The sequence below is a fragment of the Macaca mulatta genome, chromosome 7, assembly GCF_049350105.2.
Source record: "Macaca mulatta isolate MMU2019108-1 chromosome 7, T2T-MMU8v2.0, whole genome shotgun sequence".
Taxonomy (NCBI): Eukaryota; Metazoa; Chordata; class Mammalia; order Primates; family Cercopithecidae; genus Macaca; species Macaca mulatta.
Window position 1 is genome coordinate 92627234 of NC_133412.1, and position 72089 is coordinate 92699322.

Here is a 72089-nt window from a genome sequence, read left to right on the forward strand (position 1 = left end):
TAAAAAAGAAAAAAAAGGCAATCTTCTCTGTTACCTGATAAGTTGGTTGGAGGAGAATTCCCAAGGCTATGTTTTGTAGTAATCAGACAACTGGATGCCTAAAAATGTTATTAATGTGGCAGGTACCTGAATATCTTCCCTGGTATGCAGGTGTCTTATCAGGAAACACTAGTGACTAGTAATCAGTAGTAACATCCAGTTACTACTCCCCAGGTACCATTCATAAGTCATCAATACAGTAGAGAAGTTTGGTGTTTGGCGAGATGTCCAGATAGTCAAAATCTCTTCAGACAATATTATGACAGGAGAAATAACATTCTACTGGAATAAGATCATGCATGCATAGTGCCGTCATTTCAAAGTGAGTTCAAATTACAAACGACTGTTTTCCCTGTTAAGAATTGAGAACACGTTTGTCAGATTGATGGCTACATAATTACTAGAACCTGTATCAGTGAATTCTAGTAAATACACTATATTCAGCACAATCGTTGCATTTGGACCTACCAATTGGTTATATTTACCTCACTCCATTGTATTTTGTCATAATTTTTTAAATTTTTCCTTTCTTTCCTTCCTTCATTCCCCCCTTTCTCTCACCTCTATTTTTTCTTCTTTCTTGTTTGGTTGCTTGCTTTCCTTTTTGCGATATCAGACTGGTAAACTAAAGCTTTCTAAAATGACAACAATCTGCCTTTCTATCTGGGATGTCACGTTGCTTCTAGTTAGCCATATTGTTGTCGGTGTTGCAGTTTCAGGGACTTCCGCTTGGTGTTTTCTATTTCAATACTCATATTCTATGTGCCAAGGAACCAATCTGAAAATTCTGTCGGCCACTTAGTATATTCATTCTAATTATGCATCAGGAGCCAGGAAAATGACACAAATAGACCCACTGGAAAGGATTTACTCTAACAGGAACCATAATGGGATTTTTGTTTCCCAGATATGAGTACTGTCTCAGACTCTAGACCTCAAATATCTGAATATTTCCCTTTATTCACTGTTCGGTTACTCTAGTAAATGGGCATAATTAATTCTGGGAAATGATTGGGGGAGTTGTTTTTGTATATACTTACTGTAGTGCGGAGCTCTTCTTCAAATGGACCTGGCCTCTTGAATTGATGGGTGCTAGATCTCATGACTCACTCATTTTTAGAAACTGGGTAATAGATTGTTTTTATTCCATTATGGTGGCTTTACCAACATTTTGCTTACCACTTCTTGATTTCCTTTTTCCTCCTTGGAATATGTAAGTCAAGCAATACTTCTGTTGGCTGCCTATAGCTCTTGCTCCATCTAGTTATCATAACAGACACCTGCAGGTCAAGATCTAAGCTTTTTGTTACAGACTCATTGCACACTGTCAAAATTATTATAGTTGCCTCTGATGGCTAATGACTGCTACCCATCCTCTTATAGTCCAGGTTCCTATTGTTGTGACTGACAATAAGGAGTCCATTCTTTAAGCTTTAGTGAAAGACCCTCTAGACCTTCGCTTGTAACCTTGTCAATTGGTCGGTGCACTAGTATTATAAGCTAAATCCATTTGATTTTTCCAAGCTTACTTAGACTTTTGAGCCTTTCGTTTAAGATATGCCAAGGCAGTTCCAGCATTTCTACCTTGGACAGAATGGATCATCCCACACTCTGCCCCCACGCATTGTTCCAGCCTCCAACATTCATTCATTTTCCAGTGCGTATTAACCAGTTCACGAAGTTCTGTTGGTTATTTCTCTTTTATTTGAGAGTAGGGTTAGTATTTCCCCAGTCTCATATTATGTACCTATACTCTAGTTATTTACCTAGAAGCAGTGAGGATAGATGGGACTGATCTTAAGATGAATGTGTATTATTTTGCAATGCATATATCTTAGTTAGAGCCTTCAGCTTTTTTTCCAGGGAAAGTGAAAGTGCTACTTTCCAGTAAGAAGGAGGAAGCCACTTCTGCTGGCCCGACATGTTCAAAGGAGGATATTCTTATATCAGATATTAGATTCTAATATTTCTCTTATTAGACCTTAGCATAAAAGAGTTTCCAGATTTGTGAATTCAGCTTTCTCTGTAACTTCACTATTCTCACAATTAGTATCTGTCCTGATTTATAGCACTGGCTGTCCCTAGACTCTAGACAACAGAGATTGCTTTGTATACTGTCATGGGGTCTTCTATTTTTTATACTGTGGCCTGAGTTGATAGTTGACTGACTTGAGCCTGTTATTTTCTTCTGCAAGCACTTCGATGCCAACTAGAAATAACCAGCCAATTCCTTATTTTTATAAAGTAGCATTGTCCTGCTCTCAAATTCTAGGTCTCTAACCCAACTTAAATCATCGCAAGTGAGAGTCTGGTAGTTGTGATATACAGTGTGCCAGAGATTCTCGTGATCTTACTTACCGTCAACAATGAGGGACTGTTGCATTGGGCTTGTGAGCAATTTAATTTCAAAATCTCATTCTGAGAATCTGTTCTGTAGAAGCAGGTCTAGTATTAACTGTCCTACCTTGTACTCATCCAGAAGTCTCTGAGATCAAGATTGGAGTACAAATACTTTTACTGGCCAAAAGTGATCCTAAGAAAATCTGGTAGTTTTCTGGTAAAGTGAGGAAATGGGAGAAGGGAGAAGAGAACCAATAAACAGCACATTACCAAACTATTTGCCACTGTAGGCAATTGAAGCAATCCTTCTTCTGGCATTCTCAATATTCCTTACTCTGCTTAATTTTTTCCTTAGTGCTTATCACAGATGACTCATTTATTTTTATTTATGTGTTTGTGTTTTCTGCTAGATTGTAAGCGTCAAGAGGAAAGTAATTCTTACCTGTTTTATTCATTGATGCAACCTAAGGATTTATACTGTATATATAGTTAGCCGTCTTCTTTTTTTGGCCTTAACAAAACACCATGAATCCTTCTTCATATATTAAAATGTTTGTTGAAAACATATTTTTTCATGTGTTGTTCTCTTCTATCACATACATATACTTTAATTGATTTTAATTATTCTGGCAAATTTAAATTGCTTAATAATTATTGATCTATAAATTAGTAAATTGCTTAATAATTCTTGGTCTATAAATCAGTAATTTGCTTAATAATTCTTGATCTATTAATCAGTAATGATATTATGGACATATTTTAACATAGAAATGACTAGGTCAAGATCTACTAGCATTTTTTAGTGGGTCTGTTCTATGTTTCCAAAGTGTCTATCAAAAAGTTGTCCCAAATCTACAGTGTGGGCCTGCCGGCTAGAGACCCAGGAGACCTGATGACACAGATGAAGGTCTGAGGCAGTCTGATGGTCTGATGGGGAATTCTCCCTTCCCTTGAAAGTCTGGTCCTTTTGTTCTATGCAGGCCTTCAACTTACTGGATGAGCTCCACCCGCATTATGGAGAGCAGTCCACTCTACTCAAGTCTCACCATTTTAAATGTTAATGTTACCCAAAAATGCCCTCTATGTTGAATCATAAATAAATCCACCACATTCAGTAAATCTTTCCTTATCTCCAAATCCAGTATTCACTTAATCTGTTTGTCAAAAACTTCTCTATAATTCTTTATTTTACACAATATATCTGTACCACCTAATGACTGCATTTCAGAAACAAATCACACTGAAACTGATAGATTGCTTCTGCAGACTTCCTTTAGTAATCATTATCTGTGTGTTTAAAAGAAACAGAACTTAGATTTTGCAACTCATTTTAAGTGAAACACAATTATCTAATGCCAATGTGCCACTTGAGACATTTTACTCTACTCAGATGCTGTCTTGGTAGTCAAATGTCTTATACATTTAGTAGAACCTACATACCTAATATGGAAGTAAATGTCATGTGAATAGTTGTAAATGTCATGTGAATAGTTGTAAATGTGATGATCATTTATCAGAATGTTTTGAAATATTTATCTTCAGCATGGACCCATTAGTAGAAGAATCCTGCATTAACCTTGAATGATTTGGGGAAGTAAGTAGGCTATCAATAATAAATGATGAACAAAGTAACCCACACACCTGGAGATTTCATCATGCCTGACCATACAAATCTAGAGAAGGCAAATATTTTGGCACATATAAATCTGATTCTCCTTGTATGAGTAAATCTTTTTCAAAGTGTAATGCTTGATCAAAGTTATATAATGTGCAGAGTTGGCAAATTTTCAGCATATTTTTAGAGTGTAACTTGTTAATTTGATTACTTAAAGATAAATTTGTCATTTTATACTTGATTAACTGGATAATGGTATATATAATTCTGCTTGAATTACTAAAATAAATGCAGCTATATATACTAATATAAATCCAGCTTATATAATCTGGCAGATCTGTAATTATTTTCCTTTTGTCACCTGGAGAAATGAACATGATTCATTACTGCAAATTTCCATCCTCAGATGATTTATTCCCCAGCCTTTGTTATGGTCATTGGTCACAAATGGCCCGTAGTTAAAGCATTCTTAATTGGTGGGAGACAGGGTATATTTATATCTTAACTCCAAGGAAGACTCAAATCTGAAGTTCTCTAACTTTAAGATAATGCTTTTCCCGAATTATTTTTAAGGGGAAGAAGAAAGATGATTAAATCATCTCTGGGATAAAATATGTGTATTTTCAATAGCTCCATTTAAGTATAGTAGATGTAAAATATAAATTGGGTGAGCTACAGTGTCAGCACTGAGCATCTTAACTCCAGGTTAGTAAAGAACTTTTGTAATAAATATGAACATGCATGAGATATAAGTTGAATAGAGACTATTATATTATCTTATATATTAAATCATTGGATTACATCATAATAACTTTCAAGTTAAAATTAATGTTTTTCATTATCAGTTGAATTTATATTTTAATTTAAAAATACAATTGGTTTGTATACAAAATCAATGTCATTTTCTGATTACAAACTTAATGTTTATTTGCTTTTAGATGATTTACACATCATAAAGAGTTCTCAGAAATTAGAACTATAATTGAGACTTTTATTACATTTCTTTTAATATCCATTTTAAAAGCCTTATGGAGGTATAATTTATATATCATAAAGTTCACTTATTTTTACATGTACAATTCAGTGATTTTTCGTGTATTTACAGAGTTGTACAACCATCACCAGTATCTAACTGTAGAACATCTTTGATTCAGTAGCAAATTGAGTTCCTTTATGTTTGTTTCCCGAGTTTTCCATTTGATTATTTCAACATTCTGTTCACTTAATCTTCATAAAACAGTATATTAAATACAATTATATTTTAGATTTACAAGTGAAATTTTTCAGGGGCATAAAAAGGAAAAAGTGTAGCTCTATGACCCGTGATGTGTGTGCTAGAATGGGTATCAGAAGAATCTAAGTAAAATTCCTAAGAATGCTTGCTTTGTGATTATGTCCCTTGTGCCCACTGGGGATTTTGGCTTCAGATTTAAAATTTCAGACTAAAGATGGGTAGCATCTAATTGTCAAAAAAAAGTGTTACAATTAAATGATTTAACGTAATGCTTTTATAAAAATTCAGGGAGAACCAAAGGAATTTTGAATTTTCGTTATCTTGACAACAGTCTGGGTGAGATGGGTGCTATTTGAGTGGACTAAAGAAGATATGATAATCATTAATCCCTTTAGATTCTAAAAATCTATTACTGTATCAAATTCTCACTGTTACGCTATTTCACAACTAGAATAAGTTACCTTATTTCCCTGTAGAAGCCTTACAAGACTTTTCTTTTATGGTATATTCTTCAGTTTTATAAAGGAACAACATTAAAAAGCTCATATGAAGGAGAGTCCTGCATCTTTTTTGTAATTTATCATGAAGGATTCTATGTGATACCCCTTATAAAAAGGTTTATACAGTATTTTCTTCTCAGTGAGAAGAGTGAGACTCCAGTTTATTGCTCATAAAAAATAACTAATAATGGAACCTGTGAATTCTGTTCCATTTCATCTGCAAACTCAGAGCTACATTTTAAAATAACATGATGAACTTATTAGTCAATCATGTGTAATAGTGAAACCCCCCCCAAAAAAATTATTTCATTGGTTTTATGCTCTGATCCTTGTTGAGAGGTCTTGGAAATATCTTTTTCATTGAAAGTCATCCTAACTACATTTTTATACGCATTAATCATCCTCCCTTTATCCTCCAACCCTCCCCACTACCCTTCCCATTGTCTAGTAACCATTTTTATACTCTCTATATCCATCAGTTTATTTTGTTTAGCTTCCACATAATAATTTAAAGTATTTTTTAAAAGACAGTCATTCTAAATCATTTCAGAGAAAGTTTATAAATAATAAATCTATCTATAAATCAATTAAATCAATGGTTTTTTATCCCAAATGCAATTAATTTAAAAATGATAAGAGCAAAAATAAAAATCTGTGGGGTGAAGAAACTAAATAAAACCTAGGTTAAGTGATTTATTTCTTCTTGTATTGATTGGTTTTTATGCCAAATAAAGTGAGATGAAAACAACGTGTTAGTGTCTTATAGATACAGTCTGAATGAATGAGTGTGTAAGTGAGTAAATGAATAAGGAAGTAGATAGCTTGACTACTGCCAGGAGAGGTCCTGGAAGGGACTGAGATTTTCAGAATTCCAAAGGAAATATTACGGAGATAACCAAGTTTGTAAAATAATTTAAAAATAATTGAGCAAACATTTCGAATAGGTGATTTTATAGTGGTCGGAAAAAAAAAGAAATATTCCAAGCAGATTTAATATGGGAGAAATCTCAACATTATGGCTCTATAGGAAGCCATTTCTTGAGCTGAAATTTAACTGGAGAATAAGATATGAATGCCCTGAACCAGATCTGGATCCTTTTTCACTCACTTAATTAAAAGCACTACAACACATTTTACCATAAATATTTTTATTCATTTTTGAGAAAAAAATTATAACACATTAAAAGCATGATTATAAAGAAATGTGTTAATAATATAATACTGTATGTCTCTGTTAGACTGATAATTATCAGTCTACACTCTTCTCTCTTCCTCCTTTCACCTTTTATCTCTTGTTTGCTGGTTACAGCCCATATTTCCAGAATATTGAAATATTCTATAAGTCTGTAAGTAAATCATTTCAGATTTGTGCTATCTGCAAACTTGCAAATTATGTCATATCCAGGTTGTTGATGAAGGGCAAGGAAGAGGAAAGAGTCCTGTGGCCTGCAATTATAGGCTGTCCTCCCTGATAGCAATGATTAACACTTTAGATTAAAACTTTATGAAACTGAGCTATTATTTAGATCAAATTTTCCTCAAAGATGTCATGTGAGAATATAAGAAGAGCCATTCTACAACTCACATATAACACAATAAATGAGGCTTTTATAGCATTACTAAGCAACATACATAACTTGGGTACACGATTTGGGAGCTCGTCTGTATTTATACATCATCCCCCGCCCATAGTTGTTATATCCAAAACATGCGTTTTAGCTTAAAGTAATTTTTCTCCTTTAAATTTTGTCATTGAGAAACAAAATTTGCTTCTCTTGGATTCAGGAGAAAGACATGTTAATCATATTTAGATACGTAGATACATCTACCTATCAACATGCCTTTGCTAGGTTTTGTTTTATGTTTGTGTGTGTAAATGAGAGAGAGGAAGAGGAAGAGACAATAATGTACATTCAGTTGTCCATGTTTTACGTGTTGACGTTATTTTTAAGTGAAGCTTTAACTTCAATATTTAGTGCTTAAGAATAATTAATTACCCACTGGGCAGTGATATCGACACAGATAGTGAGAAGATAGTACCCCTGAAAAAATCTTCACCTTCTCAGTCCTCTTAAGGAATTTTGGTTCACCTACTGCACTTGATTGATCCATGTTTTTATATGGACAAAGGCCACGGAAAGAAGGGGAAAAAAAAAGTTCCTACAACTCTCACCTATGCAGAAGTCTTCCAGAATGTCTAATTGCCCCTCAGGAATCACTGAAGTGTGAAAAAGGCAAATATACATGCTTGGTAGTATATGACATTCTATATTTTACAGTATCTCTTGCAAGTTAAAAATTATACAGAGATAGCACTCAGTTGATCACTTTCATGTGCCAAGCAATTGACAGGCACTTTTGCTTACTTCTTTTCTTCCTTCCTCTCCCTCTCTCTTTCTTTCTAATTGACAAATAAAAACTATATACCTTTATAATGTACAACATGATGTTTTCATATATGTAAACATTATGGAATGGCTAAATCACATACTTATTTTCTGTGATGAGAATACAAAATCTATTCTCTCAGTGATTTTCAAGTGTATAATATATTGCTATTATCTATAATCACAATGATGAGATCACTTGAATTTTTCCTTCTGTCTAATTGAAACTTTGTTCTTTGACAAACTTATCCCTCATCCTCCTCCTTCCCAGTCTCTGGTAACCACCATTTTACTTTCTATTTATGTAAATTTGACTTTTTTATATTCCACATATTAAGTGACATCATTTGATATTTGTCTTTCTGTGCCTGGCTTACTTCACTTAACACAATGTCCTTGAGGTGTTGTTGCAAATGACAGGATTTTTTCTTTATTTAGATTACAAACAAAGTCTGAAACTCGAGGCAATGCACATGCAGAACTATTCCTTGGTGTCAGAATTTGCGTTGCATGGACTCTGCACTTCACGACATCTTCAAAATTTGTTCTTTATATTTTTCTTCGGGATCTATGTGGCCATTATGCTGGGTAACCTTCTCATTTTGGTCACTGTAATTTCTGATCCCCGCCTGCATTCCTCCCCTATGTACTTCCTGCTGGGGAACCTATCTTTCCTGGACATGTGGTTGGCTTCATTTGCCACTCCCAAGATGATCAGGGATTTCCTTAGTGATCGAAAACTCATCTCCTTTGGAGGATGTATGGCTCAAATCTTCTTCTTGCACTTTACTGGTGGGGCTGAGATGGTGCTCCTGGTTTCCATGGCCTATGACAGATATGTAGCCATATGCAAACCCTTGCATTACATGACTTTGATGAGTTGGCAGACTTGCATCAAGCTGGTGCTGGCTTCATGGGTCATTGGATTTGTGCACTCCATCAGTCAAGTGGCTTTCACTGCAAATTTACCTTACTGTGGCCCCAGTGAGGTAGACAGCTTCTTCTGTGACCTCCCTCTGGTGATCAAACTTGCCTGCATGGACACCTATGTCTTGGGTATAATTATGATCTCAGACAGTGGGTTGCTTTCCTTGAGCTGTTTTCTGCTCCTCCTGATCTCCTACGCTGTGATCCTCCTCACTGTCAGACAGCGTGCTGCCGGTAGCACATCCAAAGCACTCTCCACTTGCTCTGCACATATCATGGTAGTGACGCTGTTCTTTGGCCCTTGCATTTTTATTTATGTGTGGCCTTTCAGTAGGTTTTCTGTTGACAAGCTGCTGTCTGTGTTTTATACCATTTTTACTCCACTCCTGAACCCCATTATCTACACACTGAGAAATGAGGAGATGAAAGCAGCTATGAAGAAACTGCAAAACCGACTCATGACTTTTCAATGAATTCCAGCCTTCCATAGTGTGACATGTTTCTACTCATACAGGGGATATAATTTCTTTAATATAACTCTGCTCAAAGATTTCATTCTGACACTACATTGATATAATTTGTAATGTGTTATATTACAGGGAAAGAGTTGATTTCAACAAAAAAAATCATTTTATTTTATATTACAAATTTGTAAATATAATGTATTACATATATACATAATGTATGTATTTATATAACAAATATATACACGTATTTATATATTTTTTGTATATATATACAAAGCTTAAAATATATATACATACATACATGTATATATGTAATATAAAATATGTCATTTATTCAGAGAAGCTATATATATTACTATATATTCAGAGAAATGATATATACATCATTTATTCAGAGAAACAGTTGATTTCAACAAAAATATATCATTTTATTTTATATTACAAATATATACTTACATGTATGTATGCATATGTGTATTTTACATACACAGAAATATACATATACATGCATGCATGTATATGTATATATGTAATGTATCTATGTATGTGTATATATTAGTAAAATAAGATAAAATGATATATATATCTGTGAAAATATATCTGTGTGTGTATATACACACACACATAACACATATGTATATATATCTTCAACTCCACACATATATTTTGGAATGAACTCTGCATTTTCTAAAACCAGATTTATCTTACTAGTTTATTCTGCCCCAAAAGTTAATATGAAAAGACATTTTTATTTCCTAATCATAGCTCAGTACTGCAAAGTGCATTATTCAAAACACGAGACATTAGGCACAGGGAGGCATGCCTGGGATTAAGTAATGCCCAGCAAATATTTGTCCTAATTTTGGAAGCTTGAAAGGAGAGAAAAGACAGCACCATTTCAAGATCTTATTGATTTTAAAAATATACTTTTCCTAGTAGATGTGTGTTATACTGAACACTTTTATTTAAAAAATGAATACATTCCAGTGATTTTCATTACAGAAATCCATTTTAACATTGAAAAATCCATATTTTACAGCTAAATATTTTATAATGTAAACATAAATGATAGTGTTACATTTAATACATATTCAATTATTAAATTAACACATTTTCACCCAAAGTAGATTTTCAATAAACACTGCATCTCTTTCTGATTTGATTCTGTCTCCTGGGGAGTCATTTATCAGGAAGCGTATGTTTGAATGCCACAGATGCAGATGTGCTGAATTTTTACATGTCCATGGATCTTAAGAAGACAATTATAAACAAGAGTTAAATTTCATTTTTACTAAATTAACGTGCAGGGAACTCAAGCAATTTTCTCCTGGGTTGACTGTGAGATATTAAACCAAAGGAGAAAACTGAGTAATGATTGAGTTACTTAAGCAATTGAATGGAACAACCAATGACTTTGGATATTGTATTCAATCCAGGAAGGCATGCTTCTGGGTACTTACAACTTGCCCTATAATTGCAATCCAAACATATGCATAAATATAAAAGAACACAGAAGGAAAACAATTTCTGCCTTAAGATAAAGTCCCCTTGCCTATTATAATACTCTTTTTTTTATTTTATAGACTTTGAACATAGTCAAGTTTTACAATCAATTACACCTATATATGTGAACATTAACAAAAACTTAAAGAGAAATCAAGATCTGCCTTAAAAGTAATTTTCTTTGTTGTTATTGATGTAATACTGATCACTGACTTGCTGCAGACTTTGGACATAATTTTTTAATCAAAATATAATAAATACTATATATATTTATTTATTCAATTATTATATGCTTTTCAAGTACCTACAACATTTCAGATTCCAGGCAATGATCTAGGAGTGAAGATAGAGTATTTAAGAACATACATTACCAGACACTTGGATCTTTTCAATTAGTGAAATAAAGACAAGTATACAGACAATCACAAAATATGAGGCAAAATGAAAACTATGATAGAAATAAACAGGATATCCTCTGAAGGCCCATCAAAGAGAAACCTAATCCAATGCTGATTTTTAGGAAGACTTTATTCCTTCAACTTTTCTCTGATTTTCTAGGATTCTTTCTTATTAAATTTTATATATATAATTATATATTTAAAATATATTTATATATAATATATAGTGTGTATATGCTTTATGCACTATAAATACATATGATATATTGTATGTATATATAATGTGTGTATGTGTATATAAATATATATATATAGTTGGTGTGTGTGTGTATTTAGCATAGGAATAGTCATGTAGTAAATGCCCAAATATATACGAGATCCCATGAGGTGTTTCTGAGTTCTCAGAACTATCCAATGGCTCATGCTCCATTCCTAATCTCTGCTCAACTCTCCACATTGCTTTGTCCAGATCCATAAAGATAAATGTGGATCATTGCACTCTCTAGGCACAGACATTCCTGGGGTTTATCTAGTAGTTTGGACTGAGTAAACCTGACTATTGATAGGTTAGTGAAACTTGAGAGAAATCACCAGTTTTTGTTTTTCACAAACAATGTGCATTTGCAGAGAACTTGTCACCGTCAGTTCATAAGAAGCCACAGATTTCAAATTAGAGGAAGCTTCCTGAATTGTGAGGAAGCATTTACAAAGCTCATTTTCTGATTTTGAAATGAGGTAAGTTAAATACATATTACAGTGAATGTTTCAAAGTGCAAATAATATGGTTCCATAATTGGCCAGCTGAATTTGAACGTTAGGAACCAATGCCAGAAATCTGCTTTTTACTATAAATTGCCTCAGGTGATTCTCATTCACTGTTATGACTGAGAACCACTGAATAATTGCTGATGTTATCTGCAGGAGTAAATGCTATTAAGGAATGGTTGGAAGGGTTTTCTTAACGTATAAGTCTCTATTAATGGACCAGGATGCATTTTCATAATTAAATATCCTAGAAATCCATCATTAGGATATACTAATTTTTTAAAAACACAACCTCCTAAGATACATTATTGATGGTTATAAGACCAGGTCAATGATAAGTTTCTGTGAAATTGAAGGAATCTTAAATATCCCTCCATGTCTCTAACTGCAATCATTAAGATATCTGCTGCTTCCTCTCCTAATTCTCTTTGATATATTCATGCTTTTCTTCAACATGAATATTAAAACAATGTTAAAATCAAATTATTTTGTCTGAAGACTTTTATTAATGTAAGTCATTTTAAATGCTAAATTTTCATAAGAGAGTTTCAAATTTAAGGGTTTTCTTTTTTTTTCTTTTTTCTTTTTTTTTTTTTTTTTGAGGCAGAGTCTTGCTCTGTCACCCAGGTTGGAGTGTAGTGGCATGATCTTGGATCCCTGCAAGCTCTACCTCCCAGGTTCATGCCATTCTCCTGCCTCAGCCTCCCAAGTAGCTGGGACTACAGGCGCCCACCACCACGCCTGGCTAATATTTTGTATTTTTAGTAGAGGGGGGTTTCACCGTGTTAGCCAGGATGGTCTCGATCTCATGACCTCATGATCCGCCCTCCTCGGTCTCCCCAGGTACTGGGATTACAGGTGTGAGCCACCACGCCCGGCCTAAGGGTTTTCGTATGAAGTAAAATGTCTTTCCTATAAATGCGCAAACTATTTTTTTCACTTAATTTCTTCCTATTTGAACTCAGAAGCAGTTTGAAGAGGATGAGGTCAGAAAGACTTTTAAGAAAATGTATCCCCAAACATTGGCTTTTGTGGCTCCCTCCATCATGAGTGACCTGTGGATCATGCACAGGGTAGTGACTAACTTCTGCAACTCTAAGATTTCATTTAAGCAACCTTTTCTCCCCAGTATCCAATATCTAGAATCTGATGTTCTATCTAGGAATGGTATGCTTGCATTATATTTTGCAACATTTGGTGGCTCTGTGTTTAAAATAAAAAGCTTTTAAAAGTCAATTGTATTTCTATATACTGGAAATGCAAAAATGAAATGTAACCAAAAGAAGAGCACTAAAACAATGATACATGGAACAATATCAAAAAAGATTAATAATATCAGCACTTAGTGGTATACATTTTCGTCTCAGTATTCCTTTTGTTTTGTCCTCTGAATTTTGGTATATTATATTTTCATTTTAATTCAGTTTAATGTATTTTTTATTTCATTTCAATTTTGTTTCTATGACCATGTCTTATTTATAAATGATTTGGCTTGTTTCCAAGTGTTTGGAGATTGTCTCATCTTTCTATTCTTACTTTATAGTCTGAATGAATCACAGCTAGAGAGCATCTTCCATATGATTTCAATTATTTTACATTTTTTTAGTTTGTTTTCAAAGCTGTATACTTTTATTTTGATGGCTTCTGGCAAATGTCATGCAATTTTAATATTGTTTTTTACTTTTATTTTAAGTTCAGGGGTCCATGTGCAGGTTTGTTACACAAGTAAACTCGTGTCAAGGGGGTTTGTTGTATAGATTATTTCATCACATAGGTATTAATCCTAGTACCCATTAGTTATTTTTCCTGATCCCCTCACTCTTCCTACCCTTCATCCTCCAATAAGCCCCAATGTCTGTTCCTCTCTATGTGTCCACTTGTTCTCATCATTTAGCTTCCACTTATAAGTGAGAATATGTGGTATTTGGTTTTCTGTAACTGTGTTTGCCAAGGATAATCGCCTCCAGCTCCATCCATGTCTCTGCAAAGGACATGATCTCGTTCTTTTTATGGCTACATAGTATTCCATGGTGTATATGTACCACGTTTCTTTATCCAGTCTATCATTGATGGACATTTAGGTTGTTGTGTTACGTTTCAGGATATAACCTATCTTGGTAAATGTTCTGTGGGTGTTTGAAAAGGATGTGCATTCTGATGTCATTGATGGAGTGTCCTAAAAATGTCAATTAGGTCATGTTGGTTGTTAGTGTTGTTGAATTCTTCTATATACTTAATGAACTATCTCTATTAATTGTGTAAAGAGGCATGTTGAAGTATCTAATTATAATTGTAGATTTGTCTATTTGTTCTTTCAGTCTTATCAGTTTTTGTTTAACATAATTTGTCGCTAACTTGTTTGGTACATACATATTTAGAATTGCTATGGCTTGTCCCTTTTATCATTGTGTTATATCTTACTCTGTCCCTGGTAATTTTCTTTGCTCTGAAGAAAGCTGATACTAGCACAGTTACTCTAGCGTCTTTTTTTGCATGGTGCATCTTATTTCATCTTTTTATTTTTCACACACCTGTGTCATTATATTTGAATTGAGTTTCTTCTAGATGGCATGTAAAAGGTCATTTTTTTCTACTTTGCCAATCTCTGTCTTTAAATTGGTGAATTTAAACCATTTATATCTAAAGTAATGTCGATATGTTAGGATTAAGTCACCTATTTTATTTTTGATTTTGGTTTCTTCCCTCATTTTTAATTTGTTCTATTTTCCCTACTATCCTGTGGGTGACTGTAATGTTTTTTTAGAATTTTATTTTGATCTATCTATAGAGTTTTTGGTGTATCTCTTTCTACAGGTTTCTTAGTGGTCATTCTAGCTATTACATTATGTAACCAATTTACCAGTTCAAATACAGTATAGAAATCTCATTCTTTCAGTCTCTTTATCCTCCCATACTTTAAATACAAAATTTTCCTAACTATTTATATATATTGGGTACAACAATAAATAATGCAATAAGTTTTGCTTTAACTGTCAAATTCAATTTGGAAAACTCAAGAGAAGTAAAGGCTATTGTATCTACACATATGTTTCTTTTTATTGTTTTATCTTTTGGTGTTCTAGGATTCTTACATTTTCAATGTTTATTGTTTTGTCTTGAAGTTTGCTGATTCTTCCCTCTGTCCTCCCAAGTATGCTTTTAATTCCATTCACTGAGGTGTCCTTCTTGCTTGCTTTTCTGTATTTCTTCTTCCTTTTTTCTTCCCTCCCTCCCTCCCTCCCTCCCTTCCTTCCTTCCTTCCTTCTCCTTCCTTCCCTCCTTCCCTCTTTCCCTCCTTCCCTTCCTCCTTCCCTCCTTCTTTTCCTCCCTCCCTACCTCCCTTCCTTCTGTCTCTCTCTCTTTTTCTTTCTTTCTGTTATATTTTTCAGTTCTATAATAAAACCTCCACTTCCATTTGTTTTTTTATGTCTTCTATTTATTTGCTGAGACTTTTTATTTTGTATTTCCTTCAAATATGCTTGTAATTTCTCAATGAAGAATTTTATGATAATTTTAGTATCTGTTTTATCTTAGAATTGGCATCTATTCACTGTTTTTTCATTCTAGCTGAGATTTTTCTGGTTTGTATGGTGGGAGTTTTTGTTTTTGTTTTTTAAATTAAATCCTAAATTTTTCAATGTAATGAGACTCTGGATACTATTAAAATCTTTTGTTTTATCAGGCTTCATCTGACACTATGCCATCTGCAAAATGGAAGTAGAAATTAGATTCCCCTCTTGGCCTCTGTTGATTCTATAGAGAAGGCCCAGCAGGGTGCCTCATTACTGCTGGGCAGAGGTGAGGGTCCAAGCTCCTTACTATGTCTCTGCTGGCTGGGAAGGAAAAGGTCATCTTCTTATTACTCCCTATATGACCTCCACTGACACTGTGGTGACGGGGGTACTCTTTACTGCTGGAAAGTGTTGATGAACTGGCTTCCAACTCAACCTTCTTTGATATCACCTTGGCAGTGAGGAGAAATTTACCTCACTGGATGGAGTAGAATTGCCAGCTCTTCACATAGCCTCTAATGACACCAATGGGAAGAGGGTTATTACTACCAGAAAGGTTAGAAATCTGGACTCCTTACTTTATTTTGGGGGAAGATAGGCCATCGCTTATTTGTGGCCTTTTGTGGATGGTGAACAGTTATTGTCTTGAAGTTTTCTATCTTTCCAGGCTTCTTTTTTTCTTGTCCTCTGGTTAGAGATAGCAGGCTGCTTCTTCTTTTTTTTTTTTTTTTTTTTTTTGGCGAGGGGGCGTGGGGGTACTATTTATGTCTGCGTCTGTTGGTGTGTTTTTGGGCTGCTGGTTTCTCCAACACCCAATTGGACTTATATGAGGCAAATTAAAAGAAATAAAAAATGCAAAAAGGGAAATTACCATGCCATGTATTGGGTCTTGAAGTTTCTACCTGATTTGCTGCTTCTATCTTTCAGAGTTTCTTTTTTTTTTTTAATGTTTGCATTTTATAATATCCAGAGTTTTTAGTTGTGCCTAGTAGCATGCGTAGGGGAAAGTGTATCTACTCCATTTTACTCCAGAACTGGGAGGCTACAATTTATTTTCAGACTATTGACTTTCTCATATTCTGTGATTATGCTAACTTAATTTATTAATTCGATTTTCTGTACATTTTCTTGAGTTATCTATATATGTATACTGTGACATTTGTTAATAATGAATATTTGATTGCTTCCTCTCCATTTCTTACACCGTTTTATTTTTTCTTGTCTCATTACACTGCCTAAGTCTCCAGAATAATGTTGAATTATGGTGGCAATATCAAGTATTATTTGTTTCTTAGTTTCAGCATGAAAGTCCTTAATATTTCAACAGTGAGCATAATATTTATTTTAGAATGTTTTTGTGGATACTCTTTATCAGATTAAGGATTCCCTAGCATAAGGTTACTTGGGATTCGTAGTTTGCAAATTTGATATCTTTTTTTAATAAATTGGTATTGAATTTTGCAATAATTTACATCTATCAATTTGTAAACATAGTTAATTACATGGATTGATTTTTGAATTTTCAACTAGTCTTACAAATCTGGAGTAAGACAAGTGGTTCATATTGTATTATCTTTTTATGTATCAATAGATATAATTTGCTAATTATTTAATTAATCATTATATTTATGTTCATAGGTGAGATTAATTTATAATTAATTTATTATTATAACATGGTCAGATTTTGAAATTTAAAACATGCTGGTAACAAAAAGAAATAAAAAGTATTCTCTATTTTTTTACTCACAGGAAGAGTTTGTATAACGTTGGTGCTATGTTTTTCTTGTATATTTAAAGAATTCGCTAATGTAGGTTTTCTTTGTGGGAAGAAATTTAAGAATAGATTTAATATATTTAATGAATCCCAGTCTATTACAGATTTTCCAAGTCTTCTGCAGAGTGCCTTGAATAATCATATTTTAAAGAAGTTTTTCCAATTATTGAACTTATTGGTATAATTCATTTGGTCAATGCAATATGAGAAGATTCAAGAGCCAGGGTGAGATTCACCACGTGGCTGTTTTCCTACCCAAGCAATAATGAAATTACATGTGGAAGTAAATAATTCATCAGCATGAATCTATTGGTGACTACAAGAAGCAGAGATCAACGGCTGACATGCATCCCATATTATTATTGTGGCATTAATATAAAATAAACATTTGTTAAGTGAATAATATTTTAGGGATTGTTATTTCATTGTAAGCTGACCCACACTGTCAAAATTAGTAATTTTTAAAAAAATTCTGAGCTTCATATTTTATTTGAACAGGAACATTGTATGTTGGATTTTAGATGTAAATGTATCAATCATTAGATGTATTGCTATAAAATTTTAAAATTTGTTTAATTCAACCATTGTGGAAGATAGTGTGGTGATTCCTCAAAGACCTAGAACCAAAAATACCATTTGACCCAGCAATCCCATTACTGGGTATATACCCCCCAAAATACAAATCATTCTATTATAAAGATACATCCACACATATATTCATTGCAGCACTATTCACAATAGCAAAGACATGGAATCAACCCAAATGCCAATCAATGATAGATTGGATAAAGAAAATGTTTGCATATACACTATGGAATACTATGCAACCATAAAAAGGAGATCATGTCCTTTGCAGGGACATGGATGGAGCCAGAAGCCATTATCCTCAGCTAACTAAGTCAGGAACAGAAAACCAAACACCACATGTTCCCACTTACAGCTGAACAATGAGAACACATGGACACAGGGAAGAGAAAACCACACACCCAGGCCTGTCGGGGAGTGGGGAGAAGGAGGAGGGAGAGCATTAGGACAAATACCTAATGCCTGCGGGGCTTACAACCTAGATGATGGGTTGATAGGTGCAGCAAACCACCATGGCACATGTATAACTGTGTAACGTACCTGCACCTTCTGCACTTATATCCAAGAACTTAAAATAAAATAAAATACAAGTCTGGTGAATTCTTGCATCTTTAACATCTCTGAAAGCGTTTCTATGTCTCAATGAAATTTTTACAAGTTATTTTTACTAAATATGAGAAAAGAAAACCTCTCTAAAATATTTCTTCTGTTGTCAATGCCACATTGATGAGAGAAGATATAAAAGCTTCCCGCGTTTATTTAACACATTTTCATCCCATTTTATTTATTTTGTTTTAGGTATTTAAGTTAGTTTGGGAGTATAAAGATAATAAAGATATAAACTCAGTCATTAATAAATTTACCAAACCTCTTTAGCTTCTTTCTTTGTCATGCAGATTTGTTGCTACGATTGCTTTAAAATCCAAAGACTAAAAAAGCTGTAAGTACTTCAATATACTTCACAGTTCTTTTGTATTTTATATTTTAATTTTCATTCAGTTTCTTGTAAACTTGAATGTAGATTTAATTTTTTATCTTTAATTATAAAGATTTGGTAAACAGTAAACAGGCCTATGAATATGTCTTAATGTAACTTAAGGATACAACCAATGTCAATGAGGGTTTTTTTGACGACAATGACGACAGTAATATAAAATAAACTTCCCAAAAATTGACAAATGTGAAAATGTCATGAACTCATTTCTATATACTTTCAAGTATCCTGCACAAACTGGCAGATCAAACTGTTGTTGCAATATGGTAAGTCGGCCAATGTAGAACTTTACCTTCTATACCCTATATCATTGAAAAAATCAACTTTAATGAATAAATTATTTTTGAACTGTGTTATGAGGCAGGCACCATAGTAGACACATTCATGTCTGTTTTCATTTTTCATCTTCACACCAGCACTGAGAAGTACACATCATTTTATGCATGCTACATATGAGGAAATTAGGGCTTCAGTTTTTCAGGTTTACATGAATTGTAATTCAAAGAGGGATATTTGAACCCACAATATTGAGCAGCTGCTCTCTCCATTACATGTGATAAGGTGATGAAGCTAATGTATTTCATTAGCTTGTTGTTATATAGTCATAATTGAATTCACTCTAATATATCTAACTGATATTCTCTTAAATATGTACAGAAATAAATACATTTAAATTGACTGCAGATATCTACAGATGCTCCTCACTTATGATGGGTTTATGTCTGAATAAACCCATAGTAAGTTGAAAATACTGTAAGTAAAAAATGTATTTAATAAAACTAACCTACTGAACATGATAGCTTAGCCTAACCTCCCTCAAACATGCCCAGAACATTGACACTGGTCTATAGTTAGACAAAATCATCTAACACAAAGCATATTTTATAATAATAAAGTGTTGAATGTAATTTATGGAATGCTGTGCTGAAAGTGAAAAATGAAATGGTTATATGAATACTCAAAGTATGGTTTGTGCACCATCTTAAAGACAAAAAAATTATAAGGTGAATCATCATAACTCAGGGATCATCTGTAGTTAGAATAACTTAAAATTGAAGGAAAAAAATAAAGCAAGGTAGAGAAGGCAGTGAAGGCTTAGAAAAAGTGGTTTGTACCAGTTCTAAATGACAAACTAAATGGAAACAGTGGATGAAATAAAATTTGATGAGATGAATAGATGAGATGAAAAAAGAAAATCTGATAGAAAAACAGATTTGATTCAATAAAAAAGTAAACAGATTAGTTATAGTGTACAGTTGAATGATAAAGTCAGTAATAGGACTATTTGGATTTAATGAAATAAATTTAAAAACTAGGCAATTACCTTCTAACTCATTATTCAAAAAGTAATTATTTTAACCTCAGATTTTCTACTTTGAAAAATTCACATCAATGTCTCATGTCTCCTGGTCTCTCCACTTAAGTCCAGTTCTGACCCAGAGCTTCTGCATAGCTGACTTTACCTCCTTGTTCCGAAGTGTGTAGATGAGGGGGTTTAGCATTGGTGTAATAACATTGTAGAGTACAGACACCATCTTGTCCATAGAAAATGTAGAGAAAGGACGAGCGTAGATGAAAATACAGGGTCCAAAAAACAGTGTTACCACCATGAGGTGAGAGGCACACGTGGAAAGTGCCTTTCGCCTTCCTTCCTTGGAGCGAATCTTGACTAGGATAGTGGTGTAGGAGGAAATTAACACCACAAAGGAGCTGGTGGAGATCAACCCACTGTTAGATACCATAAGCAATTCAATGACAAAAGTGTCAGCACAGGCAAGTTTGATGACAGGGGGAACATCACAAAAAAAGTTGTCTACCTGGTTTGGCCCACAAAAGGGTAGACGGATAGTGAGAATGGTCTGGACAGTGGAGTGCACAAATCCTCCCATCCAGGAGGCAGCAACCAACACACAGCATAACCCCCGACTCATGACAGTGGTGTAGTGCAGGGGGCGACAGATTGCAACATAGCGATCGTAGGCCATCACTGTGAGCAGGAACATCTCAGCTGCCCCTACTAAATGGAGGAAGAAGAGTTGCACAATGCATTGGTCATAGGAAATGAGTTTCTCATGATTAAGAAAGTCAGCCAGAAGCTTAGGGGTCGTTACTGTTGAATAACATAGGTCCAGAAATGAGAGGTTGCCAAGAAGGAAATACATAGGTGATGAGTTCAGGTATTTATCAGATGCCACTGTGACCATGATGAGGACATTGCCCACCCAAGTGGACACATAGAAGAAAAGAAATAGAACAAATAGCCCTGCTTCAATAGATGATGTCTGTGAGAAGCCTGACAAGAAAAATTCTCTCACCACTTCTGTTTGGTTTTTATCCATTTGACCTGGTTCTACCTAGATCAAAGAGATTAAACAATAGGGCATTAGTGATATTTAAAATGAATGAGGTAATTCATATCAAATACAAGACTCTGCTCATTTCAAAAGAGAGATTTTTCATCCTCTAAGATACATCCTGATTAATTAGCTGAAAGAAATTATTTGCTCAAGCCTGTAATCCCAGCACTTTGGGAGGCCGAGACAGGCGGATCACGAGGTCAGGAGATCGAGACCATCCTGGCTAACACGGTGAAACCCCGTCTCTACTAAAAAATACAAAAAACTAGCCGGGCGAGGTGGCGGGCGCCTGTAGGGAGGCGGAGCTTGCAGTGAGCTGAGATCCGGCCACTGCACCCCAGCCTGGGCGACAGAGCAAGACTCTGTCTCAAAAAAAAAAAAAAAAAAAAAAGAAATTATTTTCTCCTTACCTAATATAAATGTATATTATTTCACCAACTGCAACCTTGTGACACTAACGAGATGGTCAATGTTAATTAGAACATGAAGTTACCTGGCTCCAAGCCGCTAACTTCCACATGATGCATTTCTCCTTTCCATCATTCAACACATTACTTCTCTCTCCTTTTCCACATTCAGTCTCAAGAAATGTTTTATTTTTCTGAAATATTATTTTTAATAAAAATATTTGGGAAAAAATAAAATCAAAGGTAGAATTTCAGATTCCAGTAAATGGACATTAGATCTGTAGAGCTTTTATTTGAGAAAAGGGAATCCCTGTACCCTTTGCCATCAAGAAAACTCTTGTAGGACTCTAACCTGTGCAAATAGCTACAGGAAAGATCACATTCCACTTGGGATTATTGCTAGTTCAATGACCTCTTACTATATTTTCTTTGATATGCCTCTCCAGCTTACCATATTCTATAATACACTTATTTCTAGTTTATTATTGTCAATGATATATTTTTTATCTTAAATCATAGCTGTGGGCGTGTAGGTATACATTATGCTTATAATGATCTAAATATAATTATAAAATGGTTATTCATGCATTGAAATGACTCTCCTTCGACTAGTCTATCAAATCAAATAAAAACCAACTATTTCTCTGAGACAAAAATAGCAATTCGTATGTTGTGTATATTTTATCCGTTTACACGAGCAATAGCTGGAACATGCTACTGTATGAGATGAAATGGGTGATGGTCCACTGAGAACTGCAGGGAGGGGGGTTTTTGGTGTTTCGTGATAGCCATTATTCACTCAGATTCTACAGCTCGGTTCTGCCATACACAGAGCAACATTTTGAAGACTTAAGACGTAATAATTAGATAGCAATTTAAAGTTTAAATATTGAATTTTCTTCATCTTATTATAATTTGTGCCACTTCTAAATCTATAAACTGTATACTTTCATTTAGGCAAATCGACAAGAATAAAAATGTTAAAAATAAAATTAATTTTAAACTAAATAAAAGCTTAAAAATATTAAAATTTACATATTCCTTATTTAAGGCAATTATGTGACTATAAAGATTACATCCAATTATGTGCTAAAGGTTAAAAATATCAAGACGCTATGAGGTAAAATTTCCAAATTTAAATACTATTTTGTTGAACCGAAGCTTAAAACATATTTATTTACTTTAGAAAATGGTCACATAATAAGAGAAAACACAGGACACAAAACTATATTTAAAATATGATACAATCTATATACACAGAAAAGTTAAATTATGTAAGACACTAGACTACATGTAAAGGCAATAAAATATTTATAAAAATTCACTTTAACAATTGAGACTTTTTTCTTTCCTACTGAGAGTTCCTATGCATATCTGTAGGGTTTATGACATTTTATTTTTATACACAAAAATTAAAAAATGGATTTTTTATCTTTCTGCAACTTAATTATTACTTAACATTTTACTTAATTTTCAGGTAACAATTTCTCTTAATTATAACCCATTTAACTTGTTTTGAGAGTAAAAGTTGTTGTCTAGAAATAACATCAAATAATCTCAGTTTCAGAATCATGAAAAACATGAAGAAAATAATTATATTCCCAATTCCCAGAGGCAAAGATTGTTAATTTTGCTAGCCGTATATTCTGAAAACCTTTTAAAAATGCATTGTTTGATTTATACAGTATAACATTGCATAGACAATATTATATTGAAAAAGAGCACATTATTGAATACTGATTCTGCAGGTGGGTCCTGATGACAGGAGCATGAAAAAAGGCTGTCAGTACAATAGATTTTAAGTCAAATTACATACCTTCTTGTCTGTAAATTCTTAGGTCCTGCAGTCATGGACTCCTGGCACATTAACAATATACAACCATCCTAGATATTATCGACCAAGAAAATTAATGAATTAAGATGAAAACCCCTGGTTACACTGGCCACCATTAGGAAATTTTGATGTTTAGGGATTTCAAGATTCAGCTACTCACAGTCAAATCACAAAGGAAATCATTAAAAATGTTTAATCAATACTTTTTCAGAAATTATGAAACATAAAAATATAGGTGTTGAGTGATACTGGGATGTGAGGGTAGAAAGCAATTAATAGAAGGGGAAAAGAAGATATGAGAGTTGTAATAATGTCAGCTGGATTTTATAGAGAGGTAAGGGTCCCCCTGGTCCACACGGCTGTGGTTAATGGAAAGGATGATGAAACATTAAGGAAAATTTGGCTTCAGGGGCCTTGCATTTCTTCTACCAGTACACCTTTGCTTGTACTGCTTTATCTGGAGTACCTTTTCTAGTCAGAATTATTGACTTTAGATTTAATTTAATTCTGTTTAATATTACAAAAATGTCTTAAGTAAATATAAAAGTTTCCCCTTTCTTCTACTTCTGCCTCTACAGCACTGAGAGGAGAAGAGAGAGAGGGAAGAGAAGGAGAGAGAAAGGCTTTCTTCAATACAGTAATACATTGTGCATGTGATTTCATGTGCCATATTTGGCACTAATTATTATTACCAATTTTTTTTTGAGATAGAGTCTTGCTCTGTCCCCCAGGCTGGAGTGCAGTGGCCCCATCTTGGCTTACCGCAACCTCCACCTCCTGGGTTCAGGCAATTCTCCTGCCTCAGCCTCCTGAGTAGCTGGATTACAGACCCATGCCACCACTCCCAGCTATAGCTCTAATTATTTTTTAACTGATATGTGATATTAAAACCATCAAATAGGGTATATTATAATAAAATATTCTATCAATGGGCATGTAGATCATCTATTATTTTATCATTATAATAAAAGGTTCTACAGTGAACAATTTGTTCATATTTCTTCAGACTGCTATTCAGTATTTGTAACAGACAGAGGCTGAAAGTAAAATTTCTGAGACAAATGTGGACAGGTATTTCTTCCCCAAAAAACTGTAGTAATGCATACTTCCATGAGCCGTGTATGCAATGCTATTTTCATATTCTTTCCTACACTAGATAACATCATTCTTCAATTTTAATGATAATTTTTCAAATGTGATGTGTAATAAAGATAGTACATTTTAGTTTGCATTTGCCTCAGCAGCACTATGAATGAACATCTTTTCAGATTTTTATTAGTCACACACCTTTAATTCTAAAAATTGCATGTTCGTTTGTCTCTTTAATTCCTGTTTATCATATTTTCTTTATTAATGTATGAAAGTTCTCTAGACTTCAAGGATATTAAACAATGCAAATGTTTGAAACATTTACTGCAAACCTAAATTTACAGCTGATTGAATTTTTGCTTATGTAAACTTCCAACCAGATGGAGACAGAACATTAACAATGCCTCAAATGACTTCCTCACTCCTCCTCCCAACAAAACGTCTAAAGCTAACCTCTTTTATAACCTCTATCGCCTTTGATTAATTTTGCCTGTGTTTGAACTTTATATAAATGGGATTGTAAAATATATACACTTTCTATGTGTGTTGATTACTTTGATTTGACATTATGACTGAAATTTACTCTAGTTATTGCATGTGACATTGTATGTTTTTATTACTGAAAATCTTTGTTATTTCTTCCATTATTTAAGCATACTACAATTTATGCATTATACTGTTGCTGGACATTTGGGTAGTTTCTCATTTTTGGCTAGGAGTGTAACTTTTCAATCCTAAAGTAGATGTATATCTAATTTGATAAGAAACTATAAAACATTCTTCAGATACAGTTGTATAAATTTACAATACCACCACTGATGTAACAGAGTTTACATTGCTCCACATTCTCCTCAACATCTACCTTTAAAAAGAAAAATAATTTAGTCACTCTGCTGGGTACTAATTGTGGTTAATTTGCATATCCTTGATAAGTAATGATGCTGAACATCTCATATGTTTATTTTCTATTTGAAAATCTTTTTTTTATGAAATGTCCATTCAATTTGTTTGCTCAATTGTTGAGTCACTTGCATTTTCTTCCTGACTTGTAGGAATCCGTTATATATGATATAAACAACTCCTTTGTTGATATATGTATTATAATTATCTAATGTTATCTGTGGCTTACCTTTCTTAGTGGTATCATTTAGTAAACAGAAGTTCTTAATTTTCATGAAGCCTAGTGTGGTAGTTGATTTTTAGTTACAAATGGATTGCATTAGTGGATACCCAGATAGCTGATAAAGCATTATTTAGTCTCAATCATTGTATTAGTTATTCTCAATGCTTCAGTAGGCACTGAACCTGTCCTCCTTCTTCTGGAATGGAAATCCAGGTGGTTTGGCACTTGATTAGAATGACTGGGCTGCCCAAGGTGTGTCTGTAAAGGAGTTTATGTAGGAGATTGCTGTGAGAGTCGGGGAACTGAGTAGGGAATATCCTCCCTCAATGTGAACAGGTACCTTCCAAGAAGCTGAGGGTCCTGGTGGAGGAATTCTCAGCTTTCGTAATCAGTGAGCCAATTTCCCCTAATAAATCTCCTCTCTCTCTCTCTCTATCTCTCTCTCTCTCATCTTTCTCATCTCCCTCTCTCTTTCTCTCTCTATATATGTATAAAGAGATATATAATATATATTCTTAATTTTCTTTATTGACTGTTCATAAGTAGTGTATAGAAATACAATTGTTATGTGATAACTTGTGTATCCTGTTAATTTGTATTGAGGTAGTTTCCTTCTATTCCTAGTGTTAAGTGCTTTTGTGATAAAAAGATGTTGCATTTTTTCAGATGATTTTCTGTATCGTTTTCTCCCTTCATCTGTTAATGCAATGTGATATATTATATTGATTTTTTGTGCTAAAACATCTTTGTATCCTAGGAATAAATACCACTTGGTCACAGTATATAATCTTTTTAATGTGCTATTGAATTCAATTTACTAGTATTTTGTTGAGGATTTTGCAACAATGTTAAGAAGTGACGTTGGCCTATCGTTTTCTTTTCCTGTAGGTTTTTTTTTTTTTTTTTTTTTTTTTTTTTTTTTTTTTTTTTGGTCCGGCTTTGGTATCTAGGTGATACTGGTCTCAAAGAATAAATTAGGAAGTATTCCCTCCCCTTAAATTTTTTGAAAAAATTTTGAGGAGAATGGATGCAAAATAATTCTTCCTTAAATGTTAGTAAAATTCACTAGTGAAGCCATCATGTCCAGGCCTCTCTTTGTTGGGAGACTTTGATCACTAATTCAATCTCCTTACTAGTTATAGATATTTTCATACTTTTTATTTCTTCACTATTAAGTCTTCCTGGGTCTCGTACTACAAATTTGTACATTTCATCCAGGTTATTCATTTTATTGGTATGCAATTATTCATAGTACTCTTTTATATTTCTTTTTGTTTCCCTGGAGTTGGTAGTAATGTACTGTTCTCATTTTTATTTCTGATTTTAGTAATTTGAGTCTTCTCTCTGTTTTTGTTAGTTCAGCTAGCTAAAGTTTGCCAATTTTGTTGTCTTTTCAAACAGCCAATTTTTTATTCCATTGAATTTTTCTATGGTTTTATGTTCTCTATTTCAATTATCTCTACCTTTTATTATTTCCTGCTTCCTGCTAGGGTCAGGTGTAGTTTGTTTTATTTTTTCCAAGTTCCTTAAGTTGTAAAGTTAAGTTGTTGATTTGAAAACTTTCTGGGTTATATTTTTTCAATGTAATATTTTTAAATTTTAGATTCAGGGAGTACATATCCAGGTTTGTTACATGGATATATTGTGTAATGCTGGGGTTTGGGCTTCTATAAAAACCACTACCCAATAGTAAACATAATATCCAATAGGTAGTTTTTTTTTTCCTTCCAAGATTTATTTTAGGTTTGGGAGTATATGTGCATCTTTATTACATGTGGTAAATTGGGTGTCACAGGGGTTTAGTAGACTGATTATTTTATCACCCAGGTAATGAGTATAGAACCATATAGGTAGTTTTTTAATCCTCATTCTCCTCCCACCCTCCACCCTCAAGTAAACCCCAGTGTCTACATTTCCCTTCTGTGTGTCCATGTGTACTCAACATTTAGCTCCCCCTTATAGGTGAGAAAGTGCAGATTTTGGCTTTCTGTTTCTACATTAATTCATTTAGGATAATGGCTTCAAGCTCCATCTATGTTGCTGCAAAGGACATGAGTTCATTCTTTCTGATGGCTTTGTAGTTTTCAATGATGTATATATACTCCATTTCCTTCTTTCAATACACCATTGATGGACATCTAGGTTGATTCCATGTCCTTGCTGTTGTGAATAATGCTGTGATAAATGTATGTTTGCATGTGCCTTTATGGTAGAATGATTTATATTCTTTTGGGTATGATATGGTTTGGCTGTGTTCTCAAACAAATCTCATCTTGAATTAGAGTTCCCATAACCCCCATATGTCATGGAAGGGACCCAGTGGGGAGTGACTGAATCATGGGAACAGTTTTCCCCATGCTGTTCTTGTGATTGTGAGTGAGTTCTCCTGAGATCTGATGGTTTTCTAAGCATCTGGCATCTCCCTTACTGGTACTCATTCTCTCTCCTGCTGCCCTGTGAAGAGGTGCCTTCCACCATTATTGTTTTCCTGAGGTCTCTCCAGCCATGTGGAACTGTGAGTCAATTAAACCTCTTTTCTTTATAAATTATCCAGTCTTTGGTATTTCTTCATAGCACCGTGAAAATGAACTAATACAGTAAATTGGTACCAGGCGTGGAGTGCTGCTATAAAAATACCCAAAAATGTGGAAGCAACTTTGGAACTGGGTAACAGGCAGAGGTTGGAAGAGTTTGGAGGGCTCAGAAGAAGAGAGAAAAATATGGGAAAGTATGGAACTTTCTAGAGCCTTGGAGGGCTCAGAAGACAGGAAGATGTGGTAAAGTTTGGAACTTCCTAGTATGAACCCCAAAAGTCTGAGACAGGTCCCAGTTAATTTAAAAAGTTTACTTTGCCAAAGTTGAGGATGTGTGCCCATGCGTCAGTAGGTCCTAACAACATGTGCCAAGATGGTCAGGGCACAGTTTGGTTTTATACATTTTAGGGAGACATGAGACATCAATCAAAATATGCAAAATGAACATCGGTTCGTTCTGGAAAGGTGGGACAACTCGAAGCAAGAGCAAGAAGACTGGAAATGGGGAGGGGGCTTCCAAGTCATAGGTAGATAAGAGACAAATAGTTGCATTCTTCTGAATTTCTGATTAGCCTCTCCAAAGGAGGCAATCAGATATGCATTTATTTCAGTGAGCAGAGGGGTGACTTTAAATAGAATGGGAGGTAGGTTGTCCCTAAGCAGTTCCCAGCTTGACTTTTAGCTTAGTGATTTGGGGGTTCCGAGATTTATTTTCCTGTCATACTAGAGACATATTGAATGGCTTTGACCAAAATGCTGATAGTGATATGGAAAATGAAAGCCAGGCTGAGGTGGTCTCAGATAGAGATTAGGACTTGTTGTGAGCTGGAATAAAGGTGACTCTTGCTATGCTTTAGCAAAGAGACTGGTGGCAATTCCTCCCTACCCTAGAGATCTGTGAAACATTGAACTTGAGAGAGATTATTTAAGGTATCTGGCTGAAGAAATTTCTAAGCAGCAAGTGTTCAAGGAGAATTTGCAACCTGATGACCTGATAGAAGAGAAATTCAACCCAGCTGCATTTTGCATAAGCTATGATAAGCTGAATGTTAATCACCAAGACAATGGGGAAAATGTCTCCAGGGCATGTCAGAGACCTTCCCAGAAGACCCTCCCACCACAGGCCCAGAGGCCTACCAGGGAAAAATTGTTTTGTGAGCTGGGCCTAGGGCCCCCCTGCTCTGTGCAGCCTCAGGCCATGGTGCCCTGCTTTCCAGCTGCTTCAGCTCCAGCTGTGTCTAAAAGGGTCCAAGGCACAGCTCAGTCTATTGCTTCAGAGGCTATAAGCCCCAAGCCTTGGAGGCTTCCACGTGGTGTTGAGCCTGTGGGTGCACAGAAGTGCACTAAGGTTTGGGCATCTCCTCCTAGATTTCAGAGGATATATGGAAATACCTGAATATCCAGGCATAAGTTTGCTGCAGGGGTGGGGCCCTCATGAAGAACTTTGCTAGAACAATGCAGAAGGGAAATGTGAGGTAGGAGCACCCACACAGAGTTCTCACTGAGGCACTACCTAATGGAGCTGTGAGAAGAGGGCTACTATCCTCCAGACCCCAGGATGGTAGCACCACCTACAGTTTGCACCATGCACCTAAAAATTGCAGACACTCAATGCCAGCCCATGAAAGCAACTGGAAGGAAGGCTGTACCCTGCAAAGCCACAGGGGCAGAGCTGCCCAAGACCATGGAAGCACACCTATTGCATCAGTGTGACCTGGATGTGAGACATGGAGTCAAACGAGATCATTTTGAAACTTTAAAGTTTAATGACTGCACTATTAGATTTTGGACCTGCATGGGGCCTGTAGTCCCTTTGTTTTGGCCAATTTCTTCCATTTTGAATGGGTTTATTTATCCAATGCCTGTACCCCCATTTTATCTAGAAAGTAACTAACTTGCTTTTGATTTTACAGGCTCATAGGTAAAAGGAATTTGCTTTGTCTCAGATGAGACTTTGGACTTGGCCTTTTGAGTTAATACTGGAATGAGCTAAGACTTTGGGAGACTGTTAGAAAGTCATGACTGATTTTGAAATGTAAAAAGGACCTGAGATTTGGGAGGGGCTAGGGGCAGAATGATGTGGTTTGGCTGTGTCCCTACCCTTATCTCATCTTGAATTATAGTTCCCCTAATCCCCATGTCATAGAAGGGACCTGGTGGGAAGCAATTTAATCATGGGAGTGGTTTTTCCCCTACTATTCTCATGATAATGAGTGAGTTCTCATGATATCTGATAGTTTCTAAGCATCTGGCATTTGCCCTGCTGGCACTCATTCTCTCTCCTTCCACCCTGTGAAGAAGCACCTTCCATTATGTTTGTAAGTTTTCTAAAGCCTCCCCATGTAGAACTGTGAGTCAATTAAATCTCTTTTCTTTATGAATTACCCGGGCATTTCTCAAGTATTTCTTCCATAGCAGCATGAGAATGGATTAATACAGGGTAAACACGCAGTAATGAGATTGCTGAATACTCAACAGTTTGTTTTTCAATCCTGCTCCTCTCCCTCCTTTCTCCATTTTGGAGAATACAGTGTCTATTATTTCCATCTTTATGTCTGTGTGTGGCCATTTTTTATCCCCACATGTCAAGAGAGGGACCTGGTGGGAGATGATGCATTCATGGGGGCAGTTTCCCCCATGTTGTTCTCATGAGATCTGATGGTTTATAAGTGTTTGGTAGTTCCCCTCTCCCTCTTTCTCTCTCCTGATGCCGTGTAAAATGTGGCTTACTTCCCCTTCACCTTTCACCATAATTGTAAATTCCCTGAGGCCATGTGAAACTGTGAGTCAGTTAAACCTTTCTTGTTTATAAATTACCGAATCTCAGGTAGTTCATTATAGCAGTGTGAAAATGGACTAATACACATGTTGCAGCAAACAGCAGGATTTTATCCTTTTTTATGGTTACATAATATTCAGTGGTGTATGTGTGCATTTTCTTTCTCCAATCTACCACTGATGGGCACCTAGGGTGATACTATGACTTTTCTGACTTTACTATTGTGACTAGTGCTGTGATAAACATAGGAATGCAGGTGTCTTTTTGGTAGAACAATATCTTTTCTTTTGAGTAGATACCCAATAATGGTATCTATTGCTGAGTCAAATGATAGTTCTGCTTTTAGTTCTTTGAGAAATCTATATACTGCTTTTCACAGTGGCTGAACTAATTTACATTCCCACCTACATTGTATAAGTGTTTCCTTTCCATTGCATTCTCGTCAACACCTATTGTTTCTTGACTTTTTAATAATAGCAATTGTGGCTGGTGTGAGAGGAAATCTCATTGTGGTTTTGCACTGTATTTCTCTGATGCTTCATGGTGTTCAGCATCTTTTCATGTTTGTTGACTAATTATATTTCTCTTTTTGAGAAATGTCTGTTTATTTGCCCAGTTTTTAATGGATTTTGTTTTTTTCTTGTTGATTTGTTTAATTTCCTTATAGATTCTAGATATTAGTCCTTTGTTGGATGAATAGTTTGCACATATTTTATCCAACTTTGTATATTTTCTTTTTATTCTTGATAGTTTATTTTGCTGTACAGAAGCTCTTTAGTATAATTAAGTCCCAATTGCCATTTATTTATTTATTTATTTATTTAGAGACAGAGTTTTGCTCTTGTTGCCCAGGCTGGAGTGCAGTGGCCCGATCTCAGACCACTGCAAACTTCGAACCCGAGTTCAAGCGATTCTCCTGCCTCAGCCTCCTGAGTAGCTGGGACTACAGGTGGCCACCACCACACCTGGCTAATTTTTGTATTTTTAGTAGAGATGGGGTTTCACTATGTTGGCCAGGTTGGTCTTGAAGTCCTGACCTCAGATGATCCACTTGCCTCGGCCTCCCAAAGTGCTGGGATGCCAATTTTTATTTTTGTTGCATATACTTTTGAGGTCTGAGTTATAAATTATTTGCCTAGGTCAGTATTCTGAAGATATTTTCCTAGGCTTTCTCCTATGATTTTTATACTTTGAGGTCTTACATTTAAGCATTTAATCCACATTGAGTTGATTTTTGTATATTGTTAGAGGTAATCGTCCAGTTTCATTCTTCTGCATATGGTTAACCTGTTATTTCAGCACAATTTATTGAATAGGGTGTCCTTTCCTCATTGTTAATTTTTGTCGAGTTTGATGAATATCAGTTGGTTGTAGGTGTGAGGCTTTATTTCTGGGTTCTCTCTTCTATTCTCATGATCTACGTGTCTATTTTTGTACCAATACCAGGCTGTATTAGTTACTAGAGCCTTGTATTACAGTTTAAAGTCAGGTAATGTGATGCCTTCAGCCTTGTATTTTTACTTAGAATTGCATTGGCTATTTGGGCTCTTTTTGATTGTGTATGAATTTTAAGATTGTTTTTTCTAATTCTGAAAAAAAATTATGTTAGTAATTTGATAGGAATTGTGTTAAATCTGTTGATTGCTTTGGGCAGTATGGCTATTTAAATTATATTGATTCTTCCAATTTATGAGCATGCAATGTTTTTCCATTTATTTGTGTCAACTATAATTTCTTTCCTCAGTGTTTGGAAGTTCTCTTTGTAAAAATCTTTCACCTCCTTGATTAGATATATTCCTAGGTATTTTATTTTATTTTTTCTTATTGTAAATGAAATTATGTTCTTGCTTTGCTTCTCAGCTTGAATGTTATTGGTGTTTATAAATGCTACTTATTTTTGTACGTTGACTGAACTTTACTTTACTGATAAACTTTGTTTATCAGATCTAGGATTATTTTGGAGAAATATTCAGTGTTTTCTAGGTATAGAATTGTAATCAGTGAACAAAGATAATTTGACTTTTTTTTCTAATTTGGATGCCTTTTATTTCTTTCTCTTTCCTGTTTGTTCTGGCTAGGACTTTTAGTACTCTACTAAATAGAAATCATCAGATTGGAAATCCTTGTCTTATTTCAATGCTTTGGGAAAATTCTTTTTTTTTTTAATTTTTTTTATTATTATACTTTAAGTTCTAGGGTACATGTGCACAACGTGCAGTTTTGTTACCTATGCATACATGTGCCATGTTGGTGTACTGTACCCATTAACTCATCATTTACATTAGGTATGTCTCCTAATGCTATCCCTCCCCCCATCCCCTCCCCACAATAGGACCTGGTGTGTGATGTTCCCCTTCTTGTGTCCAAGTGATCTCATTGTTCAATTCTCACCTATGAGTGAGAACACGCGGTGTTTGGTTTTCTGTTCTTGCAATAGTTTGCTGAGAATGATGGTTTCCAGCTGTGTCCATGTCCCTACAAAGGACACGAACTCATCTTTTTTTATGGCTGCATAGTATTCCATGGTGTATATGTGCCACATTTTCTTAATCCAGTCTGTCACTGATGGACATTTGGGTTGATTCCAAGTCTTTGCTATTGTGAATAGTGCCACAATAAACATATGTGTGCATGTGTCTTTATAGCAGCATGATTTATAATCCTTTAGGTATATCCCGAGTAACGGGATGACTGGGTCAAATGGTATTTCTAGTTCTAGACCCTTGAGGAATCGCCACACTGTTTTCCACAATGATTGAACTAGTTTACAGTCCCATCAACAGTGTAAAAGTGTTCCTATTTCTCCACATCCTCTCCAGCACCTGTTGTTTCCTGACTTTTTAATGATCGCCATTCTAACTGGTGTGAGATGGTATCTCATTGTGGTTTTGATTTGCATTTCTCTGATGGCCAGTGATGATGAGCATTTTTTCATGTGTCTGTTGGCTGTATGCATGTCTTCTTTTGAGAAGTGTCTGTTCATATCCTTTGCCCACTTTTTGATGGGGTTGTTTGTTTTTTTCTTGTAAATTTGTTTGAGTTCTGTGTAGGTTCTGGATATTAGCCCTTTGTCGGATGAGTAGATTGCAAAAATGTTCTCCCATTCTGTAGGTTGCCTGTTCACTCTGATGGTAGTTTCTTTTGCTGTGCAGAAGCTCTTTGGTATAATTAGATCCCATTTGTCAATTTTGGCTTTTGTTCCCGTTGCTTTTGGTGTTTTAGATATGAAGTCCTTGCCCATGCCTATGTCCTGAATGGTATTACCTAGGTTTTCTTCTAGGGTTTTTATGGTTTTAGGTCTAACGTTTAAGTCTCTAATTCATCTTGAATTATTTTTTATGTAAGGAGTAAGGAAAGGATCCAGTTTCAGCTTTCTACTTATGGCTAGCCAATTTTCCCAGCACCATTTATTAAATAGGGAATCCTTTCCCCATTTCTTGTTTCTGTCAGGTTTGTCAAAGATCAGATGGCTGTAGATGTGTGGTATTATTTCTGAGGGCTCTATTCTGTTCCATTGGTCTGTATCTCTGTTTTGGTACTAGTACCATGCTCTTTTGGTTACTGTAGCCTTGTAGTATAGTTTGAAGTCAGGTATTCTTCCAACTTTTGCCTGTTCAGTATAATGTTGGCTCTCCTTTTGTGATACGTAGCTCTTATCACATTTCTTTGATGCCTAGTTTGTTGAGAATTTTTAGCATGAAAGGATGTTGAATTTTATTAAGTGCTTCATTTATGTCTATTAGGATGGTCATATGTTTTTTGTTTTTAATTCTGTTTATATGGTAAATCACCTTTATTGATTTTCAGATGTTGAACTATCATATTCCAGGAATAAAGCCCAGTTGATCATGATAAGTTATCTTTTTGATGTGCTGCTATATTTGGTTTGCTAGCATTTTGTTGAGGATTTTTGCATCTATGTTCATCAGGGATATTGGTCCATAGTTTTCTTTTCCTTTTTTTGTTGTGTCCTTGCCAGATTTGGGTATCAGAATAATATTGGTTTCATAGACTGAGTTAAGGAGGAATATCTCCTCCTCAATTTGGGGGAGTAGTTTTATTGGGATTAGTACCATCTCTTCTTTTATGTCTGGTAGAATTCGGCTGTGAATTCATCTGGTCCAGAGATTTTTTTAGTTGGTAGAGTTTTTTTATTTTTCTGATTCAATTTTGTAACTCATTATTGGTCTGTTATGGGTTTCCATTTCTTCCTGGTTCAATCTTAGAACATTGTGTATTTCCAGGAACATATCAATTTCCTCTAGATTTTCTAATCTGTGCACATAAAGATGTTCATAGTAATCTCTGGAGATTCTTTGTATTTCTGTAGTATCAGTTGTAATGTCATCTTTGTCATTTCTGATTTTGCTTATTTGGATCTTCTCTCTCTTTTCTTTATTAACCTAGCTAATCCTTTATCATTCTTGTTTAGCCTTTCAAATAACCAACTTTTTGTTTTATTGATTCTTTGTATTTTTTTGTGGTCTGAATTTTATTGAATTCTGATCTGATCTTAGTTATTTTTTTCTGCTAACTTTGTTTAGTTTGTTCATATTTTTCTAGTCCCTTTAGAGGCAAGGAAAAGTTATTAATTTGTGATCTTTCTATCTTCTATTTTTTTTTAGATGGAGTTTTACCCTTCTCACCCAGGCTGGAATGCAATGGTGCAATCTCTGCTCACTGCAACCTCCACATTTTGGGTTCAAGCGATTCTCCAGCTTTAGCCTCCCAAGTAGCTGGGATTACAGGCGCCCGCCACCACGCCAGGCTACTTTGTGTATTTTTTTTTTAGTAAAGATGAGATTTCACCCTGTTGGCCAAGTCGCTCTGGAACTCCTAACTTCAGTGATCTGCCTGCCTCAGTCTCCCAAAGTGCTAGGATTACAGGCATGAGCCACCACGCCCGACCTCTATCTTCTTGATGCTAGAAATTTACCACTATAAACTTTCCTCGTAACACTGCTTTCACTACTCCTTAGAGGTTTTAGTATGTTGTGTCTCTGATTTATTTCAAATAACTTTTTGATTTCTACCTTAATTTCCTTGTTTATCTGACAGTCATTCAGGAGCAAGTTGTTTAGTTTCCATGTATTTGTGTGGTTTTGAGATTTTTCTCTTGGTATTGATTTCGATTTTTATTCCACTATTGTCTGAGAAGATGCTTTATATGATTTTGATTTTTTTGAATTTATTAAGACTTACTTTATAATTGAGCATGTTGTCAATCTTAGAGAATGTTCCCTGCATAGATGAGATGAATGCATACTCTGTGGTTTTGGGGTGAAGTATTCTGTAGATGTCTATTCAGTCCATTTGGTCAAGTGTACAGTTTAAGTCAAGAATTTCTTTGTGAGTTTTCTGCCTTGATGGTATGTCTAATATTTTCAGTGATGTGTGGAAGTCCTCCACCATTATTGCATGGCTATCTGTATCTTTTCTTACATCTAGTAGTAGTTTTTTAATAAATCTGGGTGCTCTGATGTTGGATGCATATGTATGCCGGATAGTTAAATCTTCTAGTTGAATTGAATCCTTTATTATTATATAATGCCCCTTCTTTGTCTTTGTTATGTTATTAGTTTAAAGTCTGTTTTATGTGATACAAGAATAGTGACGTGGCTGAGTGTGGTGGCTCATGCCTGTAATCTCAGCACTTTGCGAGGCCGAGGTGAGTGGATCACCTGAAGTCGGGAGTTCGAGACCAGCCTGTCCAACATGGTGAACCCCCATCTCTACTAAAAACACACAAAAAAATTAGCCGGGTGTGGTGGTGGGCACCTGTAATCCCAGCCACTCAGGAGCCTGAGGCAGGAGAATCACTTGAACCCGGGAGGCAGAGGTTGCAGTGAGCCGAGATCGCATCATTGTACTCCAGCCTACACAACAAAAGTGAAACTCTGTCTCAGAAAAAAAAAAAAAGAATAGTGACACCTGCTCTTTTTCCATTTGTGTGATAAACCTTTCTTCATCACTTTACTTTGAGCCTATTGGTGTCGTTGCATGTGTGATGGGTCTTTTGAAGGCAACAGAAGGTTGTGTCTTGTTTTATTATCTAATTTGCCACTCTATCTTTTAAATGGAGCAATTAAGCTGTTTACATTCCAGGTTAGTATTTATATGTAAGGGTTTGTTCTATTGTAGTGTCGTTAGGTAGTTTCTTTGTAATCTTGATTGTGTAGTTGCTTTATAGGGTCTGCTGGCTTTATACTTATGTGTGCTTTTATGATAACAAGTATCATTCTTTCATTTCCATTTTTAGACCTCTTTTAAAAATTTTTGTTGGACTGAATTTGGTAACAAATTCTGTTAGCATTTGCCTATCTGGAAAAATGTTAGTTCTTCTTTGTTTATAAAGCTTAGTTTGGTGGGATGTGTAGTTCTTGGTTGGCATTTATGTTTTCTTTCAAAATACTAAAAATAGACCCCCAATCTCTTCTGGCTTGTAAGGTTTCTGCTGAGATGTCCACCATTAGTCTGATAGTATTCCCTTTATGGGTAATTTGACCCTTTTCTCTAGCTTCCTTTGAGAATGTTTTTATTTAACATTAATCATGAATAATCTGATAACTGTTTGCCTTGGGGATGGTCATATTGTTTAGTATCTCTCAGTAGTTTTCTTAATTTCTTATATCTGGATGGCAATGTCTCTAGCAAGGTTGGGGAAATTTTATTTAATTATTTCCTCAAATATGTTTTCCAATTTGCTCACTTTTTCTTCTTTCTCAGGAATGCCAGTAAGTCATAGGATTTTGTTGTTTAACATCATATAATATTTCCTGAAGACTTTGTTCATCTTTTAAATTCTTTCCCTCTATTTTTGTCTGATTGAGTTAATTTGAAACATGGCTTTTGAGCTCTGGCATTCTCTATTCTGCTTGTCTAGTCTGCAATTAAGTCTTCTGATTGTATTTTGAAATTCCTGTAGTAAATTTTTCAATTTCAGAAGTTCTGCTTGGGTTTTTGTTAATATACCTATGTCATCTTTCATATCCTGAATTATTTTACTGGTTTTTTTTTTTGTTTGTTTTTTGTTTTTTGTTTTTTTTTTCCTATTGGATTTCAACATCCTCTTGAATCTCAAGTTTCCTTACAAACCATACTTAGGATTTTTTAATCTGTCATTTCAGACATTTCAGTCTGGTTAGGTTTCAGGGCTAAGGAGCTAGTGCAATCCTTTGGAGATGTTGAAACACGGTGATTTTTTTGTACTGCTGCAGTTCTTCTGATGACTTTTCTCATCTGAGGAAAGTTTTGCTTCTTTTTTTGAATTTGTATTGTTTGGATGGGGCTCTTTATTTTTTTTCCCCTTGAGGGTGTAACTGTGGTGGATGCTATGTATTATCTTTTGGCTTAGTTTCTGAATGTGTTTGGTGGCGGACAAGGCTCTATATGTTGGTTGTGGATACGTTTTGCGTGGTGGCTTTATCAGATATTGTTTGGTATAGCCATGTATTGTTTATTTGATGGTGCAGTTCAGGCTGTAGTCCATATATAGCACTTAGGAGTGTGATATGGCAGGTAAGCTACTGCCCACTGGATGAATTTGCACTGATGAGGGTGGCAGGAAGAGATCATGATGCAGTGCTCTGAAGATTCCAGGAAAGAGATGGGGGCGGTGCACCAGCTCTTCATCCTGAACTAGCAGAAATGTAGTCTACTTCCCTATCATATCCCTGTCACAGGTCTCATGACCTTGTTTGTAAAATCTTCATCCTTCAGTTCCCAGCACAGTGCCTTTGTGGGCCATGGATCTGCCTCTGATGGCTACCACCGTAACGAGGGTCAGGGTAGAACCTCTTCCTCCAGTACAGGACACACAACTTTGTAGTCTATCCTCTGTTGTCAGGGTGCTGCCACTCTGTGTTGGAAGGGGGAGTTGGACCCCACCCCTTGTGAAAGCCAGAGCAGGCACAGTCTCATTTTCAGCAGGGGTGGACCCACCACACCTGCTGAAAGCACAAAGGATCACTTTCTTTCAGTGTCCACTCACCAGGACTGGCAGGAAGAACTGCTGCTGCGTTCATAACAGTGTACAGTGGATTAAAGGTGGGAGACAATCCTCTTCTTCATAATTATTCCTGGATATTGATGCTGTCTCGTTCCTCGGTTGCTACCACATCTATATTTCCTTTGTCCCAGGGAGTACTTCGGCAGGCTGTGCTCCCCAGCTCCTTAAAGGGTGGCTCCGGGCTGAGAGTAAGATTTTCAGAGAACCTACAATCCCCCAGACACCCATTGGTCCCCTGTGTTTGCCAAAGTCAGAGCAGGTTGTGGAGTATATTTGCAGGTGGTCTGGTGGTGACTTAAGGGCAGAGGATCTTTGGGAAGGAAAGTGACACACTGGTGCACAACTAGTATGGTGCCCACCATACTCAGTTCAGGTCCAAGGGGAGAGTGGGTATGGCTGTGTGAGCTGGAAACTGGTTCTGTGTTCTCAGGAAATTGTCTAATCATCACTGATTGTGTTGCCCTGGCTAGTGAGAGCAAAGGGGCTCCCCAACCATTTAGCACTCGGCAGGTCGTCAGAGGGGTGTAGAAAGAAGCAACTTCCACCTACCCTTTTGGCTGAGCTCTGAGTTGCTCAGAGGTTGATATCAGCCAGAGTCTTGCTGCATTCTTCTGTGCCACAGCTTCTTCCCGTGGGCACTCCAACAGGTCCTCTCTTCTCTACACTTTTCATTCAAAACTTGCTCATTCACTGGTAACTTTGATCTTTCTGAGAAGAGCTGGTAATTTCCCTTGTCAGCTTCAAAACAAAAATAACTTTTTGTTTTTAGAATGTACACAGTTATCACTATAAATTTTCTCCTTAGTACTGCTTTTGCTGTATCCCATCAGTTTTGGTATGTTGTGTTGTCGTTTTCATTGGTCTCTAAATATTTCCTAATTTCCACTGTGGTTTCTCCTTTAATCAATTGATGGTTTAAAAGCATAGTTAATTTCCACAATTTTGTCAATTTTCCAGTTTTACTTCTGTTATTGATTTCTAACTTCAATTCGTTGTGTTCAGAAAAGATATTTTGTGTGATAGCTATCTTTTAAATCTACAGAGACCTAATTTGGGCCTAGTATATTTTCTATCTTGGAAAATATCCCATATACACTTGAGAATAATGTGTATACTGTTGTTGGGTAAATATTCTATATATGTTAGAACTATTTAGTTTATTCTAAGTCCTCTATTTTCCTTAGCTATCTTCTATCTGGTTGTTTTATCCATATGGAAAGTAGGGTATTGAAGTCTTAAACTGTTATTGTAGAATTGCTTATTTCTCCCTTCTATTATGTCAGTTTTTGCTTCAAATATTTGATGGTTTCTAAGAATTTATGATTGTTATATCTTCTTACCATATTTAACCTTTCATCAATATATAACGTCCTCCTATGTCTCTTGTAAACATATTTATTTAAATCCAAATTTGTCTGATATTAGTATAGCCACCCCTGTTCCCTTTTGACACAACACCCTACTCTCTTGACTTTCCTAGCCAGGTTTTAGTGAAAAATCCTGTTAAGTCAGTTTGGTAAGAATCCCTGCAAACTTGAAATCAAATTTGTTTTTTTACCACCAATGTTTGATATCTAAGTTCTTGGCCAGCCTTTAACAAGAATCCTCCTAAGCCAACCAGTGATCTCTGACTGATGTTCAGAAGAAACAAGAGGGATGGATAATGTAAAAATCCTAATCAATATTTCTAATTCTGGGCACATATTGGAATTGACTAGTAATCCCATGTTAGCTTGGTTCCAACAATTGCCCAGTTCATGGAAAGCCTTCTAATTTAGTTTACTTCGGATATTTTTAATTATTTTGCTTTACTCTTGTGGAATATATTGCTGTTGTACTCTCTGCGTAGGAATGTAGTATAAACTTATTCAACGTTTCCTTAAATTAAACACTTATTAATCTTCCAGATATCACCATTTGTCAGAACTCAGAGTTAGGAATGGCCCTCACCATACTGTTGCTTTCTGACTGAGCTCCTCTCTATCCCAAATACAGGGGACGCTAATAATTAGGCAGGAATATCATCGCCCCTATTCAGCCTGAAGAAGTTTCAGAAGATGGATCTTCATCCCTTCGCAACCCTTAGGATTAAGGATTCTCTTATAAAAGTGAAGGGGGAATGTCAGAGGTGTTTGAACCACAGTGACTCCATCTTAAATGGGAGCTAGGTAAAATAAGGCTGAGATCTACTGGACTGCATTTCCAGAGGGTTAAGGCATTCTAAGTCACAGGATGAGCTAGGTCAGCATAAGATACAAGTCATAAAGACCTTGCTGATAAAACAGGTTGCAGTAAAGAAGTCAGTTAAAACCCACCAAAATCAAGATGGTGACAAGAGTGACCTCTGGTTGTCCTCACTACTACACTTCTGCCAGCACCATGACACCTTACAAATGCCATGGCAACATCAGGAGGTTACCTATATGGTCTAAAAAGGGGAGGCATGAATAATCCACCCCTTGTTTAGCATCTACTCAAGAAATAACCGTAAAAATGGACAACCAGCAGCCCTCAGGGCCGCTCTGTCTATAAAGTAGCCATTCTTTTATTCCTCTACTTTCTTAGTAAACTTGCTTTCCCTTTACTGTATGTGCTCAGTCTGAATTTCCTCTTGCATGAGATCCAAGAACCCTCTCTTAGAGTCTGGATCCAGACACCTTTCCTGTAACAACCATGTATGAATTGAAGAAATGATTAGACAGAGTGAAAAACAGATAAAAAATTAGTACTTAGTGTATGACTGCAATTTTCTAAAACTCTACAAAATTCAACTAATCTAAAATGACAAAAAGTAGGCCAGTGGTTCTCTGCAGGGAGGAGAGTAGACAGGATCACCACAGCATTACAAGGGATCCCTTGGGAGTGATTTATGTATTATAAGTAGTGATGTTTTCTTATTAGTTTAACACTTACTTATTGTTTGTTTGCTTGTTTACTTGTTTTCTGTGTCCCCTACTAGAATTGATTATCTATAGCAAGAGTTGGCAAATTATGGCCCCATGGGCCAAATCTCACTTATAATCTGCTTATGTATGGCGCACAAGATAAGAAGAGTTTTTATATTTTTAAAGGGATGTAAAAAATAAAAAAGTGCAACAGTGAGGAACAATATGCAACAGAGACTATATGCACCTCATAAAGTCTAAATATTTAATATCTGGCCTGTTACAGAAGAAATTTGCCAATCTCTATATGATCAATTATCTTCTATTCTATTCAGCCTGTGTATTACAAAATAGCTAGAAGAGAGTGTTGGAAATAAATTTTTGGTGCCGCAAAAGAAATAGCACTTGAACATGAATTTTCTCAGCAAGGCAATTTTACTTCTATAGAAGAGTGTGTCTCATGGATGGAGCAATGGTGACAGCATACCTGAACAAGGGAAGGGAAGGGGTTCTTATCCCTGACACAGGTATCCCCTACTGCTGTGTCATTCCCTATTGGCTAGGGTCGGACTGCACATCTAGGCTAATTCGGATTGGCTATTTTAAAGAGAACAGAGGCATGAGCCAGAGTGGCAGGATGAGTAATTTGGTGGGAAGGATGGTTACAGAACAGGTGACTCAGAATGACTAAGAACAGAGCAGGTGACCAAGGATGATTAAGGTCAGAGCAGGTGAACAAGGGTGACTAAGGTCAGAGCAGGTGATAGAGGGTAGGAGGAGGTTGTTTACTGAAACTAGGGGCAAGGAGACATAAAGAACAAGGAAATTCAACTTTAAAATGAAGAACAAAGAACGGGGAGCTGAACATACTGATACATTGGTTCTTTGGAGAGGATCTTGGAACTCTTACAGGCTAAAACCTTTGAGGAGGAATTTATGATATCCTACAATATTCCCCCTTTCAATTTTCGTAGTACTTCCTCTTCAAACTTTTTTAACATATCTTGTCTTTGCTGCTCGACTTAATCCTCTAAAAGAAAAAGCTAATCTGAATAGGGTGAAGGAGAGCTAAGGGAGGTTTTAGTAAATCCTGCTTCTATAAGTCTTTGCACTTGCCCACGGATGCATGGTATGACGCAACACCCAACAAGAATGAGTACATTCATTCTACAGAATGAATTCTCTTGCAGAACTACTACATTCTCTTGCAGAACTACTACAGCTGCAAGAGAAGTAAGAATTGAGGCTATGATTCCTTTCCATTTATTGAACCATTTTTCTAGCCACCGTGTGAGGGGTTCATTTACTCCTGAGTTTTTGGCTAACTCATTGGACAGGGCAGTTAGACTTTGCAATGCCTTTGTTATACTTCATCACGGGCGGTATTGTTTGGGATGAAGGTACAACATTGAGTTTTAATCATGACGCAAACTCCTCCTCTTTCTGCTAATATTATGTCTAAGGCTATTCTATTTTCCCAAGCCATCTGGCTAGTAGGCCCTAATTGCTCAGCTATTCCTTTAACAGTATCTCTAGTGTAGTTAATAAACTGCTGTTGGTTGTAATAAATGTAATTTATCCAATCTATGTTTTTATTCATTGTCACCCACCAAAATATTGACTCAAATCCTGCAGCTATTTGATCTCTGGCTTTAAATTTATCTGGTACTCCTCATAGGACTCCAGTTACATCTAAATAAATGTGAGAGTCACAAGACCCATAAAGGGCTTCCCTTGTTTTACGATACTGTATTTTTCCTCTCTCTGGTTGATGAAATGCCAGGGTGAAAGTGATAGCCAATTAAACTAGAGCACACGTGCTGCTCCAGTTACTTGGCAGAGAATCCAGTAAAGGCCCACCACAATACCACCATACATCTGCTCAGGGATGAACAAGGGCTGACTGATTGGTAAGGTCTTGGAAAGTCTTAAGCTCACTGCATTCTTTCAGGTCTCCAAGAAACACTAAGTTTCCTCCCTGTCGTGAGAGACAAGAAGTGAACTTAGTGTTGTGAGATGGAAGCTGGATGGCCTTCGGGGGCTGACCTGCAGAGTGTTGAACTTCGGGATATAGCAGAGAGAGAGAGCTTGGCATGACTTGTTACCCCAGGCTGTGTAATCCTGGAAAAGAGCTACCATGCAGCCCATGCCTGGTTGACTGGAGGACCACCCTAGTGGAAAGGGGTCAATCTGGGCCTCTGGTCTGCCGTCTGCTCAAGCATAACAATTGCTTTTGTTTAATGTGTGGATGGAATATTTGATCTATTCCAACCAGGCATTTACATTTTGATATCCTGTCTCTATTGATAAAATTTGTTTTAAATCATTTACTTCTACAACGTCTACTTTGGTCCTATCATTAGATGGAGGAGGAACAACCATTTCATTGTGAGAGGTTTTGGAAGAAGGCTTAGGGGAAAGTGTAGGCAGTGGGGGATCAATGAAATATATTTCAAAGGATCTGATAGAGTCTGTTCCTGAAACTTCATCCCCCATACCATAAAGCCGGCTTAAAGAAGGGAACCAGCTTAGAGAAGGGGAAAAGCTTTGAGGGTTTGGGATAATAACTTGTATTGGATTGCACTGCTTTAGCTGACAGCTAGGTGAAGCTGTTCCTTTAGTAAAATGAATGTATGGCTTTAGGAAATTACAACTACTGGTTGAGGCAGCCCATCCTTGCTCTTTAGTGGTCCACAGAACGTTGGACCAACTGCGGCATAAAAGCTCTGTCTATGGGGGGCAAGACTCGCAGTTGACGCTGGGGTCCTCATTGAAATCTTCCCAGACTAAATGATCCCAATTCACTAATGTCCAGTCTGAGGAGAACCAGGAAGGACAGAGGTGCTTTTCTGAAGTGGAGAGCTGTCTTTGACTTAAAATGTCTCCACAGGATGTAACACAGCAAGCATCAAATGTAATCATTTGAGGTGAAATTGACTTGGTTACATTAATAACTAGGTGGTCAGCAATAGAGCGAAGAAAGAAGTAATAGAATGGATGAAAGAAAGCTAAATTTTTCTTAGCTTTAGTGTGGTAGGGTTTTCCCCTGGGACTATGGCCCATGACTCTGGAGGGGGTGGTGCTTTCTTGACTCGGGTGTAATGGGTCCATCCATCTTCTGCTATTCGGACTGTGGTTTCAGTAGTTAGAAGCATTAGGTAAGGTCCTTCCCAGGCCGGTTCCAGTTTTTCCTTCTCTCCAACTTTTGATGGGGATGTGGTCCCCAGGCTGATGTTGGTGTACTGGAAACTCTAGAGGTGGCACCTGTGCTAAAAGACCTTTAGTTCTGAGGAAAGATAAAATGGAAGATAAACCAAGTATATAATTTCTGAGAAACTGATCTTTTGTTTCCAATGTAGGAAGATCAGTAGTAGAATGTAGATAAGGCGATCCATAAAGCATCTCTTAAGGGGCTAGGCCTATGTCTTTTCGGAGAACAGTTCAGACTCTTAACATGGTAATAGGCCTTTCTACTTTCCCCAGTGAAGATGGGTGCCAGGGCGTATGATATTCCCACGTTACATCCAGTACCTGGGATAATTTCTTAATGACATGTGCAGTGTAATGAGTCCTATTATCTGAATTAATGTTTTCTATTAATCTAAACCTGGGTATAATATTTTCAACTAATGCCTTGGCTACATTATTAGCAGTTGTACTTGAAAAGGGAATAGCTTCTACCCAATGAGTACGGTGATCTACTACTAATAATAAATACTTTAGACGACCAATTGGAGGCATCTCTGTGTGATCAATCTGGATAGTTTGGAATGGCCTTAAGCCTGGACTCCTTCCCCCAAGGTGTAAGCTTTTACTAAGCAACTGTCTGTAACCCATTTGGCCAGGGTATAAATTCCTATAAATTCCTATGCACTCATAAACTCTAAGGACTGCGTCACACATGGCTTGGGGCCCACAATGGGTCCCTTGATGCAGCTGGAACAAGATTTCCCTTATAAGGGGCTTGGATAACATTCTCTCTCGTCTAGCAATGTCCATTTTCCTTCTAAATTCTCTTTAGCACCTATTTTTATTAGTTTTTAGACCAAAGAAAGCCAAACACCATTTTATATTTGACAATGCTTCCTGTATGATTTTATACCAGGTAAGCTAAATTTCACCTTTATATTAGTGTGCCATTAATGTTAAACTCAATTTTTATAAAACCTTGTAGGCATATTTATCCAATTTTAATGTCTGACCATAAGGTAAAAATTTTTATAGACTCTTTCTAAGCCTTTATAATTTTTGTTAAAGAACAGTTTAGTGCTTTAAGAAAAACCCATTGTGCTTTTATTTTAATGTCCAGGTTACAGAAAAACTGTACCAGTCAGCCTGAGCTCTTGTTATTTGAGTAACTTCGCAAGGAACTTGGGTACCCTCTTTAGTGAAAATCATAATATTCGGAGGCTTTTTTGCATACTAGGAATAGGAAAAAGTGTGTGAGAGGATAACCAGAGAATCATGTTTTCTGGACAGGGCACGCTGTACTGCACACTGTAATACACAGTAAATGTATTACTATAAGCAGTAATATATTTAAAAAGTGTGCCATCTGGGTCAAAGAAAACAAAAAACAAAACACCACAAAACCTGTATAGGGAATCCATTCTGCTATTTTCTAGCTTTATAATCTTGCACCATATTCTTAATATTTCTTTACCTTATTTTTATCATATGTTAAATGAAAGGAATAAATATATCCTACAGATATTTTAAAGCTTAAAAAGATGTAAAACTATTACCACATTTCTTGTTGTACAATGTTAACTCAGTTGTAATTAGTACTAGTACCACAATATATCATGTGTTTTATGCATAAAATTAGAATATGCAAAAATATTGTAAAATTTTGGAAGCATATTATTGTAAAAAGTTTCACTACATTTTTATATTTATATTTTTTACTTATGCTTTTTTATATTTAATTTTTTTCTTATACTTAAATGTTAATGCATACTTGTTTTATTTTCATTTTGTTATTTCTTAAATAACTTGGAACCCTTTGGCTCAGAAACATTTTTTTCCTTTCACTGATAGGCATTATTGAATCCCTTTAGGAGACTCTAAAGACTGAAGTCTGGAAAACAATCAGTTAACATTATACCAGATTGTGACTACAACCCATTAAAAAAATACAGGAATAGCCTTGAATGCTATAAAAGAGGAAAAGCCTAAAATAGCCTGTAGTGGTGAATCCCCAAAAATCTTGGTCTTGTAAGTGATCAAGGAGGGGTAAATGTATGATGAACTCTAACGTCTTGAAATAGGGTTCTGTCATTTTCAGGGCCTACATTGGGCAATTTAAAAATGAAATGTCAACTGAATTTAAAAGTCCACATAGAAAAATTATAATATCTTCCAAGTACTAATATAAAAATACTCTAAGAAGATAAGATCATGAAAATCTAGGGGGAGAATGTTTTATACTAAGATTCAGACTCCTACTATCACGAAGATAAGTGGTAGAGAATTATAACTCATCTCTGGTTCCCCAGATTATTTTATCAGTATTGAACATAAATTAACATAGGCAAATACAAAACACACCAGTAAATAAATTTGTTCAGGTGGTTGTTTTTCATGAAGAACATATATTAAGCAGCCACTGTGAAGAAGGATTTGTGAAAGTGTTGAACGTAAATGCCTTCTGCTGGGTAATGCCCTTTTACATTTTACTGTATCTTTCACACCATTCATAGATGTGTCTTCATGTGCTGTCAGATATATAGTGCAGTAGAAAATGCATTCTTATCTAGATCGATCATATATTGTATATCACATATCATATACTTATAAATAGATCTATTATCTCTGTGGCTTAGAGATATGCACCTATCATTACTCCAATGTTGGTGTGAGCAGTACTGTTTTCAGAGAGAGAGATAACAGTAAATTAACCACTTACAAGGCAATATCATTTTCTCAATATCATCAAATTCTATATCTTAAGAAGTTTTATTTTATTTTATTTTATTTTTGAGACGGAGTCTCGCTCTGTCGCCCAGGCTGGAGTGCAGTGGCGCGATCTCGGCTCACTGCAAGCTCCGCCTCCCGGGTTCACACCATTCTCCTGCCTCAGTCTCCCGAGTAGCTGGGACTACAGGCGCCCACAACCGCGCCCGGCTAATTTTTTGTATTTTTAGTAGAGACGGGGTTTCACCGTGGTCTCGATCTCCTGACCTTGTGATCCGCCCGCCTCGGCCTCCCAAAGTGCTGGGATTACAGGCGTGAGCCACCGCGCCCGGCCCAAGAAGTTTTAAAATAAAGAATACAAAGTAGGAAATTTAAAAAAAAATACAATGGAGAAAGAATATTTAAAATCAATAAAGTTTATTTCATGAGTTTTTATTATCATTACAGTTTACTTCACATCAATCAACTGACCTTTCCCATAGGTCAAGTTGATTTGCTTTAAGATTACAGTGAATCCACTTGTAAGTGTATAGAGACAGGGCTAAAGTGGTAACAGTGTCATAAGTTTACTCTGTTTCTAGGAAAGAGCATTTCTTATGACTACAGAAACCTGACCAGGCTTCAGATACCAACTCTTCAGTTTTGACATAGCTGCCTTCACTTCTTTGTTTCTTAGCGTGTAGATTACAGGGTTTAAAATAGGCGTGAAGATGGTGTAGAATACAGCAAGGACTTTGTCAACTGAGTAACTGCTGAAGGGCCACACGTAGATGAAAATGCACGGTCCAAAGAATAAAGTGACCACAGTGATGTGAGCAGTCAATGTGGAGCGGGCCTTCGCCATGCTCGCAGAGGAGCGATTCCTAACTGTAACAAGTATTACAGTGTAGGAGACAACCAAGAGGAGAAAGGAACTCAGAGAGAGAAAGCCACTATCTGCAACTATTAGTAGGCTGACAACATAAGTGTCTGTGCAGGCTAACTTGGTCACTAGAGGAAGGTCACAGAAAAAACTATCTACCTTATTAGGACCACAAAATGGCAGGTTAACAGTGAATGCTAACTGGCTGGTAGTATGGATGAAGCCCACAAACCAGGAAATGAGGACGAGCACAACACATACGCGGCGGCTCATGATCGTCATGTAGTGGAGAGGTTTGCATATAGCAACATAACGGTCATAGGCCATGGAAACTAGGAGCACCATTTCACTGCCAGTGAAGAGATGAGCAAAGAAAATCTGGGCCAGGCAGGCATCAAAAGAAATAGTCTTGCGCTCAACCAGGGAGTCTGCAATCATTTTAGGGGTAGCAAAAGAGGCAACACATACGTCTATAAATGACAGGTTTGCAAGCAGAAAGTACATAGGGGTGTGAAGGCGGGAATCTGAGGTCACAGTGAGGATGATGAGAAAGTTGCCCAACAGAATTGCTAGATAAAATAGTGAAAATATAAGAAACAAGAAAGGTTGGAGCTCTCTTGAACTAGACAGTCCCAGCAATACAAATTCTGTCACCCGAGAATGATTTGTCTCATTCATTGATTTTGGAAGGGACTTAGTTTCAGTTGCCTGAATAGGAGAGAAACAGAGGTCAGTTAATGAAGTGAGCATGGGTTTGATGTTCCAATTACACTTAAACTTTTCAGAATTGCAATTCCTATTCCTATTTATGTGTCTGGGTTTTCATGAGTTATTACAAATTATACAGCTAATGCAGCTAAGTATGGAAGGTTGAGTTAAAAGGGAGCATTGTCAAGGAGATGTTCAACCAACTTGGATATCTAAATACATGAATTTAAGAAATAAATCGACAATTTAAAAATGAATTTGAGCATCTGAAGTTTTTGTGATACTACAGAAATCCAGTCTAAAAATCTATAGAGACAAAATCTAAACCAATTTTTCTAAAGTAAATGATGTAAAAATTTTTTAAACATCTGCCACAGAGGAAGATAATTTCACAAACTTAATGATGACTAAAAAAGTTAGACACAGAAGAGTATACACTGTGTTGGTCTATTTCAATGAAGTTCAAAAATGGCAAAACTAAGGTGTAGAAAAACCACATAGCAGTTATCCTTAAGGGACAGGAAGTGGAAACGAGAGGGGCTTCTGAAGGGTTGGTAATATTCTTTCTTGATGTGGTTGATAGTTACATGGGAGTGTTTACTTTATGAAAACTTACTGAAATATGAACTTTTGCTTTTTTCACTTTTGTCTACATAAGTTGCATAATTAAGAAAATTAAAACAAGAGAGAAAGAGAGGCAGCATTAGATTTGTGTAAGAGAGCTCACAGGAGGAATCATTGCCTTAAGTGATTATATCTTATTTCTTCTCTACAGTTAAAAATTATATAAACTACAGTACAAAACCCTGGCAAAATTGAAGGCCCCAAATATTATTGAAACTCTTTTATGATTCAGCTCTTCATGGAGTTCTACTTTATCGTGAAACCTAGCACACTGGTTCCTTTCAATTAATCCCTGAAGCTATGAAGCTTCTTTAAACTTACACATTGGTGTTATTAACCATAGACATTTTATTAAGCTATGATTGACATTTGATTTGATGTGATGTGGCTTAACAATTTATAAGTTATATTGCTTGCTATAAATACTAATATAACTAATAAGGTATGTTATTACGAATTCAGACCAGGAAAAATCTGATTTTTCTTTTCTACTCAGTTACTCTATATTCTATGTTATCAGAACTTTCTTCCTTTTATGTTACTTTTATTTGTAGAAGCTATTTAGAACTTAGAAAGGTTTATGGTAAATAAAAAAAAATAAAATGTGCATTGTAAAGGAGCATTATATTATCTGATTTTGAAGAATCTTTCTCTACATCTTAATCAGCTCTTGGGAGAGGATCTCTTATATTTTACTCATTTCTAACCACTTGCAATTTTTGATACTAATGTCTTCTTAGATTGTAACTGCAAATTGCTTAGTCTCTCCTTGGGTTAGAATGGAGGGTTTATGTGTAAGAACAGAACATGTGATAAATAGTTTTAACTCCCAGAAACCAAATGTAGACTCACCTCTGTATTTCAAATCTCCAATTCTCCCCCCAAAAATACAAATTTTCTCCATTATTTGCAGGTGATGTGTTCCAAGACCCCTAGTGGATGCTTGAAACCACTGATAGTACTGAACCCTATATAAGCTATATTTTTCCTATACATGCATACCTAAGATAAAGTTTAATTTATAAATTAGGCTCAGTGAGCGATGAACAGTAATAACTAAAATAAAATAAAAAATTACAACAATATACTGTAATAATGTTTATGTGAATGTGTTTCTTTTTTTCTCTCTCTCTCTCAAAATAGGTTAATGTTTTTGGACCACAGTGGACCTCAGGTAACTGAAACTGCTGAAAATAAAACCATGGATAGGGGGGACTCTTGTATTATCACAGATTGTATCAAAACTATGGCTCTAGGCTTTTTAGAAGAGTTTAACAGGTGGAACTTGTAGGTAGAGCAGGCTACAGAAAAAAATACACCAATCTCGCTTTCTTCTCACTTCCCAGAAGCCCTGGCCCTTCAATCCTGTGACATAAATACTGCATTGAATCCCTAAGGCATGAATAGAAGTAAAATCTAACAAAATCAGTGAATAAGAGTTCATAGGTACTCCATCAGAAAGAGCAAAGCCATAAGCACAGGGAATGAGTGTCCTAGGGAGACCCTCCGGTGCTACAGCAGATAAGGGCATCAGGAGGCATTTCTGAGCACAGAAACTTCCTGGCGTCTTTAGGCTAAAACACCTAATCCAACTGTGTGAAAGACAGTCATAAGAATCATCCTCCCAGTAGCTTTTCTGACTCTTTTGCAGAGCTCTATTGTTCCATTTTCATCGGCTTCTTCAGGTGCTCAGAAAAAGACTCTGTTTTTCACGGAGAAAAACATTGGGCAAATTGATTCAACCAAGAACTTTCTTAGTACATAAGATGAAAGTGGTGGAACACATGAACTCTAAACTTGTTTCTTACCTATATCCATTCTTGTTTAGTTCACTTGCTTTATATAAATTTAAATGCCTGCTTTTCCCCAGGCACTGTGCTATGCACTGGTGATAAAGCAGTTAGGTTTATAACTTGCCTCCCTAAAAATTATTTGCTAATATTAATAACTCTTTGTTTATTTAGACAAGCTGATGAATTCACTTCCCTTTACCCCCAGTACATTCCCTATTAGATAAAATTGACTGTCTTTTTTTTCCCAATAAAATCACTGTACTTCAGTGAAAACAAAGCTATTATTTTAAAATGTTCTATGTTGTATCATTGGGTAACTGTGTGATGCTGAGCAGTTCCTTTAGCCTTTCAAGACTATTATGATCAAATATTAAATCTTGAGGCTATTAACCTCAAAGAGACACTAAACATATTTCTTAAAAGATTATGTAGATGAAAATTATTTAACCAACTGTAGTGACTAAGTATATGTATGCATTCTTAGTAATGTATTATTTTAGATCAGAAGAAGAAAATATTTTCCCATAATTTTACATTATGTGGTCTGACTCACACAAGAATGAGTTTCCAATAAGTAGATGTGCTTATGTAAAGACCTTTTTTAAAAAGAAGTTCTTGAAAATTTGAAGATGGATTAATGCATGTATAAAGGGCTGTGCTAGGCAAACCTCAGTTCCCTCCTATTTTAAATTCTGTCAAGTGAATCTTGCCTCAATATTTCTATCTCAGATATTATGACTGACAGATGAAGTGAAATAAATAGGTATCATATGCAGGGGTCACCAAACTCTACCAGTTCAAAGAGGTATCTTTCACAAACTTCCCAATATTGCTGTTCCCCTGACCCTCCCACTCCAAATGCAGATCAGAGAAATAGCAGTCTCTGTTATAGACTATATTAGAGACAAACGCTGGTGCATGGTCTTCAGAAGGATGCTGACAAAACACTTTCACTTACCTAAGATGAAATGGAAAGTGTGGAGCTATCCTATAATCTATAGTCATTAATGCTTGGGAAGAATTTCATTGTTATTCCACATCTCCTAAGAAAACAGAACAATCCCTGAGGAGGTAAGTCATAAAGAATTTACTTCTAAATAAGACAGAAGTGGATTCAGGGTGTCTGTAGCTGAGTTGTCTTCAAGGAGGTGAGACGGGTCTGAATGCTGTATCTTCATCTAAGTCTTAGGCAACTAGAGGAGCATTTGGAGCAGTCGGGAATCTGAAAGGAGAAAAAGAGTAGACTGAAAAGAAATGCTGAAAACAAAATCTTCTGCTTCACAGTTTTGCAAAGGATTCAGCCTCACTGGAGCTATAAACTGGAGACTGTTTTAGGAAGTACCACCAATAATAGTGATTTTTGTGTGATTTGGGACCTGTAAAGACTCTGAAGTAGTAGGAATATTGCATCATTTTATCCAAAATTTCATCAGGGAAGATTTAGGGTTTTCTTCCTTTCATCTGACTTTCCCTTGATTCAAAGTGTAGGTGACTTTTTACTTGCTTCTCACAGATGTGTTTTATATATATATATATAAAATCATTACATAACTAAATCAAACATCTTGTACAGTAGTGATATAATGAATTTGCCATAATAGTAGTAATATTTTACAATATATTTTAAGGAATTATACATGGGATAGCTTTTGTTCACAAATAGAATATATATCCAGCAAGAAATGTTGAATTTCATTAGTGGTTTATATTACTACTTTCTAGTCATCGATTAAGAAGGACCATTGTAAACTATAAGCTTTAAAAACCTGAAGTTCAGATCAATGGATGCTGTCCAACGACATTATGGACTATTAAAAATGTATTAGCCATATTGAGTACAATGTACACTACTTGTGTTTGTGGATGATAGGTGCGCTAAAAATCTTATACTTCACTACTATATAATTTATCAGTGTAACCAAAAACCACTTGTATCCTAAAAGCTATTGAAATAAAAGAATACATTAATTTTTAAAAATGAAATACATATATTAGCCTAGGATATAGAAAATATATTTTCCAATTCTATCTTTCACTAAATAACTTTATAATTGTAAGTAAATTACATGCCCTCCCAGGTGCTCTGTGTTTCCTCAAAAAAGAGTAGAATTCCCTCTCCCAAACGCATTGTCCAGTTTTTGAAAAACATGATCCAAAATGAGTAAGTCAATTCAAAGATAAGAATAATTATAAAAGATTATATTGAAATTAATGTATATCCAATTAAAATGGTAAAACACCTGGTTTTAATAAAGTCATGCAGCAATTACTCTTCGGAGTTAGGTATTGGGACAACAGTAGGTAAAATGGGCACAGACTATTCAAAGATTAATTTAAAACAATATGGAGGAAAATTGACTGTCTCTGGTCTCTGTTCTCTGTTCTGACTCAATCCCTGTCCTTGGCCTTAAAATGTCAGCACCTACCCAGGAAAACAAACTTCACCGGGAGCCATTGGATGAGGGACAAAGATAGAGAACCCATGTCTTTCCAGACTTCAGTCCTCACCCTTTACACTCAAGTATCAGTATACTCAGCACACTGATATAAGAAAAGCCATCACAATTATTACAAGCTAATTAGGAATTTGACGTCACTGGGCTGTAGTGACCAAAAGACCCAGAGGAGAGTTGTGATGGCAGAAATCACCTTAATCAGGGATAATTATGTGAGACAATTTGTTTGCCCACAAGAATTAAGTGCATCACCTTGAGGATTTCGCAAACGGAAGAAGCAGCAGGCCTAATGGAAATGCTTTGTTCTGTAAGAGATGTAACACTTTTTTTTTTTAAAGCAATGAGTAATTTTGTTAGCTAATTCTTTATGCTTCTGAAGAGGTTTAGAAAAGCACTATTGGGAGTGTCAAAAAATGATGGGGATTCATCATGTGACTGTGCATATTACATGGCAAACACCTTGGCATTTTGATAGCTTCACAAGAGCCATATGCTTGGTTTCTAGGGCAAGGATTCTAGAGTAAAAAAGTGAAAGCTGCTTTATTAATACAATAGAAATGCTGTATCCTACAGAGTAGATTCTAGTAAAGAAACTCCAAATAATTTTGCAAAAATTTATATTTCTGAGTTCAAATAAAGAATCTGAGCATTAATGGGACTCTAGATTCATAACACAAAACTCAAAACTCTGGTACCATGCAATCTAGATGTGTCATGATAAAAGGTCCTCTGTGCACCCCCTTTACAGATAGCCACTTCCCCTTCCTCAAACACCTAGAAACCATTAATCTGTTTTCTGTGCCTACAGATTTGCCTTTTCCAGAACATGATACAAATGAAATTGTACAATGTATAGCCTTTTCAACTGTCTTCTTTCATTTAGCAATACACATTTAAGATTCATTCTTCTTGTTGCATGGATTAATAGCTCATTCTTTTTTATCATGGAATAGTATCCCATTGTATTATCTACCACAGTTTGAGTATCCATTTTTATATTGAAGGACTTCTTGGTTGCTTTCTCTCTGTTTTTGGTGATTATGAATAAAACTGCTATAAACATTTGTTTGTAGGTTTCTATGTTTATGTTATTTTTCAGGTCAGGTGGAAGATACGATTAGATAAGAAGATATGTTTGATTCTATCTATTTTAAACTCTGAAATTAGGTGCAAACAGATAAGGATTGGTATGTCTTCATGACTGATTAAGCACTTTATCACATGACATGCTTCTCTTTACTTTTGATTATATTTTTTCTTCTGAAATCTACAGTCAGATATTGATATGACTGCTTTAGCTCCTTTATAATTACTATTTGCATTGTATTGTACATCTTTGTTCATCTTTTTATGTTTAAGTAGTCTGTGTCTTTATATTTAAAATGGATTCAAGGTAGGCAGCAAATAGTTGGCTCTTGCTTGCGTTGTTCATTCTAGCAATGTCTGCCTTTTAGTAGACTTCTAATACTGTTTACATATAATGTGAATGATATGTTCAGTTTATATCTACTACGTTGCTATTGTTTTTTTAATTTGGGACTTCCTTAACTTTCCATTTTTGTAGTAGAATTCTGTCAACCATGATATGCCTTGCTTTTGTTTGACTTGAAAAGTTTTCACTTCTCTTTCATTTTGAAGGATATTTTTCATACTTAAATGATTGTGTTGACTGTGTTGTTTTCGTTCTGTTTTTTAACAATTGTAATCCCGTTTTATACTAGTAAGTATTCAGTTATTTGAATTCTGGTTTTTCAGCATGTGGTTGTTCTTTTATCCATAGCCACTGTAAGATGTTTTCTGTATGACAAGTTTCCCGTATGAATTGTGATATGTCTTCTTGTGATTTTCTTTTGATTTATCTTGCTTGAGGTTGGTAGAACTTCTTGACTTTTTTAATTATAACTTTCAATCAAATTCAGAACATTTTGGTCCCCATTTTTAAATATATATTTTCCTATATGTTCCTTTTATCCTTTCCTCTGGAACTCCAATTACATATGTGTTAGGCCAATTGGCATTCTCTTACATATTACTGTGACTCTGTTCAATTTTTTCTTTCATATCTTTGTCTCTGTACTTTGGTTTAGAGATTTTCTATTGCTGTGTCTTCTAGTTTACTGATAATTTCCTTTGTGGTGTCTAACATTTTTCACCTCATGAAATTTTGATGTTGTTAATATATTCCATTCCTCTCTTCATTCTGTTTATATTTTTATTTATATATTTGAGCATATTTATGAGAGCTCTCTTAAAGTTATTTTATTCTAATTTCCACATCTTGATAATTTCTGAGCTTATCTGAATCAATTTCCAATTCTACTCATTATGATGTATATTTTTATGCTTCATCACATTTATTGATGGTGGAAACTAAAAATATTTCTGAGTGCTGGATTCTTTCTTTTTTTATTCAAAAGTAGTAGTCTTTGTTCAGTCAGCAAAGTTACTTATGGGCTAGGCTAATTATGTCATTTTATTTTAAAATATTTTAGGATGAGTTTAGAGTAGACTTCTCTAAGCTACTTTAGCCTTGGTATTAAGGAATTATCTGATATTTAAGGAATTGCCCAGGATCGACTAAGGTCTTAGGTATTTTTATGTTATGTTATTTATTTATTTAGATGGAATTTTCACTCTTGTTGCCCAGGCTGGAATGCAATGGTGCTATCTCGACTCACCGCAACCTCTGCCTCCTGGGTTCAACTCATTCTCCTGCCTCAGCCTCCCAAGTAGCTGGGATTACAGGCATCTGCCACCAAGCCCGGCTAATTGTATTTTCAGTAGAGACAGAGTTTCTCCATGTTGGTCACGCTGGTCTCGAACTCCCAACCTGAGGTGATCTACCCGCCTTGGCCTCCCAAAGTCCTGGGATTACAGACATGAGCCACCGCGCCTGGCCAGTCTTGGGAATTCTTTAAACTCACGAAGTTATAGAGTTCCTATATCCCATTGTAAGGATATAGAATTTTTAACTCTCTCAGTTCAGCTTATAGCTCTACAAAATTTTTCCTAGATTTTAGGAGCTTTAGCCTTTGTTTACTCATCTTACTATTCAATAACTCAAGTGGGCCCCATAGAAATGTCTGGAGAGTTTTTTCTGTGTAATTTTTCTGTTTTGTGGTGGTGGTTGTTGTTGTCCTGGATGTAGATTTTGGCCATCATCAACCTTCTGAGCTCCATTTTCTGTATTCTCACTCATCAGTCAGTTGTGCCCTGCTTTGAATTACCTGTGCTGCCCTGAAATGTAGAAAGTACCTCCGTGGAGGAAACTGGGTTGATCATAACATTAACCTTATGTTTTATTCTCTCAAGGATCTTAGTCTTGTGTTGCATGTAGACCAGTGATTAAACACAATGTAGTGATATATTTTATCCAGTTTTCTTGTTGCATAATTATGAAGGGAAATTAAATCCAGTAGTACCTCATGGCTGGAAGTGGAAATTCATACTGTCTTTTTTTTTAAATAAAAAAAATCATGAATACTGTTTACTTCTCTTTTAAAATGATTTATAATTCATTTACCATGAAATTTACCCTTTTAAAGTGTACAGTTCAGTAAATTTTATCATATTAACAAGGTTATGCAGCTATCACTACTGTCTAACTCTAAAACATTTTCCACAACCCCAAAAGAAACCCTGTAACCACTAGCATTTACTTCCCATTTTCCCTAAATGCAGCCCTTGGATACCATTAAACTATTTTCTGACTCTTTGGGATTGTCTATTCTGGACATTTTAATAAGTGATATGACATAATAATAATGTGTCTGGCTTCCTTAACTTGGCATATTGTTTTTAAGTTTCATCCATGTTATGGCATGTATCAATACCATATTCCCTCTTATAGCTATGTAATATTCCATTGTAAGGATATAGAAATTTTGTTTATTCATTCATCAGTTGATGGGAATTTGGGTTGTTTCCAGTTTTGATTGTTGATAGTACTGCTGCTATGAATACTTGCGTACAAGTTTTTGGATAAACATCTTCTTTCTCTGAAATGAAATAAAATGAAATAGAAACCTATGAACTCTGACTAGAATTGGAATTTCTGGGGCATATGTTTCACTTTTTAGGGAACTACCCAGCAGATTTCCAGAGTGACTACACCAATTTACATTCTTACAGGCAACAGATGAGGAATTTAATTTCTTGACAATTTTGACAGCATTTGTTATCTTCCATTCTTTAAATTACTTACAGCTATCCTAATGGTTGTGAATTGGTATATCATTGTAGTTTAAATTTCCATTTTATTAACAACTAATGGTGTTGAGCAATATTATGTGGTTAAGTTTATGTGCATATCTTGTTTGGAGAAAAGTCTATTCAAATTCATTGCCCATTTTTAAGTGGGTTATTTGTCTTTAGTTGTTATTTTTTAGAGTTCTTTATATATTCTGGATACAAGACCCATGTCAGACATAAGTTCACAATCTTTTTTTCATTTGGTGAGTTTTCTTTGAACTTTCTAGATTGTGTCATTTAAACCTCAACAGTTTTTAATTTTGATAAAATTAATTATCTATTTTTCTTTGGTTAATTGTGTTTTAGGTGTCAAATCAGAGAATTATTGCCTAATCCAAAGTCACAAAGATTTACATATGTTTTAGTATGTTGTGTTTTCATTTTCATCTTAAAGCATTTTATAATTTCCCTTGTAATTCTTTCTTTGGTCCAATGGATATTAGAAATATGTTGTTGAACTTCCACTATTTGTTAATTTTTCAAGTTTTACTGTGTTACTGATCTCTAATTTCATTCCATTGTAATCAGAAAACATAGTTGGCATGATTTTAATCCTTTTAAATTTAGTGAGACTTCGTTTAGGGCCTAATATATGGTCTATCCTGGAGAATGTTCTATGTGCACTTGAGGAAACTATGTATTCTACTGTTGTTTGGTGGAGTGTTCTATAAACACATTGTCTATTTGGCTTACAGAGTTTTTCAAGTCTTTTATTTCCTTGCTGATTTTCTATCTTAGTGCTCTACTTAAAATTAAAAGTATTAACATTTTTGTCCATTATTGTCAGTCTATTTCTCCCTTGAATTATGTAAGTTTTTTCTTTATGTATTTCAGGACTCTGTTGGCATTTAATGAAATAATAACATACACACATGTGTACCAAGTTGTTTAATCTTCTTGATGGGTTTATGCTTGTATCATTACACAATGTTCTTTCTCTTTCTCTATTAAGACTTTTTGTTATAAAGTCCATTTTATCTGATGTTGACATATCCACTCCAACTCTCTTTTGCTTACAGTTGGCATAGTTTCTCTTTTTTCATGAATCTTCTGTCAACCTATTTGTATGTTTGAATCAAAAGTGAGTTTTTTTATAGGCATCACATAGATAAGTCGTGTTTTCAATCAATGCTGCTTATATCTGCCTTTTAATTGAAGTATTTAATCTATTTATATTTAGTCATTAATAATAAGGTAGGGCATCTTCTACTCTGTTATTTGTTTCTGTATGTCTCATATCTTTTATGTTTCTCTATTTCTTATTAATTCTTCCTTCATGTTAAACATATATTTGCTAGCATATTGGTTTAATTCTCTTTTATTAGTGGTTTCCATGGAGCTTACAATTATCACCTTAACTTACAACAATCAAATTTAGATTAATATCTATTTAATTTCAAAAATATTTTTAAAACTTTGCTTCTGATATATAGCTCTGTTTTTTCCTCTTCTCCCGGCTGTTATTGTCATGCAAATTACATCTTTATATATTTTGAGCTGAACAACAAGTGGGTTTGTAGGTGTTTCTTTGTGAAGTTATCTTCTAAATCAGATAAGAGAAAAAAGTATTACAAATAAAATATATATTTATGTATTTTACATTGACATATGCCTTTACCTTTATTAGTCCTCTTTATTTCTTCATAAGTATTCAAGTTACTGTCTAGGACTTTTATTTCAACCTAACGGGCTCTTTTTAGTATTTACTGTTAAGAACCAGACTACTTTTCTTTAATAAATGTTCCCTGGGTTGCTGTAAGCCTTTCTTTAATCTCCAGGGTTTGGAAACTGTGGCTCTGTAAATTTTTGTCAATTTTTCATTTCTTTATTGAAGAGGGATTTTTGTTTAGCTCCTTGCTTTATCATTTTTGGTGGCATAACACTCTATTTTGTAGGGTGTTTTTTCTTTTACCATTTTTACTGGATAGATATTCGGTAGAAAATAAATCATTCTACCAAAAATGCACATGCACTTGTGTGTTCATCACTGCACTATTCACAATAGCAAAGACATGGAATCAACCCAGGTGCCCATCAATGGTATAACAGATTGGATTTTTTAAATGGTAAATATATACCATGGAATACTACACAACTATAAAAAAGTGTGAAATCGTTATTTGCAGCAACGTGGATAGAGCTGGAGGCCATAATCCTAAGTAAATTAACTCAGAAACAGAAAACCAAGTATAACACGTTCTTACTTAGAAGTAGGAGTTAAACATTGAGCTCATATAAATATAAATATGGTAACAATAGACACTGTGGACTATAAGAGGGTGAAAAGGGAGCTTGGTTTAAAAACCGCCTATCAGGTAGTATGCTTACTACCTGTGAGATCCATACTCAGTATTTAAGTTTTGGAGTATGGATCTCATCACATGTGTGAGCATCACACAAGATTCCCCTCTACACATATATCCCCTGTATCTAAAATTAAAATTGAAAAGAAAAAAAAGTCTCCAGGGATTTTCATGATCAGATAAATTTGACAACCCCTCAACTGGTTGACCTCTAAAGTCCTTTCGAATTAGATGTGCTGAGAACCTCACCTCCTCACCTCATGTGCTGTGAACCTCACCTCCTTCTACTTTAGGTTTACATTTTTGGCTTTTTTGTTAAAATTATTTTTGCCTTCTGAATTGGTATTTCAAATAAGTTGAGCAGATAACAGTGTCATTCCTAGATAGCATTGTGGGTTTATGGCTGATTTAAACTTTGCAGTCATATACACTTTTTATATTCCTTATTTATGAAAGTTTTCTTTACAACAATAACTATTTTTAAACAGTTTTTTCTACCTATTGAAGTAACTATATATAGTATGTATATATACATACTATATACATATACATACTATATCTACATACCATATATACATATATACATACATAAAACTATATACATACTATATGTAGTTTTTTTATTCTGTTAATACAGGGAATTATATTAAATTATAATCAAATGTTCATTCAGTTCACCATCAACATTGCATTGCTGTGTAATCTCAAATGGATAATATTTTATTATGTTTTCCTGAATTTGTACTGCTCTGTTTTTAAAGGAATTTTGTATTTTTGTTTTTGAGTGAGATTGGCCTATAATTTTTCCTTCTTAGATGACCCTTTTCAAATTTTGAAGTCAGAATTATTCTAGCTCATTATGTGAGTGGAGCAACGTTCTCTCAGAAAGAGGAAACAATGTCAGTCTGTTTCAGATGATACTTTATTAATTTTTTAATTTTAATTTTCAATTTTGTGGGTAGATAGTAGGTGTTCAGATGATACTCTTGCACTGAGAAAATCAACAGTTTCTTTTCTCCTTATGATTCGCTTTGCCCATTTATATTTTCCAGAGTTCATCATGTTCAAAATACATATATATATATATGCTATATATATATATATATATGCATTTAGTTTTATGTTACAAAATCAAGAAAGAAAGTATTCAAGATAGACTCCTAGAAATACAATTATCAGCTCATGAATATGGACATAATTTGATAAATACAGCAAATTGCTTTATAAAAGTTGTTCAGTAATTTTTGACCAAATAGAGCTTCCATGTTTTCAAATTTTCAGTCTTATTTAGTAATATCCTTTTGTTTTACTCTTTATTAATCTAATAGGAGTTCATTTTTATTATCTATTAGATTTTTTTTGCTACTTTTGTTTTCTATTTATATATATTTAAAAATATTCTACTCATAATGTTTGACTCACAAAACTTTATAAGTAATAAAATAAGTTCAAGAGAGAGCGTTAAGTTCTAAAAACATATATAATGGGTAAGCGAACATATGCCAATGTTCTCTTGGCATGAGTCTTGGCTGTGTCTTGATTTTAACCTGCTAAGAGATGTTAACACACGTAAAGAAAGACTATATCCAGCACCAATTGTGTGGATAAATAACAGAGGAAGTAATTAAGATAACGGATAGCAGTGACTATCTCAACATTGTTCAGGTAGATCTTTTTCTATCAGTCTTTCAGAGTCTGGTAACCTCACACATGCCAAGCAAATAACCAAAACTTTTCAATTAACACAGATTTATCAAACCACTCCCAAGTAATTTGACTTCTGTTCTAATCATGATGCTGTGGTTAATTAACTTCACAATTTTATTTTTTATTGTAATTTGACAAATTTCTTCAAATTTCTTGCAATTAACAATTTGGGGTTTCTAGGTCTATGAGTATGGGGTCAAAACTTAAACTGGCACAATTCATTAAGTTAATATCACTTATCTGATTTTCTGGTGGTTTGCCAGCTAAATGTCCTCTCCTGGCCATGTAATTCTGCAACCTTTATAAAGATTAAGTCCTTTTTCATTATACATTTCTGTGATTCTTTGCTTCTTTAATATGCAATTATTTCTACAAGGCCAAAGGCCTTTCTTCATCTCTTTTGTGTGTACACATATTCTGAAATAAGTTAAGTTTTAAGAATTGCTAAAATGCATTGAGTTGCTTTAGACAAAACTGAACATTAACACAATGGGATTATTATTAGGTTGGTGCAAACATAATTGTGGTTTTTGCAATTACTTTTAGTTATGAAAACTGCAATTACTTTTGCACTAACCTACAAATTCAACGTGTGTTTTATTATATATTCTACTTGCCCTTATTATCTGTTAATAAACATTTTATTGCTATCCTGATAAGCTTAAAAGCTTTTATGGAACAAGGGCCTATGACTTTTACCTCTTTACTTAGATAACTGTCATTGCCCATTATAATTCTATTGATAGAAACCTTTAATCAATGTCAGTTTAGTAAAGTAGCACCCAATGAAGTAATTCCACACTTGGAAAAGTAAATGTGAAAAGAAGATCAGATTGTTACAGAGTGCAATGAATGAGTCACATAAGCTAAGACTTAGAGATGGACAATCTAGTTTTTCACTGGCTTCCAATCCCATCATTCAAAATGCCACATTTGTGAAAAACAAGGGTAGAAATCACCTGAATATCAATTGCTCTGGGAAGCGTATCTTTTTTATGGCACTTGCTACATGTGCTTGCATGTTAAACTTTTGATACATTAACAACTATGGTAAAAAAAAAAATAGGACAATATTTGCCCTAGGGACTCATGATCTATTTTAAGTAATAAAAACAAAACACATAATCATATCTTTAGTTCAAAAATTACAAGTTTGAATTGGAAGCTATCATAAACAGAATAAACTCTTCAAGCTCGAATTTTATGATGCAGTGATGACAGTGCCAGATGCTGTGGCTGATCAAAGACTGAATCAATCATGTGATGACCCTCTTTCTCTTATTCTTTCTAATGTTTGATGAGCTATTTCTGAAGTTTCAATTAAAGTTTGAGAAAAAGAGAAGCATGTGATATATTTTCTAATTACCAATGTATATATTTTCTGCAACTACTTTGAAAATTACACTCCCAAATGAAATTAAGTAAACAAAATCACTGGCTATTCAGATACCTTGCAGTCATTGTCAGTTGATGACAGGTTTATTATTAGTGGCGTAATGAGAGTTTGTAAGTGCTATGACATTTCTTCCAGAGAGTGTAAGAGTAGTCTTCTAATTTTAACTATGGACTTGGTTATATTTATTATCCTATAATTGATACTATAGTATTTCATATGTTTAAATTCTAGCACAAATAATAAGTATGACAAAAGACAGATTTGATAAGCATTAATGCCTTATTTGTGAATATAAAATTTTACCTTTATAACATTAAGTTGTTAGCCAGAATCATTATGAACTGTAACTGATGAGGTAAAGCAGCACTTTTTAGAGTGTTCATATCGCCTTTTATGTCAAAGCAAATTCTGTTCAGTGGCGCGATCTTGGCTCACTGCAGTCTCGACCTCCTGGGTTTGAGTGATCCTCTTACCTCTGCCTCTCAAGGAGATATTTTTTAATGGTGCCTGTATAAGGGGAAAAACTGCTTATGAGTTTTAATGCATGTATTTGCAGCTTTAGGGAGGATGATGTGAGACACAGAATATAGGAACTGGCATCATAAAATTCTGCACTGTGTTTGCCAACTCCAGATCACCATATTCAGGCCCTCTAATTCAGTCTAGTAAAAAACTATTTGTGATATAAACACAGTAACAATAATCAAATATGTTAATTTCAAAGCCCAAAAGTAGAAATTTGTATTACTTCTTTGTAATTGTCTAAAAACCCTGCTTGGAACCCACATGTCATCTCCTTAGCTTCCTCATGGCTTCCTTTATATCTTTATTCCTCAGAGTATAAATCATGGGGTTAAGGAGAGGAGTGAAGACAGTAAAAAACACAGAGATAAATTTGTCAACTGGGAAACTTTCAAAGGGCCAAATATAGATGAATATTAATGGGCCAAAGAATAGAAGCACAACAGTAATGTGGGCAGACAGAGTGGAAAGGGCCTTGGACGTCCCATCAGAGGCTTGGCGATGCACAGTAGCAAGGATGATAGTGTAAGAAACGAGCAAAAGGAGGAAACACATAAGTGAGAGCAGACCACTGTTGGTGAGCACCAGGATCTCAAAAACATAGGTGTCTAAGCAGGCAAGCTTGATCACTAGGGGGAGGTCACAGAAAAAATTGTGTTGGGTCCACAGAAAGGCAGATTGACTGTGAATGCCAGGTGGCTGGCTGAGTGTGAGATGCCAATGGCCCAGGAAAACCCCACCAGAACAGTGCACACCCTCGGTTCATTATGGTCATGTAGTGCAGAGGTTTGCATATAGCAATGTATCTATCATAGGTCATGGCAACAAGAAGCACCATCTCACTACCCCCAAAAACATGCAAGAAAAAGATCTGTGACATGCATCCCTGGAAAGTGATGGTCTTGTGTTCATTGAGGAAGTCTGCAATCATCTTGGGAGTGGCAAATGTAGCCTGACACACATCAATGAAAGAGAGATTGCTAAGAAGAAAGTACATTGGGGAATGTAAATGAGAGTCTATAATTACTGTGATGATGATAAGGATGTTTCCCAACACAGCAGCTCCATAAAACACAGAGAAGATAAAGAAAAGGAAGACTTGGAGTCGCCAAGAGCTAGACAGTCCCAACAAAATGAATTCAGTAACCACTGACTTATTACTCCATCCATTAACTGAATCTGGGCTGCTGAAGTTATCTAGAGGGAAAAAAAGATAATTGAGATAGATTAAGAATAAGCTTTTTACCATTTTGCAAATCAAATAGATGCTTTGATTCTAATCAATATAAAAATGAAAAGGTGAGGCTATAAGACAATGAGTATTCACATGATTGTTAATAATTAATATTTTCCCTGGGCTCACTTAGATAATTATCTGAATTATTATTTACTTTTGCCTTTATGCTTTGCCAAGATAGATAGATGGATACAGAGAGAGAGAAATTTATCTAACAGATAAACCTATATAGAAAGAGAGAAGTCGAGAGATAGAAAGAGAGAAGTCGAGAGATAGAAAGAGAGAAGTCGAGAGACTTGCCATTGTATTCTAAAATGTTTTTGTAGAAATATGCAATACCTTAATAGAACTTTGAAAATCATACATACTGTACTTACACATTCAGATTATTAATAGTTGAAAATGAGGAGTCTAGCACCATTTACAGAATCTTGAAGGGACAGGCAATTTGGCCAGGTGTAAAGATATGGAAATCAGCCCAGTTACTTTGATAAATGACATCAAATAAAGGAATGGCATGAGGCCATATATTTGAGGTATCTGCAGCAATAAGAATAGATTGAAATTAATTTGTAACAAACTAGTGTGAGCGAGATACTGCATTTGCTTATCTGTATCAAAAAAATGTAAAGTATACAACAGTGAGTTAAATAATTATCAATGACAGATGTATCTTCCTAGAATCTCAGAAACATACATCCTTTTTAATCAAAAGTGATTCTTTTAGTATCACAGTTGTACTCTTTACCTTTTCAATATGATTCCTCTTTTACAGAAGTTAAGTTTAATATTATTTAAAATGATTGGCTACCTGCTCTTCAAAGACGGGACTAAATGCAATTTCAGATAGCCTAGTAGATTTTCTAATTAAATTTATATTTGAACTACTTACCTTTGCTGATGATTTTACAGCCCCTTCTTACTGTATTTGAGCTAATATCACAATAACAGAAGAGTTTTCCAAAGCCTATTGAATAGCATCTCTGATGTAATTAATTCGTTCAACAAATAATTACAGATTGTCTTTTCTGTACCACTCACTTTTATAGACTCTGGGGGCAAAGCAATGGGAGAAAAAAATAATAAAAACTGTCCCATCCTCATGTAACTTACATCCTAAAGGTGTGGGGGTGGGTGATGTTGGCATAGGCAATTAAAAATAAACAAGCAAAATATGTAGTTAATGACATCTGACATGATATACATATTTATGAATTAAGAGGGGAGAAGTTGAGAGACAGCAAAAAGAGAAAAAAAGATAGTTTGATAATGAAGATAACCACCTTTGTCAAAGGAATGTATTTATTGAATAGTGCCATGGAGCAAATAAAGCAGAACAAAGGAATATGGACTATAACCAGGTGATCAGTAAAAGTCTCACTAGGCATGTTACATTTCAGAAAGACTAAAGAAAAATGAGGAGCAAGCCTTGAGGAAATCCACTTCAGACCAAGAAAATAGCAAGTATATGCAATACTTATTTGTGAAAAATAAGCATTCCCTTGGGAAACATCAGTGTAATTTTGCAAGTTTATTAGAAATTAATTAAATGAAAATTTAGTTTTTAACCTTATTATGGACTTGACATGCAAAATTGACTTTTTTGAATAATATTCTCCTCATAGGCTTAAGCATGTTTATAATTTTAGGGAACTATAAGTTTAGTCTTAAAATATAGATACACACTAACAACTAGCCTTTTTATTTTCTAGAATAATTATGGATATAAAATTGTTTTTGAAATTATCTATTGACATATGTATGCATATGTATATATGTCCATGTACAGAATTTGAAAATGATTTTATAATTTTGATATAAGTGCATGATGGTAATTTTATCTAATTTTATTCAAAATAAAATGGAAACAATCTGTTTTCTCAAAGAAGAGCCTAGCCAGATCCCAGAAGCTATGTGGAGTTCCCTGTGTGTCTACAATAATAGTCAATAGTTGAGACAGACACTCATGGCACGACTTTCAAATATTGAGGTCATTAAAAACATAAAAATTAGTAATTGATTTTTTGGCATTACTTCACAGAATCAGATGCCTTTTGAAGTATCTGATACTGTAGCTATATGTATACAAAGCCTGACAAAAATGTGGAAACTGGTAAGTATAGTTAGTCAAAATTGTCTAGTCTAAAACCATTTCAGTTTGTCTGCAACTTGGTTCTACAAGTATAGGCAGAATTTCTCTAAAATCATTCTAAAAATATTTTTCCGTAGTAAGAGATGATCATATTCCATATTAACAGTTGTGTGACTCGTCAGTCTTCTTGGAAAGGCAGAGTGTGAATTTCCTCAAGATGCCTTAATATAAGGACACACAGTTTGAGATCAGATGTGGGTTTAATTTCTGGCTTCACTACTAGTAAGTAGTGATAGCGTAGAACAAACACTGTGATAATGTTTGTTCATTCATTCCAACTTCTTGAGTACCTTTGGTGATTATGTACCAAAAACTCTGCAGGCCCAGAGAGATAATGATGATCCAAACAGATAGGATTAATGTCCTTGTGCAATTTACTGGAATTCTCTAGACTTTTGAGTACTTATTCGTGATAGTGTACGTTTCAAAGAGCTGTGTAAACTATAAAGTGATATTCTAATTGAAAATTATATAATATAGTTTTACTTTCTTACAAGTAAAGCCAATCTGAATGGAAAAATATTTGCTTCTGAGAATATTAACAATCTAAGAGACTTTTAAAGACCAAATAAGATTAAAATGAAATATTAGAATTAAGTCATTATTTTCTAGAATAAACCTATAATTTATTAAAACATTGGAATATAAATCTGACGAAAAGGAAAGTAAACACTGAAGAAAAACCACATAGAGTTCTTTACAATTCTCTATTCACCCATAGCTACTTCTAACCTTTAGCATTCTTCACCTCTAACTTATTTTTTTAAAAAAAGGAATTCAGTAAACTAGAACTAGAATTATGTTACAAATGGATACCATTGTGAAATAGGGGAAGACATTCTTTGATGTTTCATTACTAACTCTACTTCAGATTTGAAATACAAAGTTAAATAATGCCCTGTCTTGGGCATCAGTTTATACTGGAAATAATCTTCTCTACTGGGGTTAACACCCCATTCTGAGTACCTGATTTGGAAATTAATTGCAGGTCTCTGCCTAAGGTAATGATAAATCAAACGTGAAATAAAACTTCCATTTAAAGGAGAAATGTGAAATTTGTGTGAATTACTTTCTGGACTCAGAAATTAATTTGACTGAGCAAGGAACTTTAACTAAAAGCATTCTGGTCAAACAGGAAGGAAGAAGCAAAGATTATAAGGCAAGAGATCAAACTGTAGAATCTTCTGTGGCTCAAACTCTAGATTGCACAGATCAGATTAACAAATAGATACATTTAAAGGTCTTAGTGAGAGTGGTACAGATGTCAGACATGAAAAGAGCCAATCAAAGTTGTAGAAGAGAAAAGATAGTTTGGTAATGAAGATAACCATATTTATGGGAAGAAATTGCCTTCTTACTATGTAGATAATTAAGTTGGATAAAGGCTTTTGGGTATGACGAGATTGATTTAGTTATCTTGCAGTGATATGTGACCAATAATTACTTTATTATCCTTACAAAGCTATAAAGTAGATACTATTACAATCCTCACTTTGTGTTAGAAGCAGCTACCTTTTAGTGCTAAAGTTAGCATCACAGGACACACTGGTAGTCTGAAGGTTTGAATACGCAAAGAACATATGCTTAACTGCTATATATTGCTTAATTAAGGATCTTATTACTGAAAACCTCTATCTAAGGATGTCTACCTGGTCATTAAAATAACTTATTATTATTTTAAGAGACAGAGTCTTGCTCTATCACTCAGGCTGTAGGGCAACTATGTGATCATGGCTCACTGCAGCCTGGACCACAAGTGATCCTCCCAACTCTAAAATAACAAAGTTGTGCCCAATTATATTCTCTGCTCTTTCTGAACTATACATCAACATGCTCACTTTTATCTTGCTACTTCAGTCCCATGCTTGTGTTAGCAGTGCCAATAATAGCAATAATTCACTATTTTGTTTTATATTAGGCTTTCACACCCAAACCCCAAGTCCTCATGCTCAAAAACCCAGGTTGCCTTGACTGTAGGAATAACTGTAGCCCAGAATCCCTTTATCTCTCTGAATGGCAACATGTAGAGTTGCTCTTAAGCTTGATGTGATTAAATTCCACATACCAATTTTGAGATAAATCTCAGGAAAGTAACAACAGGGTGAAGAAGAGAAGCTTCCAAGACTTTTTAAAAAATAATTTTAAAAAGGGGATCACAGGAGCCTATCAGGAACTATTTAAAGATCATGACACTCCCCAAAGTCTCAGATAGCCAATCCCATGAATTGCGAAAGCCAATTAAAAAACGAACTTTGTTAAATGAATTCATCTTTTGGCTATGGGAGTTATTAACACTATTTTGGTTGCTTCTCCCCATATCAAGATGGTAAGAACTTTTAAATTGTTTGCCCATAATTGCAAATGAGAACATATGTCATTGAGAGAGAAATGTAGTGACCTCAAAGTTTGCAACAACTACATTTGCCCTCATTTAACGTTCTGCCTCTATCCATGTGCTTTCTTTGTCCTTGTGTAAAGTGACTGTGCCAGTACGCACTAGTACACATGCACAGGGCCTGAAGAAAATTAGATCCAAAGAAATATAAATCCAGCAATGGGTCTAAGAAAATTAGAATTTTGTTTTCTCTAATCTTGTACTTCTTCCTTCTCTTGAAAATTTTTATGCCAAAGGTTTTCAAATTCCATACAACACAATATTTTGCCAAGATTATCCAATATTGTAATTGTCACTACACAGTACTTGACCATACAAGAGAATCAGAAAAGAATCTTAGACATAAGTGGGTAAAACTGCCCAGATATAAAAATAGCTTGCTTTGGGATATTGTGGAAACATATCCCATCAGAGCTGTAGAAGGACTTAGGAAATCTACAGAGAGGAGCAAGCGACAAAGACAAAAGTAAATGTTGTGACACAGAGTGAGTGCCCAGGAAATTTGATCAGCCTAATGGAGGAGAGGAGCCCAGTCGTCAGCCCAGATGGATAGACCACGTTTCTTCTTCACATCTTCTCTTTAATTTTCACAGGCATTTCAATTCTTCTGTTTCCAAATCTAATCCTCCTTTAGTCTCCCTTTTCCCAGGTAATGGCATTTCTTTTGCCCCACTGGTTTCAGCCAGAAACTTCACTCCTTCTGTTTTCTCACTCCCACATCCAGTCCTGTTGTGCCTTTCTCTAAAATATTCCCAATCCATCAAAGCTTTCTATTAAAATTTCCCTTGTCTAAACCTTCCCTATCTTTATGCTTCAATGTTTCAAAGGCCTTCTAATAATCTCCAACTCTCTACACTGATTTTTTCCCAGTCAATTTCTCCTGAATGCTCAGAGCAGTCTTTAAAAATAAGATAAATCTTTAAAAATAAGATAAATAAGTCAAACAACTTTAAAATGATAAACATGCAGTCATTCCTCTGTATACATGGGTTCTGTGTCTATGGATTCAATCAATCACGGATCAAAAGTATTCAGAAAAAAACAATTCCACAGATCTTCAAAATCACAACTGAAATTTGCAACACACCAAGTACTACATTGAATTCACTTAAATTAAGTGATATGTAGACATTGTATTAGATATTATAAGTAATTTAGAGATGATTTAAAAGTATACAGGAGAATGTACATAGGTTATATGCAAATGCTACACCACTTTATACCGGGGACTGAAGCATCCATGGGTTTTGGTATCTGCAGGGGTCTTGGAACCAATTCCCCATAGGCACCAAGGGACCATCATAGTCCCCATTGCTCTAGGAATGTAATCCAATCTCCATAATGAGCCCTTGCTATCCTGTATTTTACATATTAACCTTCAGCTTCATCTCTTCTCACTCATTGGTCATTCACTAAATTCCTGCTTTCATTTTCTGGAACACACATCCCTTTCCACTTCAGGGAGTTTCCATTTCTCTTTTGTCTGCCTGAATATTGTTTCCTTTGGCTCTTCTCATGTATATCCTTCTCACAGGAACTAAACAAAAGGTTATTCATCACACAGAGCACAGAGGGGCTTTTTCTAAGCGCCATTCCCCGCTCTTCACTCCTATTTCTTTTTTCATCTCACAACATTATTTACTACCTTCCTAACGCTCATTAAACTTTTAATTTGTTCTTTTGATTTTCTTACATGTTTTTGTTTCTCTCT

The 72089-nt window shown here is 35.1% G+C and overlaps 3 protein-coding genes and 1 pseudogene across 3 annotated transcripts; 1 reads left to right on the plus strand and 3 right to left on the minus strand.

Annotated features, from left to right (window-relative positions):
• Nucleotides 1–4531: 4531 nt before the first annotated feature.
• OR4K14 (olfactory receptor family 4 subfamily K member 14) lies at nt 4532–9633 on the plus strand. The gene is made up of 2 exons (XM_015143150.3): nt 4532–4699; nt 8554–9633. Exon 2 carries the CDS (start codon nt 8583–8585, stop codon nt 9513–9515), a length of 933 nt encoding a protein of 310 aa, XP_014998636.3. The 5' UTR covers nt 4532–4699; nt 8554–8582; the 3' UTR covers nt 9516–9633.
• A 10804-nt stretch (nt 9634–20437) lies between these two features.
• LOC114679271 (olfactory receptor 4Q2) lies at nt 20438–21379 on the minus strand. Its single transcript, XM_028850555.2, has one exon. It carries the CDS (start codon nt 21377–21379, stop codon nt 20438–20440), a length of 942 nt encoding a protein of 313 aa, XP_028706388.2.
• A 27159-nt stretch (nt 21380–48538) lies between these two features.
• Nucleotides 48539–49584, minus strand: OR4K15 (olfactory receptor family 4 subfamily K member 15). Its single transcript, XM_028850556.2, has one exon. It carries the CDS (start codon nt 49582–49584, stop codon nt 48550–48552), a length of 1035 nt encoding a protein of 344 aa, XP_028706389.2. The 3' UTR covers nt 48539–48549.
• Nucleotides 49585–64861: 15277 nt separating this feature from the next.
• Nucleotides 64862–66978, minus strand: LOC100423116 (olfactory receptor 4K1-like; annotated as a pseudogene).
• Between the last annotated feature and the right edge of the window lie 5111 nt (nt 66979–72089).

Bases quoted from the DNA above. Each gene is read 5' to 3' on its own strand.
- LOC114679271 (XM_028850555.2), bottom strand. From the start codon at position 21,379: ATGGATAAAAACCAAACAGAAGTGGTGAGAGAATTTTTCTTGTCAGGC.
- OR4K15 (XM_028850556.2), bottom strand. From the start codon at position 49,584: ATGCTCACTTCATTAACTGACCTCTGTTTCTCTCCTATTCAGGCAACT.
- OR4K14 (XM_015143150.3), top strand. From the start codon at position 8,583: ATGCACATGCAGAACTATTCCTTGGTGTCAGAATTTGCGTTGCATGGA.